The sequence below is a fragment of the Mercenaria mercenaria genome, chromosome 2 (genome assembly GCF_021730395.1).
Source record: "Mercenaria mercenaria strain notata chromosome 2, MADL_Memer_1, whole genome shotgun sequence".
In the NCBI taxonomy this organism is placed as follows: Eukaryota; Metazoa; Mollusca; class Bivalvia; order Venerida; family Veneridae; genus Mercenaria; species Mercenaria mercenaria.
Window position 1 is genome coordinate 13,200,383 of NC_069362.1, and position 72,089 is coordinate 13,272,471.

Below are 72,089 nucleotides of genomic sequence, written 5' to 3' on the forward strand. Positions count from 1 at the left end.
AAGATTTCAGGCATATTCCTGGTGTTAGATTTCTCTTAGTTACGCCGCGAGAATCATTGCGTAAACCTTTTTTTTTATAAACTTTGACCCCAGAAACGTTTTAAATGTTCTTCAGAACAACAATATCAATACTACAGTATTCATATAATCCAAGTAAGCATTTTGAGTTTTCATTTGGATTAAAGATTTAATCTGTTTAAGTTTAGAAACCAGGGCGAGATCTTTAATTACGTTTACTGTATAATCTGTCACGTTTTTAATTTAGGCCTAAGAGAAGACTTCCGGTTCCGGTGGAGAAAAGTTGGAAAAAAAGTCGTGGAGGAAAAATTGACGAAAATCTGGAAGAATACAGCTACAGACCCGCCATCCATCCCTGATTTAGTGTTTTTTAGGATAAACTAACATTATTCTCCATCATGGACAAATTTTGGCTGTGTTAAATCATCAAAAAGGAAAAATAACTAAATTCAAAAAAATGACTAATGTCGGGATGTAAAAGTGAAATTTTCGGGAATATCTTTTTGGCTTCTCCGCAAATTCTAGGAACTTTTCGGCTACAAATTGATATTTAGGATATATTGGGCATTATAACTCTCTAAAAGAAATAATAAAGAATCAAAAATGAATTAGTTCAAAATTAAAAAGAAAAAAAAGCTATAGGCAATACCAGTGGGTGGGGTATTTTAAGTTAGGAATTTTTTTTTCTTAAGGTTTAAGGGTTCCCCATGAGATATTAAATATATAGAAGAAATTTTTTGGTTTAAAAAACTATTATTGACAAAATGGTATAAAAGTTTTATGTTCTCTTGGGCTAGCAGGTGTGACTGACTGCAGTACCCTGCTGCACCAGGTGTGACTGACTGCAGTACCCTACCAAAAGAAATATAAAGAAAATAAATATCTCAGATATAAAAAAACAATACTTTGGTTGAGTTAGGTAAAATAGGTAGCCAAGCATTGAGGCTGTTGAAAGTAATTGGTGCCCTAAGATTTCTATTAATACACTTCATATAGATATACAATTATACCATATATTTACATCGAAACAATCAAACACACAACACTTCCTATAGCAGCGACTCTTGTTGTAGGTGTGACTGACAGCAGTACCCTATCTTAGAGAGACCCAGGCCTCTGACTAAACTCTAGTTCTCCTGTCCATCTATACAAATTTCAAATTTCATGGATTGTATCCAGATAAAAAAGATTGAGGAATTTATAGCCAGGGAAGAGTCAAAGGAAAGAGACCTAAAATATAAAAGAATTGTCTTCCTCACAGACAGTAAGGGAAATTATCTGAGGACAGAGATAGATAAGTTAAAGTTGGGAGACACAGATATTGTATGGTGGCCTAGGCCAGGTAGAAATACGAAAGAAGGGACTGACTTTCTAGTTAAAAACATAGAGAAAATAAGAGATGGTAAACAAACATTAGTAGTATTCTGGCATTTAACGTGTGACTTGACTAGAAAAACTGGCGATTGCATCTTTTTACGTCATAGGTTAACAGATGACCTTACCCCCAATGTAACGCCATATTTTGACGTACTTAAAAATATACATCGAACAGAGGGGAATGTAGACATAGGTATTCTTGAGGCTCCACCCATTTTTACTAAGGAGTGGAACAAAATCAAGGAGGCTGAAGGCTGGGAGATAACTGACGACAGCACCCTGCACAAGCAGACATCAGAAATTAATGAAATAGTGCAGGTCTATAACAAGGAACTGAATTATAAGTCACCAAGATTTGCTTGTGATTTTCAACAGCGACGTAGAAACAGGAAACGTGGTATTGGGGTGACGAAAACCATTGATACACCAAGCCCTGTCCTCTTAAAAGACGGTGTACACCCATTGGGGATAGTAGCTTTTAAGTGGCTTATGAAAATTGTAGATACTGCATGTAAATAGATACAACCATTGAGTGAGTGACTGCAGTACCATTGGTTGTATACTGTTTAACATACTAATAGTAAAACTATCAACCTCAAATATTTTTTTAATTCAATTAGCCTTCCAATTAAAGTCTAGTCCTTAATTATGGCAGCAAATTACAACCAGTCTCAACATTCGCACTCAACACCAATAAGGGGCCATGGCTTTAGTAGTAGTGGACGAGAATCATGGAAATACAGACTTGAAAATGATGCCAAGAGAAAATTCCTATCCAGTCCAGAAAAATTACAAACAACATGTGCCAGGTGTGATAATGACATAGTTATGGATGAGAACAAAATTGACTGTAATGGGTGTAAATTGTATTTTTGCGCAAGATGCTCCGGATTGAGTATGACTGCATTACAACTCATTAATGGAGGGGGGCTTGATGACTATCACTTTCATTGTAAAAGTTGCAAACAGACCTTGCCAACACTAGAAAATATAGATAAAAAACTCACATACATAGGAGAAAACAGGAGTCAAGATTAACAATGCTAGAAGAAAAGGTCAAAAGAATAGAGCTTGGTGCTAAAGATAAAATCAGAGAAGAGATGAAAGGAGTGAAATCTGAAATAATGGATGACATTGAGGAAAAAATAAATAAAATTGTCGACACCAGAAATAAGGAACTAGATGAAAGAAGAAGGCGGGAACTAAATATAGTGGTGTTCAACCTAATAGAAGGTACTAAAAAAACAGGGAAAGAAAACAAGGAATATGACGGAGAAAACCTCAAAGAAATAGCTGAAGCAATAGGTGTATCCAATTTACTGATAGAAACGTCATACAGGCTTGGAAAAAATAGATAACAAAAAAACCCCGTATACTCAAGGTCATCTTAAAGGACAGGAAGCAAAGAAAGGCACTCTTAGATAACTCTTCAAACATCGCAAGTAAAGCAGATGGCAAATATGTAAAAGTAGTCATCTTTAAAGACCTTACAATGGAGCAACGAAGTGACCGCAAAAAACGAAGAGAGAGAAACAAAGAAGGAAATGAAAACAATGTAGAAGCAAACCTTCTATTAGTACCACCTACTGGAGGTAATAGTCCCATGGAGTTATCTTCCAACATATTCAGCCAACAAGTACGAGATGTTTTCAGTGATGAAACTATAATGAATACAAGTCATAACCCTGAGAGTAATGATGTAACTATTCAAGGGGGAATCCATGCCAGTGGTCAGTATAACTTAGGAGCTCCAGTTGAAGCACTTGTGACTGACAGCAGTACCGTGCATAAACTGCAGTCAAAATAAGTAATGTTTTAACTGTGAATAGGAATGAAAATGTTTTATTTGATTGTAATGAAGGGAATAAACGCACTTCAAAAATTGAATTGGAATTTTATGTAAAGAGCAAGTTAAGTGTCCTTTATACTAATGCAGATTGTCTCACAAAAGAAAAACAGCTAGAATTAACAACAATTTTGTCTGAAAAGAGATGTGATATTTTGGCAATAACTGAGGTATATCCAAAAAACTCTATTATTGACTGTACCAAGGAAGAATTATACAAAATAAATGGATATGATGCTTTTTTTGGTGATAATGGTAAAAGGGGAACAGTGATCTATGTAAAACAAGAACTTCGTGCCATTAGGATTGAGAAATCTAACACTTTTAATGAATCTGTATGGGTAGAAATTGATCTTGAAAGAAATGATAAGCTCTTGATTGGCTGTATATACAAAAGTCCAAATAGCGACAGAATAAATCATGACAAAATGTATGAAATGCTAAACCATATGTGTGCGTTGAATTATTCCCACCTCTGAGTGATGGGTGATTTTAACTTGAAAAACATTGACTAGGATTTACTTGCAACAAGTACAAGTGAGCATCATCCTGAAACTGAATTTGTAGAGAAGGTTAAGGATTTGTTTTATATCAGCACGTGAAAGAGCCAACTAGATACCGTTCAGGAAATGAACCCTCCATTTTAGACTTGATCTTCACAAATGAGGAAGACATGGTTACAGAAATCATATATAACCCAGGGGTAGGGAAAAGTGATCATTTGACATTGATCTTTGAATTTATCTGCTTTAAGGAGATAAAGACCAATAATGCACCAAGATTTCACTATAATAAAGCTAACATCTCCGCCATAAAAGAGGACATCAAAACGACAGATTGGACAGTTATTGACAGTGTGGGGATTCAGATGTCTTGGGAATTGTTTGTAAACAAACTTACCAATTGTATCGAAAATCATGTTCCAAAGAAGACAAATAATCCAGGACACCGGATTCCTTATATTGACTATGAAACTGCAAATGCCATCAAAGAAAAAAGAAGTAAGTGGCTGAAATACAAATACAGAAAAAATCTTCTAACATACAATAGCTATAAAATAGCAAGGAATAGGGTAGGATATCATCTTAGGAGGTCAAAATACAAATATGAACAGAACATAGCAGACAATGTTAAGAAAGATCCAAAAAGATTCTGGAAATATGTAAGGTCAAACTCTAAAACAATGTCTGGAATAAATGAAATACTAGTTAATGGAACCAAAGCTAATAACGACACAGAAATCGCAGAAGAATTCAATAGGCATTTCACAACAGTGTTCACCACTGAAACAGAACCTATACCAGATACAGAAAGAATATCAAATGTTGCTATATATGACACAGAAATCAATGATAGAATCACATTTAAAGCTATTCAAGAAATTAACCCAACAAAATCCCAAGGGCCAGATGAAATACACACCAAAATCATTTATGAATGCAAAGATGAAGTCTGTAAAATCCTGACTAAAATGTATAGAAAATCTCTTGATGAAGGCAAACTTCCAAATGACTGGAAAAAAGCAAACGTGACAGCAATTCATAAGAGTGGAAATAAAAATAATGTTGAAAATTATAGACCAATTAGTGTGACATCTATATGCTGTAGGATAATGGAGAAAATTATAAGAAATGCCATAGTAACACATCTAGAAAATAATGAAATAATTTCAAACTATCAACATGGATTTAGAAAAGGCAGATCTTGTACTACACAATTGCTCGAATGCATTGAAGAATGGACTACGGTAATTGATGAAAACCATGACATAGATATCATTTACTTAGATTTCAAGGCTGCTTTTGATAAAGTTCCACATATAAGACTGTTAAAGAAAATCTGGAGTATAGGAATTAGGGGTAGCATTTACAAATGGATTGAGGACTTCTTGAACAATAGGTTACAGAGGGTTAAAATCAATGGGGCCACCTCAACATGGCAAAATGTCACCAGTGGAGTTCCACAGGGTAGTGTATTAGGTCCAGTTTTGTTTCTAATCTTTATCAATGACTTACCAGATGCTCTAAGTTGCGCTTCAAAACTCTTTGCTGATGATACCAAACTGTACTCAGTCATAAGAGGACATGATGATGAAGTTAGGCTACAAGATAATATTTTCGATGCCTGTGAATGGGCAAACAAGTGGCAAATGATATTTAATACCAAAAAATGCAAAACAATGCACATAGGAAATAAACCTAGGACAGAATATTACATGAAAGATAATGAAAACAAAATAAACAAGATAAATCAGATAACTGAAGAAAAAGACCTTGGGGTTATATTTGATGATAAACTCACTTTTAGTAAACATATAAGTACCAAAGTTAACATCGCAAATAGAAATCTTGGACTAATAATTAAAAACTTTACATATATGAACAAAGAAATGTTTTTACAGTTATACAAGTCACTAGTACGTCCACATTTGGAGTATGCATCTGTCATATGGACCCCAAAATACAAGAAAGATGCAGTCGCCATAGAAAATGTGCAGAGGAGAGCCACAAGGATGCTTCATGAATTACAAGGATTAGAGTACAGCGATATGTTAATCCAACTAGGGATGCCAACTCTAGGGTATAGGAGAACTAGAGCCGATGTCATTGAAGTGTACAAACTTAGAAATGAACTAGATAAAACTTCCACAAACTTGCTAACTGTTAGAACTAATACTAATACAAGGGGGAACACACAGAAATTATTCAAGCCTAGAGCCAATTCTAACACAAGAAAAAATACTTTCAGTCACAGAGTAAGTGACACATGGAATGCACTCCCCTCCAGTACAACAGCCCCTTTCAGTAAAAGTTCTGTATATTGACATAAAGGGTGATAAGACTGTGCTAGGGAACAATGTTCCTTTTTAGAAATTTTATTGATTGATATTTTTAAATGTCAGGCCAGTCTGAACCCAAGCATAGGTGCTATGGTCTTAACTTGTAAAATCTAGAATATATAACTGTGAAGATAAATTATGTTCTTTAAAAAAAAAACAACAACAACAAAAACAAACACCAAAATAACTTGTTTTTACTATATAAATGTAACGCAGTCTAATTCAAGCAATGGATACTATGCCCAAACACGCAATTGATAGTACATACACAAGTATATATTGTATAGACTGTGCTAAATAACTGTGATTTTTATCTTTTAAGAACACACCATTATAAGGAATTTTAACTGTAAATAGTAGTAATATAATATATGTCAGAATGTACATACCAATATTATGACAATTAAATGGAACAGAATAAATATAAAGATAATTCATAATAACCAAAATTAAAATAATTTAGTACCAAATTGGGAAAACAAATACAAATGGGCCTAAGAAGCGACAACGCTTAACATCTGATGATGTTCCGGGCTTCTACTCTACATGAACTACATGAACATGAAAATAAGCCACGGTTGGTGTTGTTTACCAAAACAATTTTACTCGGTATACAGTATGACTTAAACTTATTCTTAAAGTATTCTGTTATTATTTCCGTGTTATGTGTAAATACTTTTGATACAGTTGTGCGTGCTTGGTAAATAATTATTTGAAAAAATGCTAAAAGACAACGTCCCTGGGTGGGCTCGAACCACCAACCTTTCGGTTAACAGCCGAACGCGCTAACCGATTGCGCCACAGAGACGGTTAATTTCATGGTTAGGCAAATAATATTATAATCATGTGTCAGTCAATTAGTAGACGGTCACATGACTTTCAACCCGGAAGTCACGAGCAAGAAGTCTTATTTACTAATTGTAAACACACACGGTGAGGACACAGCGATGATTTACGAAATTTTGGTGTTTTTAACAGTATTGCTAACCACAGCAACTGTTGAGGTAAGTTTTCTAGTTCAGTAGACGACACTTGTCATACTTTTTCATGGCTACAGTAGTAGATCTAACTTGTGTTTATAGATCTGATTTAATTAAATACCATACTGTAGTACTTTACTAGCCTTACTAATTTGGCTTATCGGGATGACTTATATTATGATCATATGATATTTTATAGTTGTCAACCCCCTAAGGGACAGCCACGGTCGAAAGTTATCACGCGGTCCCAAAAGGTTACATTCTACCAATTCAATTCCTTATTTATTTCATATTAATAACAAAACATTCAGACCTCATTTTCAGCACTTTAGCAGGCTGGTAACATTGCCCGATCGGGCTTAAGACATAAAAAGTGATATTTCTTGAAAAATAATAAAGATATTTCTTTCAAACTTGGTCCATTTATTAAGCATAACATATGATGCTTATCAAGATAGAAGTAACTTTGTTGCCTTCAGTTTTGTTAGAATTACTTCCCTTTTTCAGATTTTAATGATGCATAATTTTTTAAGTCCAAAATAGTTATGTTTTAATGCAATGTTTAAAACAGAAAAGGTTCAATGGCATTCTACTGCTCCAAACTTGTGCACCAATACCTTTATTCTATATATTTAGGGTTTAACGGTTAATACTTCGTTTCTAGTGCAGATGTATGAGCATTTTTTTTAAAACTAACATTTCTCTATGATGTTGTAAGTGAAAGCAGAGTAAAATGTAAACATTCATGTACTAGCGCAATAACTTAAAGCATTAGAAAGCCATTGAACCCTTTTTTTGTTTTAAACTTAGCATTAGAACATATTTTTTTGGACTTCAAAGATTATGCGTCATAAAAATCTGAAAAGGGGAAATAATTCTACCAAAACTGAAGACAACTAAGTTATTTTTATTCTAATTTGTATAATTTGTTATGCTTAATAAATGGACCAAGTTTGAAAAAAACTAACTTTATTAGTTTTCAAGAAATATTACTTTTTATGTCGTAAGCCCGATCGGGCAATGTTACCAGCCTGTTTAGAGCATTTCAATGATATGAAAACCATAGATGGTCATTTAGTATAACATGTCTTCTTATCAAAAATAGAAAAATATTGACATGTTATGTTGAATATAAGAAAAATAATCTGTTCTGAGAAACATCACCCTCTAAAAATGCCCCCATGAAAACAGCCGTTTAGCAGTTACGCGTAGGTAGACATTTTTCGCAAAGAATAAAACTTATTCCAAGAAATTTACAATGAAAATGGTCTAGATCTATTCTCAATACTATAAGCAATAAACATAAGCCAAAAATTTAACTGTCACCTCCTCATGTCACTCATTATACCAGATTTCATCCATAGCATGGAACTACATTTTGGACTACTTCACATGTAACACTGAGTAGTCACTTCCGGTTTCGTGTAATCCGTCCTTAAAGAAACATTTTTCAAACTCAAAATGTGTTATTTTCACTTAAATTGTACCAGTAACCTAAATGCATGAAAAAAATACCAGTTTCAGTTTGATACAATCAATTTTAAGGTTTTATGGCTTTTTCAGTAACGTATGCTAGCGCGCCAAAATACCTGGAAAAAAGCTGTTGCGACATCATTTTTGACCACTTTTCCTTGCTTGAGCTTATTTTTGCCATATTTTATCAAGTTTTGCCATAAAGTGCACTCAAATCACACACTGTTACTATAAAATATACCCAAACTCACCCCTGACACCTAAAACATACCAATATTTAGTCAATAAATATGCATTTTTTGAAAAAAATACACCCAAAATAGTGATTTTGAAATATTTTTAGTTTTTCTTCTTTTTCTCTGCTAAATTGCACTGAAATTGTCATCTTCTGTCATAATCTGGCCAAACTAGCCTGTTTACAGCCACATCTAAACAAGTTTAATTTTTTACCCCTTCACAACTTATAGGTGACATTCTACCAATTCAATTCCTTATTTATTTCATATTAATAACAAAACATTCAGACCTCATTTTCAGCACTTTAGAGCATTTCAATGATATGAAAACCATATATGGTCATTTAGTATAACATGTCTTCTTATCAAAAATAGAAAAATATTGACATGTTATGTTGAATATAAGAAAAATAATCTGTTCTGAGAAACATCACCCTCTAAAAATGCCCCCATGAAAACAGCCGTTTAGCAGTTACGCGTAGGTAGACATTTTTCGCAAAGAATAAAACTTATTCCAAGAAATTTACAATGAAAATGGTCTAGATCTATTCTCAATACTATAAGCAATAAACATAAGCCAAAAATTTAACTGTCACCTCCTCATGTCACTCATTATACCAGATTTCATCCATAGCATGGAACTACATTTTGGACTACTTCACATGTAACACTGAGTAGTCACTTCCGGTTTGGTGTAATCCGTCCTTAAAGAAACATTTTTCATACTCAAAATGTGTTATTTTCACTTAAATTGTACCAGTAACTTAAATGCATGAAAAAAATACCAGTTTCAGTTTGATACAATCAATTTTCAAGGTTTTATGGCTTTTTCAGTAACGTATGCTAGCGCGGCAAATTTCCTGGAAAAAAGCTGTCGCGACATCATTTTTGACCACTTTTCCTTGCTTGAGCTTATTTTTGCCATATTTTATCAAGTTTTGCCATTAAGTGCACTCAAATCACACACTGTTACTATAAAATATACCCAAACTCACCCCTGACACCTAAAACATACCAATATTTAGTCAATAAATATGCATTTTTTGAAAAAAATACACCCAAAATAGTGATTTTGAAATATTTTTAGTTTTTCTTCTTTTTCTCTGCTAAATTGCACTGAAATTGTCATCTTCTGTCATAATCTGGCCAAACTAGCCTGTTTACAGCCACATCTAAACAAGTTTAATTTTTTACCCCTTCACAACTTATAGGTTACATTCTACCAATTCAATTCCTTATTTATTTCATATTAATAACAAAACATTCAGACCTCATTTTCAGCACTTTAGAGCATTTCAATGATACGAAAACCATATATGGTCATTTAGTATAACATGTCTTCTTATCAAAAATAGAAAAATATTGACATGTTATGTTGAATATAAGAAAAATAATCTGCTCTGAGAAACATCACCCTCTTAAAAATGCCCCCATGAAAACAGCCATTTAGCAGTTACGCGTAGGTAGACATTTTTCGCAAAGAATAAAACTTATTCCAAGAAATTTACAATGAAAATGGTCTAGATCTATTCTCAATACTATAAGCAATAAACATAAGCCAAAAATTTAACTGTCACCTCCTCATGTCACTCATTATACCAGATTTCATCCATAGCATGGAACTACATTTTGGACTACTTCATATGTAACACTGAGTAGTCACTTCCGGTTTCGTGTAATCTGTCCAAAACGTCCAATTATTTGGACTAAAAATATAATACAGATCTATATATATATAGATCTACTGACTATATAGCATCAGATCAACCTCAAAATATGTTTGTGTTTTGACATGAAAGATTATGAAGAAAATTAAGGCATAATTTGCTGGTTCAGTAGTTATTAAAGCTTAATCAAATATTTTTGCTAAATAGATCATAATAGATCCAGATAGACAGGTTTATTAAAGGGAAAATTTGATTGTGTTTCTAGCGCCTGTGTATAATATGATATATGTTACCCTATGACATACAGGTAGGGTTGAAAATGTCGATTTAGCTTTAAGACAACTCGATCTAGCATGCCCTGGCAGGGTCGGACATATGCTATTTGGTAAGACCTTTAAGCTATGTCATAATTATCTGAACCCTAGTAGTTTGCAGGGTCGGATGTATATAGATCTGTTCTATTTAGTAAGACCTTAGTTGTGAATTAGTTTAATAATATATAATTTAACATTATAGTACCTGCGACCCAGGATCAGATATATATTTGAATAATTATGTCTTACCCAGGGTTATACTAATTTGAATATATCTGACCCAGGGTCATACTAAATGGAATATGTCAAACTCAGGTCTCGCAGTATTAAATAGCTTAAAGCTAATTCCCAACCAGGGTTATTACAAATAGAATATGTCTGACCAGAGTTGTACAAATTCTAAATAATTATCTTATAATGCAAATCTGCATTTTCAATCCTAAAGGTTATGTGTCATATTATCTAAACCTTAGTAGTCCAAATAATACGATGTTAAGAAACAGCATATTAACTTAAGTTTTACTGTTGCTGCCCTGTATAAAACATCATACGATAAAACTTTATACATCTTGGTTATAAATCCAAATGAGTAAGGCTACCAAAAACCATCCCTCGAATTGTCCAGATAATAGAACGTTTTAGGGACAAGGGGTAAACTTTTGATTTTAGAGGGACTGCAGTTACAAAATATCAGATCATAAAAGATCCCAGTTAGCCATCTATTAAAGAGCTACCATATCATTTCCAAACTTGTTAGTTTTGTCCTTTTTTTTTTATAATTGTCACTGTAAAAATGCCTTTGGGGTTAAAGTTTCTGATCCACGCTGATTTTATCATTCAAGGAAGTAAAAACCTTTTTTCTGACACTAAATTGTGACTAAGGTTATACTTTTTACCATTAAGAAATTAAAGCCTAAATGTTCTCACCTTCAGGTCTGCTTAAAAGCTCAATTTACTTAAATGACCACTTTCACTACACCATTATTATACATTATAATGATTGCAAAAAATACTTTGGGTATAAGTGTAACATAATTTGTGCGGAGCTTAACTTTATTAATTATTCAGTTGAAAACAAGATAAAATCTCTTATTGTTTGAAACAAACTATGAAGTGTCCGGGATAATCTCTTCCACCAGTATAGACTGTACTAGTCCAAAATTCTATAAAATATCAAGTTAAAATATACACCCTAATAAATCAAATGAGCATAGTTATATGACAAAGGTTGTACAAATTTATGTTTTTGCAGAATATGTTTTCACAATTACAGATAATAATGTTTGAAATATTTTACAGGGTTACATCACATGTGGAAGTGACACAGATTTACCAACACAGTGTTACGGTAGGCATCCAGTTTATACCATTCATTTTTAATTGAAAAATTCCATGATAGTATAATTAAATTATGAGTTAAAAATATAGCTGTGGCTGACTTGAGAGTGGAGATTTTGTTTTTAGCTCACCTGTCACAAAGCGTCCGTCGTCCGTCGGTCCGTGCGTGCGTGCGTGCGTCCGTAAACTTTTGCTTGTGACCACTCTAGAGGTCACATTTTTCATGGGATCTTTATGAAAATTGGTCAGAATGTTCACCTTGATGATATCTAGGTCAAGTTCGAAACTGGGTCACGTGCCATCAAAAACTAGGTCAGTAGGTCTAAAAATAGAAAAACCTTGTGACCTCTCTAGAGGCCATATATTTCACAAGATCTTCATGAAAATTGGTCAGAATGTTCACCTTGATGATATCTAGGTCAAGTTCAAAACTGGGTCACGTGGGGTCAAAAACTAGGTCAGTAGGTCTAAAAATAGAAAAACCTTGTGACCTCTCTAGAGGCCATATTTTTCATGAGATCTTCATGAATATTGGTCAGAATGTTCACCTTAATGATATCTAGGTCAAGTTCGAAACTGGGTCACGTGGGGTCAAAAACTAGGTCAGTAGGTCTAAAAATAGAAAAACCTTGTGACCTCTCTAGAGGCGATATTTTCCATGAGATCTTCATGAATATTGGTCAGAATGTTCACCTTGATGATATCTAGATCAAGTTCGAACCTGGGTCACGTGGGGTCAAAAACTAGGTCATTAGGTCTAAAAATAGAAAAACCTTGTGACCTCTCTAGAGGCCATATTTCTCAATGGATCTTCATGAAAATTGGTCAGAATGTTCAGCTTGATGATATCTAGGTCAAGTTCGAAACTGGGTCACGTGGGGGTAAAAACTAGGTCAGTAGATCTTAAAATAGAAAAACCTTGTGACCTCTCTAGAGGCCATATTTTTCATGAGATCTTCATGAATATTGGTCAGAATGTTCACCTTGATGATATCTAGGTCAAGTTCGATACTGGGTCATGTGGGATCAAAAACTAGGTCAGTAGGTCTAAAAATAGAAAAACCTTGTGACCTCTCTAGAGGCCATATTTCTCAATGGATCTTCATGAAAATTGGTCAGAATGTTCACCTTGATGATATGTAGGTCAAGTTTGAAACTGGGTCACGTGCGGTCAAAAACTAGGTCAGTAGGTCTAAAAATAGAAAAACCTTGTGACCTCTCTAGAGGCCATATTTTTCAATGGATCTTCATGAAAATTGGTCAGAATGTTTACCTTGATGATATCTAGATCAAGTTCGAAACTGGGTCACGTGGGGTTAAAAACTAGGTCAGTAGATCTAAAAATAGAAAAACCTTGTGACCTCTCTAGAGGCCATATTTTTCATGAGATCTTCATGAATATTGGTCAGAAGGTTCATCTTGATGATATCTAGGTCAGGTTCGAAACTGGGTCACGTGGGGTCAAAAACTAGGTCAGTAGGTCTGAAAATAGAAAAACCTTGTGACCTCTCTAGAGGCCATATTTTTCATGAGATCTTCATGAAAATTGGTGAGACTGTTCAGCTTGATGATATCTAGGTCAGGTTCGTAACTGGGTCATGTGCCATCAAAAACTAGGTCAGTAGGTCGAAAAATAGAAAAACCTTGTGACCTTTCTAGAGGCCATATTTTTCATGAGATCTTCATGAAAATTGGTGAGAATGTTCACCTTGATGATATCTAGGTCAAGTTTAAAAGTGGGTCACGTGCCTTCAAAAACTAGGTCATTAGGTCAAATAATAGAAAAACCTTGTGACCTCTCTAGAGGCCATATTTTTCAATGGATCTTCATGAAAATTGGTCAGAATTTTTTATCTTGATGATATCTAGGTCACATGTGCTGAAAAACTAGGTCACTTTGTCAAATAATAGAAATAACGACGTCATACTCAGTTCAACACTGGGTCATGTGGGGATAGGTGAGCGATTCAGGACCATCATGGTCCTCTTGTTTTCTTTTCTTCCGTGGGTAGGAAACAATTTTTAATGTTATTTAGGGGGGACATGTAATAAGAATTAAGGAAATTATGTATTCTACATAAAATAATTATGAGATTTCAGCATTATCGATTTTTACAGAAAGCCATGCATGTTCCCTTTGACCCGAAAATTGAGTGTCATTACGGGTCTATTGGTTTACCTTAAGGGTATCAGTTTTTACAGTTCATAAGCCTAACTCTGTTTCTTAAAACATCTAGGTTATATTATATAGTTTCTTTTTGCCATACTGGTACTGATGATAAACACGGACAGATGATAAAGTCGACCACCTTGGAATTATTCGATTGCAATCGGTTATTTATATAACTGAACACACCATCTAATAGCAACCACTTACAACACCAACTGGTGTAAACAAAAACAAAATTGGTAATATTTTGTATATTAAATAAATGACTTACATTTATCTGTAGAACAAAATATTTATCCAAAATTACTGGGGTAGAGGGTGTTTTTTACGCATGCTGACTGTCAACACATAAAGGCCTGACATTGGGTCACTTTTCATTATTTGATCCAGAATGACTGTTGCAGCATTTTTGGGAAAGTTTCAATATAATATTATGAGGAAAATTTTGTAAATGACAAAGTGGTCGAATTTATCATCAGTCAACATTCGTACAGTCCCCATTTTACATACCCCTTTCAGGGCCTCACTTCATGTGAGTTTGCTTACTAAATATAAATTTGAATTATGTAAAGTTTTCAGCAAATGTTAAGCTTTATTTTGATACCAACCATTGATAACAATTTGCAGAAATAAAAAAGTTACAGGTAAAAAACCTCATTTTCTGTCCGGGTTTATCATCAGAACCAGTACAGTAGAAGGGATGGTTTGCATGAGCCCTTATTAAGCATATTGGTGATGAAAAAGCTGTTATAAATTATCTTTTATAATATTTGAGCCGTGCCATGCCAAGGAAACCAACATAGTGGCTTTGCGACCAGCATGGATCCAGACCATCCGTGCAGTCTGGTCAGAATCCATGCTGTTCGCTGACTGTTTCTCTAATTGCAATAGGCTTTGAAAGTGATCAGCATGGATCCTGACCAGACTGCATGGATGCGCAGGCTGGTCTGGATCCATGCTGGTCGCAAAGCCACTATGTCGATTTTCTCATGGCACGACTCATATTTTTTCTAATTAGTGGGAATCTGCATGTATTTCAGCCAATGTTTGATACATGACTGTCTTTCAAAATTACACTGATTGAAGTAGTGTTAATAGTACTTAATTAATTCTATTGAGAAAAAGTTCTCTTGAAAACACTGTAAACATACTAGAAAAGTAATTAAAAATGTAGTATGGTTGGTGACTTGACTATTTGAAGAATTGCACTCAACCTTTCACATCTTGATTTGTTAATGTGTATTTATGTAAGCTGGTCTCAGTATGGATTGAAACTTAAATAGTTGTTCAATGTGGTGATCTGACATGCAGTGTTCAGGTTCCATAACTCGTTGTCATTTTACAAAATTTTGTTAAGTTATGCAGATTTTTTTTGTATGAAAATTGGTATTACAGTACCCACAAATGGATATAAATTTCTATAATTCTATTTTGGAATTTTACAGATTTTACAAAGTTGCTGTCTGTTTGAATGAATGATAAATTGATTTTAGTTAACTTATTTGATAATTGTTAATCATACTGAATGTTGCTTAGCTTTTACCTTTACACTTCAAAATTTCTACAATGGACTGGACCATCATTCAATTTGGGCATTACCATTTATTATTTGAAGCGTTGTTCAATGAAAATATACTGGCTGAATAGCGAACAGTGCAGACCATAATCAGCCTGTATTGATGTGCAGGCTGATCTTGGTCCATGCAGGCTGATCATGGTCTGCAATGGTTGCAATTAGGCAAAATCACTTGCCGCAAGCAGGCTAAAGGTTAAACACCAGTAACTGACTAGTGTTGGTATCAATAGAGATTTTACAATGCTCAGTCTTCTTGAATTTCAAAAATATGTTTATATATAAAATTAATCATTTTTATTATAGGTTCTGGGGCATATTGTTGTGGACTGTACAATGATGAATGCTGCTGGGATTCTGTATATTCATTCTGGTGTAAGTTTTTCAGTAAAAATTGTCATGGGCAAAATATGACTGTGTTTTTAGTTCTACTATACAAAGTATATGTAGAGTTATCCTACTTGCCCCAGTGACCACATCCGCAGCCACACCTTGGTTAAAGCTTTGATGCACTTCTTCTTTATCTCTGTTATCACTTGATGGATTTACTTCAGACTTAGAATAGTTATTCCCCATCGTTCACTCACATCATATGATACAAGGGCCATATCTCTTGCACCAAAATCTTATGAGTTTTCGCCCCTATTTACATAAAATTTCAGGTTGAAATTTTGGTGCTTTTTCAAGTCTATCTCTTTTATTACTAAATTGATTTGATTCCAACATAAATAGTTGTTTCACATCATCACCTACAACATATGAAACAAAGTTAATAAGTATGACACCAATGTTTCATGAATTTGATCGCATTGTCCGTGCGTCCGTGTAAGTACTTGTCCGGGCTGTAACTCTGCCATCTATTAAGGGATTTTGAAATAACTTGGCATAAATATTCACCATAATGTAGGGATTTTTCTAGAGCGGAATAGCAGGGCGCAGCGCCCTGCCCATTTTTAGCGCCGCCCTTCTGCCCGAAATCGCCGCCCTTTTGCCTTTCTCCAGCGCCATTTGCCCTTTTAGCACCGCCCCTTTGAGCATTAATTAAGTATTTCTAAATGAATTGCCCATCAATCATCTGTCAAAATACCATCCCAGATAATTGTCAATCGATACGAAGTCATGACACGCACCGACTATACACAGGTGCTGTGTATTTGCCCGAGGCATGTATGCAGTATCAGTATGCAGACGACGACGACCGACCGAATCGTAACAAACAACAATTAGATAGGTCAGCAATTAAAGCAAACTGCAAAACAGATTAAAAAAGGAGAAAAAACATCTTAAAACAAAGTCTGCTGCTTATTAAATGCCGATAAATGGCCAGTAATTATCGGCAATTAGCCTGGCACCTCGTGTCAATTTTGTTGTTCACAGTTTGATCTCGGTTGAAGATAACAGTCGATCTTTAATTAGTATCACTCCCTATCAGAATGTATATGATTTTGTTATTTTTATTTCATCAAAATACTATTAAATTTCTATGATATTAATTTTGTTTAAAAGAAAATAAACCACTCGATCTTTTACAGAACGTAACGGCAATCTCAGAATTTAGCGTAGACAGTCAGCGCATAGAGTAGTTTCCTAAAATGGCGAAAAATCGTAAACAAAGTTATTTTGTTAAAATTCGTAGTTGGAAAATTGTCTACACTTTTGTATAATATGCACCCACGATTCGGGGTTTAGGTGGAGGGGGGGGGGGGTCCGGGGTAAAAAAAACTGTGCATTTATACACGAGTATGAATGTATAAAGACAGATTTGCACCGGAATTATTCAATAGTCTCTTTATGGTAAATACTATATTTCTAATCAAGACAAAAATAATGTATGCAAACATAAAACAAACTGCTGTATTTATAAATGATAAGCATGTTATATAGACAAACAGGTATTAATGTTTTTCCAGACATTCAGATTCATTGCAAATCTTTCTGTAGTACCTTACAATGTAGACATTACAACAAAAACCAAGGAAATCTACCTTATGATTTTCGTAGACAAAGGTACGCAATGCACAAATGCACCCTGCCCCTTTTTAGAGGTCTAGAAAAATCCCTATAATGAGACGACATGACTTGCGCAAGATCCAGACCCTAGCTCCAAGGTCAAGGTCACACTTAGAAGTCAAAGGTTTACAGTGTTCACAACTCTGCCATTCATCAAAGGATTTTGAGATTACTTGGCATTAATGTTCCCCATAATGAGACAACATATCATGCGCAAGATCCAGACCCCTAGCTCTATAGTCAAGGTCACACTTAGAGGTTAAAGGTTAACATGGTCTGTTTCTTGTCCGGTCCACAACTCTGCCATTGATGAAGGGATTTTAAAATTACCTGGCAGAAATGTTCCCTATAAGGCCTAACAAAAAAATTCTTTGTTTCCGGTAACATGCTCAAAAAAATTAGGGTAGGTAGGTTGGAATTTTTTTTTTTATTAAACTTTTCGGAAATTATTTTGAAAAAAAATGATGAGTTATTGTCATCACTTGAGCGGTTGTCGGCGTCTGTGTCGGCGTTGCCTGGTTAAGTTTTATGTTTAGGTCAGCTTTTCTCCTAAACTATCAAAGCTATTGCTTTGAAACTTGGAATACTTGTTCATCATCATAAGCTGACCCTGTATAGCAAGAAACATAACTCCATCTTGCTTTTAGCAAGATTTTTGGCCCCTTTTGTACTTAGAAAATATCAGATTTCTTGGTTAAGTTTTATGTTTAGGTCAACTTTTCTCCTAAACTATCAAAGCTATTGCTTTGAAACTTGGAATACTTGTTCACCATCATAAGCAGACCCTGTACATCAAGAAACATAACTCCATCTTGCTTTTTGCAAGATTTATTGCCCCTTTTGGACTTAGAAAGTCAGTTTTCTTGGTCAAGTTTTATGTTTAGGTCAGCTTTTATCCTAAACTATCAAAGCTATTGCTTTAAAACTTGCAACACTTGTTCACCATCATAAGTTGTCCCTGTGCAGCAAGAAACATAACTCCGTCCTGCTTTTTGCAAGATTTATGGCCCCTTTTGGACTTAGAAAATATCAGATTTCTTGGTTAAGTTTTATGTTTAGGTCAACTTTTTCTCTTAAACTATCAAAGCTATTGCTTTGAAACTTGCAACACTTGTTCACCATCATAAGCTGACCCTGTACAGCAAGCAACATAACTCCATCCTGCTTTTTGCAATAATTATTGCCCCTTTTGGACTTAGAAAATCATTTTCTTGGTTGAGTATTATGTTTAAGTCAACTTTTCTCATAAACTATCAAAGCTATTGCTTTAAAACTTGCAACAGTTTTGCACCATCATAAGTGGACACTGTACATCAAGAAACATAACTCTATCCTGCTTTTTGCAAGAATGATGGCCCTTTTTAGACTTAGAAAATCATGGGTAGGACAATATTTCTATTACACAAAAAAAATCAGATGAGCGTCAGCACCCGCAAGGCGGTGCTCTTGTTTTACGGCTAATGAGATGATGTGTCATGCGCAAGACCCAGACCCCTAGCTCCAAAGCAGGGCTTCGGAAATTTTGAGAACTCAATCGGTCCGAAACGAAAATCATGACATCGGCGCTACCCCACCCACCGCATTACCAATATACCATATTTGTAAAACGTGATAGAGTAAAGAAATAAGCATGTCATGCATTAAGAATGATTTACCGGTCACCGCAAGTTACCATACAATGAAGACAGTTATTTAGTGTTATATGTGATAGTTACTTTGTTTAAATTTCGACGTTTTTCTGAGAAAATATTTGCAGGGATAAAATTGCCGAGGCATTGACACCGTGTACCTAACAAGTCTAAAAGTCAACGCGCGTAACTTCGGTACCGTATACACGGCAGATACTTTGTGATGTTTCCACATTCTTTGACTGAATTTTATAAAATACAATGCGTCAAAGTGACATATTCTCTGCCAAACATCCTCAGTTTTTTAAGAATACTCTGTCGCGGACCGAATGTGTACGTTATTTATGTGAACGCTGAGATCGAATTTCCCGCATGTGTAGTACCAAAAGGTCACGCGGGTTGGCCACGGATATTTCATTTCACTGGCGTTGTACTTTTATAAAGTTATATGTTCTCTTCTGATGTAAACAAAATTTCATTTTGAAATGTTTTTTAAGACCGATTTGCCATTTCGGTTTTCTTTATCATTCGTGTTGACCAGTCCATTTTTTTCTTCTTCTTTTTTTTGTACATTCGGGTTGCAAAGACGATTTTCTATACTTATTTCAACTGGAGGCCCAACAAATGAATCAGGCAATTTTTTCAAATCAAGTAATTATAAGATCTATTTATATCGGTTTTCCGTGTGATAACTCATTAAATGCAGTGACCGTTTGTTTTTTTTACCCCTGATTAATCATAGCCTTTTGAAATAAACCATCCGTCGGATTCTAAATAAAAGAAGTGGATCCCCGTCGAAAGCATTTGGATCCAGTCAGAAACATTTGGAAACCTGTCAAAAATGTTTAATACATCGCCTTAATACATTGCAGTCGGCTGTCTGCAAACATTCAAGGATGTGCCGCGCGAGCATTGATTGCGTCACCTGCTAATTACAGACCGATTATCAAGATGACAATCAGACCGTTTGACACGTTTATTGATTATCTGAGGGTGCTACCGACAATTTCCTGCTTGCAGGTGGTCGTGTATTGAGATTTCAGACCGAAATTTATACTTTTCTCCATTTTTACGTGACCGATTTTTTTCATTTTTTCACTTCACGAATCGGTCTGAAAAGTCAAAAATCGGTCCAAAACCGACAAACCGGCAAATTTCCGGAGCCCTGCTCCAAAGTCAAGGTCACACTTAGAAGTCAATGTTAACATGGTCTGTTTCTTGTCTGGTCCATAATTCTGCCATTTATCAAGGATTTGAAAATAACTTGAGACAGATGTTAACCATATTGAGGTGTGTCGCTCTTATGACCCTGGTCTCTCAGGTCAAGGACAAGGTCACAAAACGATTAATACCTAAACTTTTCTGGCATGTTTTGCACAGACAACTGTAGCATTCTTGGGCATGCTCCGGCGGCATTTGTCACTATTAGTGACAGCTCTTCTTACTTATTGTTTTAGATTAATTTTGATCCATTTTCACTATATCTCTGTTATTGCAGAAGGGATTTGTTTCAAATGTAAAATAATTATTCATCATCATCATCACCCACATCATATGGCTAAATGGCACACAAATATTTTATGAATTATCTCCCCTTTTTACTTGGAATTTAAGGTTAAAGTTTTGGAGCATGTTGACTCTGTCTCTGTTATTACTTATAATAGTATTAAAAAGACATTTGATTCAAACTGAAAATGGTTGTTCCACATCAACATCCTCATCATATGACATAAAGTATATAACTCTGGCACCAATATTTTATGAATTATGCCCCCTTTTTACTTTGGATTTCAGGCTCTGTATCCCGATTATTAGTGGATTTGGTTCAAACTTTAACTAGATGTTCCACATTATAAGCCAGTTGATATGATGTATGCAGAAATATTTTATGAATTATGTCACTTTTGTACTTAGTTAATGTTTTGATACACTTTCTTTCTATCTCTTATATTACTTAAACTACATTTGATTCTGACTGTTTAAGAAATAATATTAAAAGTTCCCAAACGTGGTTTATCGTAGAATAACCCGAGTTTTGAGTTCTTATGTGTAAGAATATATCACGAAGGCGGGTTATTCTACGATAAATCACACTTGGGATCATCTTATTATTTCGATTCTAACATGACATACTTGTATCAGCAGTGTTAGAAAAAAATGGTAACTACTTTTTACGACCGTGCTACGCACCAGGATCGGATGACATCATTGCACGCGAGTGGTTTATTGCAGAATAACCCGAGATAGATTTTGCTCTACATGTTTATAGGTTATTTGCTGGTCGTGTTAGAATATCAAATAACTTCACCCACATCGGAGTCATTAGCCACTCCAGTGATAGCTCTAGATTCTCAGATATGCCCTATTTCACTATCCAGCAACGAAATAGTCAAGTGCACTATCTCTTGTGACAGCTCTTGTTTCTTTTATGTTTTTGTGCAACTATATTTTTGATGCATGCACTGCCTGAAGTACAGTTTTTCTTTTCTTGATAGCCCTGTATTTCTTTACAATAAGTATTGTTAATTCAATAATTAATTTCATAATACAACTTAGATTTAAAATGTAGCTCTCCTGAACTTTGTAGTTAGGTGAATTTGACTTAAAAAGGACTTTGGACGTGTCTTGATTTGATTTTTCCAAAATAATAGAGTTTGATATGTAATATACCAAATTTCAACTGTATTTCATTGTAAAAAAGTAACCATTTAAATTTCTCATTCCTAGTTTTTGACACGCCACAAAAACCACAGTATCTCGTGGTTGTCATAAATATCTATAGTCAATCCCATGTCAGCAGTCATTGTGACCTTTAAGTGGTGTAATATAAATCATTGTAACAACTTTGTTTATAGTTAATAATAAGGGAAAAACCAATGTGATTATCATGTGCATACTGTATTGCTCATTTCTGTTAATAAGAATTTCTAAAATGGACTAGTCCATTATTCAATTTGGGCAATACCACGTACTATCCAACGAGGTGATCACTGAAAATTTACTGACTGAATAGTGAGCAATGCAGACCATGATCAGTAAAGATTAATAATGATTCAAATGCATTCAATTGATAGGTTTCATAAAATTTAAACTTAAAGGGACAAAATCACAAAATTTGTATATATATTTCTTCGCAGTTATTACTGCATGTAAGCCACTTTATAAGTCACAAGGAAGTAAAAACTTTGTAAGGTGCATTTTATTGATAAACCAAGTTGTTTACAAACAACTTATGCGTCAATATAAAGCTGAATTTATTTTTTCTTTGAATTTCCTTTTTAAAAGGGTTGGTTATCATATTTTTATCAAGATAAACATATCATTCCCTCTAAAAATGTTGCATCACATCAAATATTGTCCATCTATTTACTTGTGACATTTCCATTAGCAATACAGTTACAGAAATTCATATCAACTTACAGTGCAACCTCCTAAGAGCAAACACCTCTGGGAGAGATGCTCCAGTGGTTAAATTAAGGTGTCAGCTGCTCAACTCAAGGGTTATGGGTTCAAGCCCAATTAGAGTTATGACCACACCTCAAATGACACCAGTACTGGTTTTTTCAAGGAAGCAGATTTCGGAATCATTCAAATAAGCTCGAAGTTTTAGTCACTATCAAGCTACAACAAATAGTATGAACTAAATAACTCTGGGAGGAGGAGATTGCATGTGTTTTTTGTACAAGGGCGGTTGCTCTGGAGTGTTCGATTCAATAACTTATATAAATCTATGTAATTGTGAAAATATATCTGTATTGGTAGAGAGGCATTTGCATTCCTAAGGTGTCACTTACAGATGTTACAATGTATAAGGTATCTGTGCTTTGAATAGAAAATGACTGAAGTTTCTATGAGTTAATACTTCCAGGTGATATTATATTTGCCCTGTCCGTCTGTCCGTCACACTTCATTTCCGATCAATAACTGGAGAACCATTTGACCTAGAATCTTTAAACTTCATAGGGTGGCAGGGCTTATGGAATAGACGACCACTATTGCTTTTGGGGTCACTCAGTCAAAGGTCAAGGTCACAGGGACCTGAACATGGAAAACCATTTCCGATAAATAACTTGAGAACCCCTTGACCCAGAATGTTGAAACTTCATAGGATGATTGGACATGCAGAGTAGATGACCCTTATTGATTTTGGGGTCGCTGGGTTAAAGGTCAAGGTTACAAGGGCCTTATCAAGGAAAACCATTTCCGGTCTGTAACTTGAGAACCACTTGATCCAGTAAGTTGAAACTTCATAGGATGATTGTTTATGCTGAATGGATGACCCCTATTGATTTTGGGGTCACTCTATTAAAGGTCAATGTCACAGGGGCCTGAACATAGAAAGTCATTTCTGATCAGTAACATGAGAACCACTAGACTCAGAATGTTGAAACTTCATAGGATGATTGGACATGCGGAGGGGATGACCCTTATTGATTTTGGAGTCACTCTGTTAAAGGTCAAGGTCACAGGGGCATGAACATGGAAAACCATTTCCAGTCAGTAACTTGAGAACCACTAGACTCAGAATGTTGAAACTTCATACTAGGATGATCGGACATGCAGAGTAGATGACCCTTATTGATTTTGGGGTCACTGTATTAAAGGTCAAGGTCGCAGCAGATAGAAAATGGAAATCCATATCCGGTTTATAACTTGAGAACCATTTGACCTAGAACCTTCAAACTTCATAGGGAGATAGGAATTACAGAGTAGATGACCACTTTTGTTTTTTGGTCATTCCATCAAAGGTCAAGGTCACAGGGGACTGAACATAGAAAACTCTTTCCAATCAATAACTTGAGAACCACTTGACCCAGAATGTTGAAACTTAATAGGGTGATTGTACATGCAGAGTAGATGACCCCTATTGATTTTGGAGTCACTCTGTTAAAGGTCAAGGTCACAGGGGCCTGAACCTGGACAACCGTATCCAATTCATAACTTGAGAACCACTAGGCCCACAATGTTGAAACTTAGTCAAGTTAGTGGGATGATTGGACATGCCAAGTAGGTGATCCCTATTGCAGTCAACCATTAGTGTCTCTTTGACTTTCGCTCTTGTCCCCTATTGACTTCTTGCGTATACGACTATGCATTGAGGGAGACATGCGCTTTTTTTACAAAAGCATCTTCTAGTTAATTGCAATGATGGACTGTACAAATAGTCTACAGTAATCTATTTACAGGGTTTTGGTTCATATGGTTAATGGTAATGGTTTTCATCATATCATGCGCCATCTGTGTCTGTATCAGACGTCGTCGTCGTTATGTTGCTAATCCTAGATACGTCATAGTTGATGGTACCCAGGCATCGTACGGATCAATACCACAAGTTTATGGTTACCCACCTGCTGGAGCTGGAAACCAACCGACAGGGCCTCCAACGGCACCTGCATATCAGGTAAATATGTCATAGTATTTGAATTATGCTTTAGTATCACGCAAAAAGGGCTTTATTTAAGTACTAGTAACCGTTTCTTAAGTTTTTCAGAACAAGCTTTGTTTCTCTATTTGCTAACAAACTTTACCCTGTGTTGTATTCCTTATGGATCATACTTTACCCTGTGTTGTATCCATTATGAATCATACTTTACCCGTCATGTATCCGTTGTGGAGCATACTTTACCCTACATTGTACCCATTATGGAGCATACTTTACCCGACATGTATCCGTTGTGGAGCATACTTTACCCTGCATGTATCCGTTGTGGAGCATACTTTACCCTGCATGTATCCATTGTGGAGCATACTTTACCCTACATTGTACACATTCTGGAGCATACTTTACCCGACAGTTATCCGTTGTGGAGCATACTTTACCCTACATTGTACCCATTATGGAGCATACTTTACCCTGCATGTATCGGTTGTGGAGCATACTTTACCCTGCATGTATCCGTTGTGGAGCATACTGTACCCTACATTGTACCCATTATGGAGCATACTTTACCCTGCATGTATCCGTTGTGGAGCATACTTTACCCTACATTGTACCCATTATGGAGCATACTTTACCCTGCATGTATCCGTTGTGGGGCATACTTTACCCTACATTAGACCCTTTTTGGAGCTAACCTTACCCTGTATGTATCCTTTATAGGGTGTATTTTACCCTACATGTATCCTTTGTGGAGCATACTTTACCCCACATTGTACTCATTATTATGGAGCGTATTTTACCCTACATGTATCCTTTGTGGAGCATTATACTTTACCCTGCATTATATCCTTTTTTGGAGCATACATTACCCTACAGTGTATCAATTGTAGAGCTTACTTTACCCTACATTAGATCCTTTTTGGAGCTAACCTTACCCTGTATGTATCCTTTATAGAGCGTATTTTACCCTACATGTATCCTTTGTGGAGCATACTTTACCCCACATTGTACTCATTATTATGGAGCGTATTTTACCCTACATGTATCCTTTGTGGAGCATTATACTTTACCCTGCATTATATCCTTTTGTGGAGCATACATTACCCTACAGTGTTTCAATTGTAGAGCTTACTTTACCCTACATTTATCCACTGGGGTCCTTCTTTACCCTACATGTATCTATTGTGGATTCTGCCTACATGTATCAGTTGTAGAGCCCCATTAAAACAGAATATTGTAGGTAGTTATAATCAGGTTGTAGTGATAATAGGTGTATGTACAAAATTTGAAAAAAAAAATGCTTTGTAAAACACAAAGTTATTACAATCAAAAATATGTGCTGTACATTCTGACAACTTGAATTGCTTAAATAATACTGTATTAAATTCAAAACTGTGGCTCTTTTAAACTATCTGACTACTTTATTTAATGTCAGTTTTATCACGATGTTTTATCTTGTGTGACTGGCTTGTTTTGGATGTAATGCATTGTACTAACCTCCTTTACATTTGTTTTTCTCTGTTATAATGGTGTTTCTTTTCATTGTCAATTAGCCAGTCAGGAAATATTTTCATTGTCAGTTAGCCAGTCAGGATATACTATCATTGCCAGTTAGCCAGTCATGGAAGATTTTCATTTCCAGTTAGGCAGTCATGAAATATTTACATTGTCAGTTAGCCAGTCAGGATATACTATCATTGCCAGTTAGCCAGTCGTGGAAGATTTTCATTTCCAGTTAGGCAGTCAGGAAATATTTACATTGTCAATTAGCCAGTCAGGAAATACTTTTATTGTCAGTTAGCAAGTCAGGGTGTACTATCATAGCCAGTCAGGGAAGATTTTCATTGTCAGTTAGCCAGTCAGGAAAAAATTACATGGTCAGTTAGCCGGTCAGGGTACACTGTCATTGCCAGTTAGTCAGTCAAGGAAGATTTTCGTTGTCAGAAGAATTGAGAAAAGTGTAGGTCAAAGTTTCTTATTTCTGTTTATTTTCAGGAGAAGCCACCAGAATACAGTGCTGTTGTTGCAAATTGAGTTGTACAGGGATCTCACTAAATCTACTCAAGTTGTATTTATTCTTTAATGAGGAAGAGCTTGTTGATATAGTAAAAGACATATTTACCTTTTCAATGGCTGAAGAAATTGTGAAAAATTGTTGGACAAATTTGTACTGCCCTTCCTAAGAACTGTGTTGATTCTTGCTTTAGATATTTTCCCAAAAAATAATAACCAAATTTAAGGCTATTTCAAGAGAGATTTTTCTATGGATTTTATAGTTAAATAAGTGCTTTAAAAATAAGATGTGTATTAAATATTTCTTGGGCAGGATTTGTTTGAACATATCTTTACTTTATTCTGGAAGTTATATAAATTGCCTTGCTTTTATATGTTAAAGATGCTTCCACATGTACATTCCATTTTTATTTTTTTGGCTTTTTTTTTCACATTGAGTAAGAAATTGTAAGGACTGTGAGGTTTGATTGAAAAAAAGTATGATCAGAATGGTTCTAATTTTGTATATTTATGTGCAGTTAAGTACAGTCTTAATAGTTTTTCCTATAGACTTGCATTCTTTTCTAACATGTATGAAATAGGTAGATGAAAGATAATTCAAATTAAACAAAACATAAATTTACACATCAACATACTATGATGAAGTAATGTACTGGGAAACTTACAAACAGTTTAAATTGGGGGATTTATGTCAATTTTTTCTTCATTTTACCTTTAATGGAAAATTAACAGAATTTTCAAAATTTGTTTCTTCTGTACAGGCCTGCAAATATGTATTTATTTCGAAAAAGATGCAAATAACTATGCAGATAAGAAAAAAAATTAATGTATATATATCGTTCTAAAAGTGTTAATTCTATAAATGTTAAGATTAAGAAATTGCAGTATTTTTAGAACAATATGTATGTTTGTTATTTTGTTTTGGGTTGAGCACCATTTTTAACATATATCAGTTACTGGTACATTAATTTAGGAAATACATGCAAGTGGATGGGGAAAATGATGTTGTGATCTTTTGTTTGGCTGTTTCAACGATCAGTCTTCCTTGGTATGTCTTGTTATGTCAAATATGAGTGAAATGCATATTTTAGCATAATTTACCTCATTTTTATTGGTAATGCTCACACTTAACTAGTCCTGATATACAGTATATCTCTATCAAGTGACTTACCATACTTGATTTAACTGTATCTCAAGTTTTAACACTTGAACTGTTTTTTTAGAACAAAAATTTATGTCATTTTCTGCAGGCAGTACCACATGAGTTTATAGCACAGTTTAGGTTGTGCAAACTTTTTAATTAAAAAAAAAGATCTATGGTGCCATATTAGATTAGGACATGAAGATATAAAATGTCAGTGACTGAAATGGACTTGATAAGAAGTCTGGTACAGTTCCTAAAATTTTTGGGGGAGAGGCACTTAGATTTGCCTTTGTCCATATGTCTGCCTGTACATCCGAATTTGTGTCATGCATATCTTGGTATTTGACCTAGTCATCAAACCTCAAAGGATTGTTATTCAGTATGTGAAGTTATGTACCTGGTGTTCAATTTTGATTTAACACAGCTGGACCAGAGTTACTGCCCTTGACTTAGTCAAAATTATGCATACAGTGACAGGTGAGGGTGCACCAGTGTCCTATGGACACACATTAGTTCTAGTACTATTAAACGGATGTGCAAGGCTGATCATGATCTACACTGGTAGCAAAGGCAGAATCAGTCGTGTCCAGCATAATAAGGGTTAATCAATTTACAGTGGCTAAGTGCAGTAACAATAAATGAATATTATTGCTTTTATTTTGTAAAATTCAGTTAGAATGCTGTCATTTGTATATAATTATATTTACGTTTTTATATAAAGCTTTTCCCATCACCCTCAAGAAGTTTAAATTTAATTTAGAAATGAGTAAACATTTTTCACTGACCCATTACTTGATTAAGAAATGGTGAAGTAATGTCAGTTATTCGAAGCTTTTGCTTTTAGGTTTAATTAGAAATATGTTTGTCTAGACTTCCCTTTCCTATCAAATATTAAATTTTGTGAACTTTAGCGGGAGAATATTTTGTTCCATGAAAAACTTATTTATGCAGTGGAATGTGTTCTTATTTCTACAATAAGCTGGGTAAATTTATATAATATACCCGTAAAAGGATGTGTGTATGATTCAGGGTACATAATTTACACACATAAATTCACATGAAATGCAACATTAATACTGGTGAGGCAAGGCAGTTTCCACAAAATTGTTTGGTTCCTGCGTTTGGTCTATTGGCTGTTGAAAAAGTGAAAAGGCTCAGAGCTGAACCAGTAAAAATAGAAGTCCGACAACAAATATATTATTCTAGTTTTCTGAGAAATTTAAAGGGGTTACTGTTTATGTATTTTAAGTTTAACATGTCTTGACTACCTACAATAATAAATGTTTCATTTTACTTGTTAGTTAGACAAACTATCAAATTTATTATATAAACCTTAGTTTTTAAAATTGATTCTGTTTTTACATTTTACGAGGTTATTTCATCTATGAATATGCAAAATATATTTATCATTCTGTGTCTATGTTAGATTGGTTGATGCAAGTTTTTAACCTGTTTTTCATTCTGCACTCTGTATTAAATGTTGTGCAAAATTCCTTGGTAACAGCGGTTGCTATCAAAGTTTGAGATTACTGCGATGTATGTTTTCAAGTTGAGTTTTCAGTCTTGCATTTTAAATTGTGTTGGTTTTATTAGCTCACATGTCACAAAGTGACAGTGTGAGCTTTTGTGATCATGCAGCGTCCGTCGTCCGTGCGTCCGTCTGTGCGTCCATGCGTAAACTTTTGCTTGTGACCTCTCTAGAGGTCACATTTTTCATGGGATCTTTATGAAAGTTGGTCAGAATGTTCATCTTGATGATATCTAGGTCAAGTTCGAAACTGGGTCACGTGTGGTCAAAAACTAGGTCAGTAGGTCTAAAAATAGAAAAACCTTGTGACCTCTCTAGAGGCCATATATTTCACAAGATCTTCATGAAAATTGGTCAGAATGTTCACCTTGATGATATCTAGGTCAAGTTCGAAACTGGGTCACGTGCCTTAAAAAACTAGGTCAGTAGGTCAAATAATAGAAAAACCTTGTGACCTCTCTAGAGGCCATATTTTTCATGGGATCTGTATGAAAGTTGGTCTGAATGTTTATCTTGATGATATCTAGGTCAAGTTCGAAACTGGGTCATGTGCCATCAAAAACTAGGTCAGTAGGTCAAATAATAGAAAAACCTTGTGACCTCTCTAGAGGCCATATTTTTCATGGGATCTGTATGAAAGTTGGTCTGAATGTTCATCTTGATGATATCTAGGTCACGTTCGAAACTGGGTCAGCTGCGGTCAAAAACTAGGTCAATAGATCTAAAAATAGAAAAACCTTGTGACCTCTCTAGAAGTCATACTTTTGAATGGATCTTCATGAAAATTGGTCAGAATGTTCACCTTGATGATGTCTAGGTCAGGTTCGAAACTGGGTCACGTGCCATCAATAACTAGGTCAGTAGGTCAAATAATAAAAAAACCTTGTGACCTCTCTAGAGGCCATATTTTTCATGGGATCTGTATGAAGGTTGGTCTGAATGTTCATCTTGATGATTTCTAGGCCAAGTTCGAAACTGGGTCAACTGTGGTTAAAAACTAGGTCAGTAGGTCTAAAAATAGAAAAACCTTGTGACCTCTCTAGAGGCCATATTTTTCACAAGATCTTCATGAAAATTGGTCAGAATGTTCACCTTGATGATATCTAGGTCAAGTTCGAAACTGGGTCATGTGCCTTCAAAAACTAGGTCAGTAGGTCAAATAATAGAAAAACCTTGTGACCCCTCTATAGGCCATATTTTTCATGGGATCTGTATGAAATTTGGTCTGAATGTTCATCTTGATGATATCTAGGTCAAGTTCGAAACTGGGTCAGCTGCGGTCAAAAACTAGGTCATTAGGTCTAAAAATAGAAAAAACCGTGTGACCTCTCTAGAGGCCATACTTTTGAATGGATGTTCATGAAAATTGGTCAGAATGTTCACCTTGATGATATCTAGATCAAGTTTGAAACTGGGTCACGTGCCATCAATAACTAGGTCAGTAGGTCAAATAATGAAAAAACCCTGTGACCTCTCTAGAGGCCATATTTTTCATGGGATCTGTATGAAAGTTGGTCTGAATGTTCATCTTCATGATATCTAGATCAGGTTCAAAACTGGGTCACATGAGCTCAAAAACTAGGTCACTATGTCAAATAATAGAAAAAAAAACGACGTCATACTCAGTTCAAAACTGGGTCATGTTGGGACAGGTGAGCGATTCAGGACCATCATGGTCCTCTTGTAAAATACTTTTATGTTGTTTGACTCGGCTGTAAATACTTTGTCAGTTAAAATGTCTTTTTTTTATAAATATTAAAAAAAACTTGAAAATGTGCCTTACTGGTATTAGGTTTATGATGTCATCCTGTTTTTCTATAAAAATTTGCATTATAGTTTCACTTAATGAGCTTGAGGTTAAAAAATAAATGACTGAGCCATGCAATGAGAAAACCAACATAGTGGCTCTGCGACCAGCATGGATCCAGACCAGCCTGCGCATCTGCGCAGTCTTGTCAGGATCCATGCTGTTTGCTTTCAAAGCCTAATGCAATTAGAGAAACTGCTAGCGAGCAGCATGGATCCCGACAGCGCGGATGCACAGGCTAGTCTGGATCCATGCTGGTCGCATAGCTACTATGTTGGTTTTCTCATGGCGCGGCTCATATATACATGTATATATATAAAGAGGTTTTGTCAGTGCAGGTATTGTTTTTTAGAAAGGTTGTATTTTCTTTGACATAAAGATCCTTACTGACATTTTTTTTATGTACATGTCCTTCAATAGTTGTATCTGTAGTGCTGATATTAACTTGTGTCTTGTATTGCCTTCATGTTTTTTTTAAATATGTGCGCTGAACTTATTCCTCAGGGGTGGGGGGCATTAATAAGGGAATATATGGTTATTTATTTGATATTAAAGAGAATATATGGTAGATATATTCCTCTCTATGTATTTTTAGCTCACCTGAATGCTCAGGTGAGTTTTTGTGATCTCTCGATGTCTGGCGTCTGTCTATCGTCTGTCAACATTTAGCTTGTGTATGAGATAGAGGCTGTATTTTTCACCTGATCTTCATGAAATTTTGTCAGAGTGATTGCCTTGATAAAATCTAGACAAGTTCGAAAATGGGTCATCTGTGGTCAAAAACTAGGTCAGTTGGTCAAATCAAAGAAAAGCCTTGTGTATGTGATATAGGCTGTATTTTTCAACTGATCTTCATGAATTTTGGTCAGAATGATTACCTTGATGAAATCTAGGCCAGGTTTGAAAATGGGTCATCTGCGGTCAACAACTAGGTCACAAGGTCAAATCAAAGAAAAACCTTGTGTATGCGATAGAGGCTGTATTTTTCAACTGATCTTCACGAATTTTGCTCAGAATGATCGATGAAATTTAGGACAACTTCGAATATGGGTCATCTTTTATCAAAAACTAGGTCACTAGGTCATATCAAAGTAAAAGCTTGTGTATGCAATAGAGACTGCATTTTACACCGAATCTTCATGAAATTTGATCAGAATGTTTGTCTGGATGAAATCTAGGCCAAGTTTGAATATGGGTCATCTGGGGTCAAAAACTAGGACACCCAGTCAAATTAAAGAAAAACCTTGTGTAGGCAATAGGGGCTGCATATTACACTGGATATTTATAAAATTTAGTCAGAATGATTGCCTTGATGAAATCCAGGAGGATTATCAGTATGGGTCATCTGGGATCAAAAGCTAGGTCAAATCAAAGAAAAACGTGTTTGCCATAGAGGCTGTATTTTTCAATTGATCTTCATGAATTTTGGTCAGAATGATTTCCTTGATGAAATCTAGGTTAAGTTCGAATGTGGGTCATCTTGGGTCAAAAACTAGGTCACTAGGTCAAATCAAAGAAAAACCTTGTGTATGCAGTATGGGCTGAATTTTACACCAGATCTTCATGACATTTGATCAGAGTATTTGTTTGGATGAAATCAAGGTTGAGATTGAATATGGGTCATCTAGGGTCAAAAACTAGGTCACCCGGACAAATTAAAGAAAAACCTTGTGTAGGCAATATGGGCTGCATTTTGCACTTGATATTCATAAAATTTAGTCAGAATGACTGCCTTGATGAAATCTAGGCCAAGTTCAAATATGGGTCATCTTGGAATCATGTTTACACTGTTATGATGTGTTTCTCAGGTGAGCGACCTAGGGCCATCTTGACCCTCTTGTTTTAAAATACCTTGAGGGGAAAGAGCTGAATATTTATTTCATGTGGTTAAAAAATTTTTTATATCTTCCTCATTGCATTGCACTGAATGGATACATCTGTTCATGTTCTCAGTAGTTCATTGAACCACTGTAGAATTGTTTCTGATATTTCCTCATCTAGTTCCCCATATTTTTTGCATCAGCATCTTGAGTGGGGTGTTCATATTATGGTGAAAGGTACTTTGAAATCAAATATACCTTCAATATTAATTGGAAACAAAGGAGTCTAATTTAAATATATATATATTAATTACAAAGGCTTCCTTTTACAACCACATTAGATACATTATCTATCCAAGGTTATTAGAATAGAACACAGTAATCAGTACAATTTGAACTTGATCATATGTGCATGAGTGTACGCTATTTCAACTTATCTTTGTAAGTTGCGAAATCAGTAAAGATGTAACCACATGGATTTAGTACATTGTATGTAAACAGGATACAGTCAGTATACTATTAATAGAACATTATTTTATATACATGTAACTGTTTATTCGTTGCATAATACAGTATAAATGGTGAATATTTAACAAGGTATTATAATTATTGAAGCTTTAAGAATGAGGTGGTGTAACACATCATATAACCAGATACAAAGTTAATGATTTACAAGTGGTATGAAATGTCATTATTTCTAATAAATATTGTGTATGTTAATTTTGTTAAAATCATATTGCTTGTTATGGAGAAGTCTGAATAGATTTTAAATAAATCATAGTAAATCTTTTTTTTGTTATATTGATGTCTTAACTGAACCATACTAGCCCATATTTGTTACCAGACATGTCAAGTGTCTGGTCTTTAAAGCAAAGGGAAAGTCATTAATGTTTAGGAGCAGATCATGAACTCACTTATTTCAACACTGGTATGATATGAACAAGTTTACTTCACCAGTATTTTGTTGGCTGATCGTAGCTGCTGTTATTAGACTATTTCTAGTAGACCAGTGTGCAAGGTTCTCTCAGTAGTGAGTAGTATCCAAAGGTCAGGAATTTGATCCAAGGGAAAGGTCACAAGGTTGACCCCAAAGGATGTATTAAAATGTTTATATTTTAACATCATTTGATTACTGCTGTGCTGTTTGAGGCAAAGGCATTAGTTCTAAATTTGATACAAACATTATCATGAAAATTGAAAAGAGTGAATACAGGCTCAGCAAGTAAGAAACAGAAATGATATCTACTTGATTATGTTGCTTAGTGACCCACGAGGAACTGTGTTACATTAGGTTTTTGACTGTTTTTTCAGATTCAAGCCCAAATAATTCTATGAAAGTATGCATGCGTTGTCTTTAGAAGTAGTCCTTTAAATATGCAGTGTTTCTATAATTACTCAATTGCGCTAAGCACTGTAGATTTCTATATGCTGCAATATTCTCAAAAACTGACAAAAAATTTCTCACCCCCGCCACACTGAAATGTTTTAATAAACAGCGCAAATCTCGGCTAAATGAACATATATTAAGTGCTAAGAAAACAAGAAATCTGTATTATCGTCCATATTTCCCCACTTGTTCTGCGTTAATTTCACCACTCAAACAACGTCGGAACCACTTGATCTGATAAAGCTTTGGCCACTTTACACATTAACAAACTTAGCAGGATCTTCATGTAAAATATTATGATTACGAAATTAAGTTGTTGTAGTGTTAACAGTGAAATATAGAGTTTACGGGTCAGGTCAAGAGCACTGTACATATCTCAGAATACACTCATTACCAGACTGAAACAGTATGTCTAATTTTAAGTTCAATTTAAAACCATAGAACAGAAATAATGTAAACGGAAATGAATAAATCAACTGTACAACTGTACTTACTGCAAATCTTTTGACATAACATGAAAATAGAGATTTTTGTATGTAAAGGGATGCAACTACAATATAAATAGTCAATCTAGACGCTGGAGTTATCTTTTTTTGAATTTTCTTAACTTTACATTAACGTAAAATCAAACTCTGTAGTAAATCATTATTATACATAGTTCTATAGATATCTCTCTAACAAAAATATTTCGGTCAAGTCTTTGTAAAACTTCCAAAAACACACAATTATTGTCTCCCTGTGACAAATTTAATACCACATAGACATTGTAAAATGACATAAATCAAGGGCAACAAGCAGTTCATAAGAAGAAGTCTTTTAAAGGTATTTCCTTTTTTAACTCCTGTGGCCCCAAGTGCCTCCATTTGAACGAATTTGGGAGAGAATCTTATAATAATGCTACAGACCAAGTTTGTTGAAGATCTTTCAAGCAGTTCATGGGAAGTTTTTCTATTTGCCCCTAAAAGGGGCCAAAATGAACCATTTGGAAACAAGAGCTCCGCCAAGTGGGGCAATATACGCCCAAAGGGTTACAGAGGATTGGAGCAAAATTTAAAGAACTTGACTGTTGAGGCCCAAAGGACAGGAACAACAAAGTGAAGAAATTCCAAAACAAAAATTCTAAGTCCACAAAAAAATCCTTACAGGTACAGGTATGTCAAAATACAGCTAAAAATTGGAGGTACCATCCATGTTGTACCACAGAAAAGTGGTCTCGGTTTTTCCCTACCGCCAATAATAAACAAAAGCTGTCGGAGGACAGCAACGCTTGACTATTCAACAGCCTTATCAATTGAATGAATACAAGTCGAAAAAGGGGCATAATTTTGTAAAAATGCTAAACAGGGTTATGGAATCTGCACAGTGCTTATCAGCTCATGACAGTGGATAAGTGTGTGAAGTTTAAATTCATTCCCGTTAGTGGGTACTGAGATACCAGCTAACATACAAAAACTTAACCAAAAACTGCTAAGTCGAAAAAGGGGCATAATTTTGATAAAAAAAGCAGAGTTATGGGACCTGAAGCAGAGTTATGGGACCTGCTTAGTGCATGTCAGATCATGACAGTGAACAAGTGAGTGAAGTTTCAATCCATTCCCATATTAAGTGAGTACTGAGATACCAGCTTACATACAAAACCTTAACCAAAAATTTCCAAGTGGAAAAAGGGGCATAATTTTGTAAACAAGAGGGCCAAGATGGCCCTAGGTCGCTCACCTGAGAAACACACCATAATACACCATAACAGTGTAAACATGTTTGACCTAGTGATTTCATGGAAGAAAATATTCTGACCAATTATCATTAAAATTGGAGCAAAAACAAATATATTCTTTGATTTGACCTAGTGACCTAGTTTTTGACCCCAGATGACCCAATATTCGAACTTAACCTAGATTTCATCAAGGCTATCATTCTGACCAAATTTCATAAGATCAGTAATTGAAAAATATAGCCTCTATCGCATACACAAGGTTTTTCTTTGATTTGACCTAGTGACCTAGTTTTTGAACCCAGATGACCCATATTCGAACTTGACGTAGATTTTATCAGGGCTATCATTCTGACAAAATTTCACGAAGATCAGTTGAAAAATACAGCCTCTATCACATACACGAGGTTTTTCTTTGATTTAACCTAGTGACCTACTTTTTGACTACAGATGACCCATATTCAAATTCTATCTAGATTTCATCAAGGCAATCATTCTGACCAAATTTCATAAAGAACAATTGAAAAATACAGCCTCCATCGCATACACAAGGTTTTTCTTTGATTTGACGTAGTGACCTAATTTTTGACCCAAGATAACCCATATTCGAACTTGACCAAGATTTCATTTAAGGCAATCATTCTGACCAAATTTCATGAAGATCAATTGAAAAATATAGCCTCTATTGCATACACAAAGTTTTTCTTTGATTTCACCTAATGACCTACTTTTTAACCCCAGATGACCCATATTCGAACTTGATCTAGATTTTATCAAGGCAATCATTCTGACCAAAATTCATGAAGATTAATTGAAAAATACAGCCTCTATCGTATACACAAGGTTTTTCTTTGATTTGACCTAGTGACCTAGTTTTTGACCCCAGATGACCCATTTTCAAACTCGGCCTAGATTTTATCAAGATAATCATTCTGACCAAATTTCATGAATATCAGTTGAAAAATACAGCCTCTATCGCATACACAAGCTAAATGTTGATGGACAGACAGACGACAGACAGACAGACAGACAGACGACTGACATCAAGTGATCAGAAAAACTCACCTAGGCTAAAAAGCAAAACAGAGTTATGAAACCTGTGCAATGTAAGTAAATTTATCACAGTGAATAAGTGTGTGAAGTTTCAATCCTTTGAAACCCCAGATGCACAACTGCACATGCTGACCAACATTCCTGTAAACTTTGGTGACTCTAGGTCAAATACGTTTGGAGCTAGGCACGACACAACATTAAAATGACAAATTTTTTACTAAGTAAGCGGCCATAACTCCTACATAACTGAATGAATCCGGACGCGAAACCCCAGGTGCACAACTACACATGCTGACCAATATTCCTGTAAAGTTTTTTGACTCTATGTCAAATACTTTTGGAGTTACGCGCGACACAACACTAAAATGACCAATTTTAACAATGTCAGGGGCCATAACTCCTACAGGACTGAATGAATCCAGACGCGAAACCCCAGGTGCACAACTACACATGCTGACTAACATTCCTGTAAAGTTTTGTGACTCTACGTCAAATACTTTCGGAGCTAGGCGCAACACAACATTCTCGGAAGGACCGACGAGCAAATCTATATACCCCCACCACTCATTAGGGGGCACAAAAAAAACCAACAAAGTTATATCGAGTTATGAAACCTGCTTAGTGCATGTCAAATCATGACAGTGAAAAAGTGCGTGAAGTTTCAATCCATTCCCGTAAGTGAGTACTGAGATACCAGCTTACATACAAAACCTTAACAAAAAATTTCTAAGTGGAAAAAGGGGCATAATTTTGTAAAAAAGCAAAATAGGGTTATGGAACCTGTGCAATGTAAGTCAATTTATCACAGTGAATAAGTGTGTGAAGTTTCAATCCTTTTCCATTAGTGGATACTGAGATACCAGCTTACATAAAAAAACTTAACAAACAAGAGGGCAAAGATGGCCCTAGGTCCCTCACCTGAGAAACACACCATAACAGTGTAACTAAACATGTTTGACCTAGTGATTTCATGGAAACATATTCTGGCCAATTTTCATTAAGATTGGACCAAAAATGTGGTCTCTTGAGTTTAAACAAGTATTTTCTTAGATATGACCTGGTTTTTGACCCCAGATGACCCATATTCGAACTTGACCTAGATTTTATCAAGGCAATCATTCTGACCAAATTTCACGAAGATCAATTGAAAAATACAGTCTCTATCTCATACACAAGGTTTTTCTTTGATTTGACCTAGTGACCTACTTTTCGACCCCAGATGACCAATATTCAAACTCAACCTAGATTTCATAAGGCAATCATTCTGACCAAATTTCATGAAGACCAATTGAAAAATACAGTCTCTACTCATAATTTTAACATGTCCAAAACATTACGAAATGCTATTTATTTCACTTGGGTATTGATTACATTTTACTCGGACTTTATCATAGATTCCCTGTTTAAAATCTCAAATTTTTAACTAAAATAAAGGTATTAAATCGATATAATAATTCAATGAAACTTCCAAGTTTTGTTGTTTGTAGCATCATCTGGGACATGTGCAGTGAAAGAACTTTATTTGATTTCTTAAATAGTGTGATATTTATTTCTAAAGTCACTATATCAGTATATGTTCATTGTAAATATACTTTGTTGTACCCAAGTGGAAACTGGCAGGTACTGGAAAATGCAGCTCTCTGATTGGTCAGTTAGAACCCCTAATGTACTGTGATGTCATGATAAAGTTATGAATTGCATACACAAGGTTTTTCTTTGATTTGACCTAGTTTTTGACCGCAGTTGACCCATATTCAAACTCGACCTAGATTTCATCCAGGCAATCATTCTGCATAACTTTATGAAGATCAATTGAAAAATACAGCCTCTATCGGAAACACAAGGTTTTTTCTTTGATTTGACCTAGTAACCTAGTTTTTGACCCAAGATGACCCATATTCGAACTTGACCTAGATTTCATCAAGGCAATCATTCCGACCAAATTCCATGCAGATCAATTGAACAAGAGGGCCATGATGGCCCTATATCGCTCACCTGTTATCATTGCACTTGAGGACAAGAATGTCCTCAGAGAAAATATCTAAGTCCAAAGGACAGGAACAACAAAGGGAAGAAATTTAACCAAAAAGAGAAAAAAATTCTTACAAGGTATAGATATGTCAAAATACACCTAAAAATTGGAGGTACCATTATGTTGTACCACAGAAAAGTGGTCTCGGTTTTTCCCTACGGCCAATAATAAAAAAGTTACTAAAAATAAGCTACTTATAGTAACCTAAAGGGAAGTAATTAAAACAAGAGGACCATGATGGTCCTGAATCGCTCACCTCTTCCCACATGACCCAGTTTTGAGTATGACGTCGTTTTTTCTACTATTTGACATAGTGACCTAGTTTTTGAGCTCATGTGACCCAGTTTTGAACTTGACCTAGATATTATCAAGATAAAAATTCTGACCAATTTTCATTGAAGATCCATTGAAAAATATGGTCTCTAGAGAGGTCACAAGGTTTTTCTATTATTTGACCTATTGACCTTGTTTTCGAAGGTACGTGACCCTGTTTTGAACTTTACCTAGATATCATCAAGGTGAACATTCTCACTAATTTTTGATGAAGATCTCATGAAAAATATGGCCTCTAGAGAGGTCACAAGGTTTTTCTATTTTTATACCTACTGGCCTAGTTTTTGACCGCACGTGACCCAGTTTCAAAACTGACCTAGATATCATCAAGGTGAACATTCAGATCAATTTTCATGAAGATCCATTGAAAAATATGGCCTCTAGAGAGGTCAAAAGATTTTAATAATTTTAGACCTACTGACCTAGTTTTTGACCGCAGTTGGCCCAGTTTCAAACTTGACCTAGATATCATCAAGATGAACATTCAGACCAACTTTCATACAGATCCCATGAAAAGTATGGCCTCTAGATAGGTCACAAGGTTTTTTTATTACTTGACCTACTGACCTAGTTTTTAAGGCACGTGACCCAGTTTCAAACTTGACCTAGATATCATCAAGGTGAACATTCTGACCAATTTTTATGGAGATCCATTAATTAGTATGGCCTCTAGAGAGGTCACAAGGTTTTTCTATTTTTATACCTACTGGCCTAGTTTTTGACCGCAGGTGACCCAGTTTCGAACTTGACCTAGATATCATCAAGATGAAAATTCAGACCAATTTTCATACAGATCCCATGAAAAATATGGCCTTTAGAGAGGTCACAAGGTTTTTCTATTATTTGATCTACTGACCTAGGTTTTGAAGGCACGTGATCCACTTTCGAACTTGACCTAGATATCATCAAGATGAACATTCAGACCAACTTTCATAAAGATCTTGTGAAAAATATGGCCTCTAGAGAGGTCACAAGTTTTTTCTATTATTTGACCTACTGACCTAGTTTTAGACCGCACGTGACCCACTTTCGAACTTGACCTAGATATCATCAAGGTGAACATTCTGACCAATTTTCATGAAGATCTCATGAAATATACGGCCTCTAGAGAGGTCACAAGGTTTTTCTATTTTTAGACCTACTGACCTAGTTTTTGAAGGTAAGTGACCCAGTTTCAAACTTGACCTAGATATCATCAAGATGAACATTCTGACCAACTTTCATAAAGATCCCATGAAAAATGTGACCTCTAGAGTGGTCACAAGCAAAAGTTTACGGACGCACGGATGGACGGACGACAGACACCGCGCGATCACAAAAACTCACCTTGTCACTTTGTGACAGGTGAGCTTAAAAAAAAAAAATATTGTAAGTGAACAAAAGAAGGATCTGCCAAATAAATCTGTTGACATAAATGAAATTTCAGATCAGTATCTTCATTAGCTATGGAGATATACCAATTTTAATTTGAAATAAAGGGAGGTAATTTGACAAAAAATCAGTCCATAGTTATCTACTCTGATTGTCTCAGTCCAACTAATAACAATAATGAAATTTCAAATAAGTCCTATAAGTACTTACTGATCCATACTAAATCCATTTTAAAACAATCAGGGGAGGTAATCAGATATAAATTAACTCTGGAACCTACGATTGAATCTGATTTGTCATGGAATCCAAGATTTATTGTTGTTGAATATATTTTGGAAGTTTGTATCAAATCAAACCATAAATGAAGTTTCTTTATGGCTGCAAAAGCCAAAATAGCTGATTTTGGCCCTTTCAGGGGCCATAACTCTGGAACCCATTATGGAATCTGGCCGGTTCAAGAAAGGAACCAAGATCTTATGGTGACACAAGTTTTGTGCAAGTTTGATTAAATTCAAATCATGAATGAAGCTGCTATTGTGCAGACAAGGTCAAAACGGCTAATTCTGGCCATTTCAGGGGCCATCACTCTGGAACCCATAATGGAATATCGCCAGTTCAAGAAAGGAACCAAGACCTTATGGTGATACAAGTTGTGTGCAAGTTTGGTTAAAATAAAATCATAAATGAAGCTGCTATTGTGCAGACAAGGTCAAAATAGCTAATTTCAGCCTTTTCAGGGGCCATAACTCTGGAACCCATAAAGAATCTGGCCAGTTCAAGACAGGAACCGTGATCTTATGGTGATACAAGTTGTGTGCAAGTTTGGTTAAAATAAAATCATAAATGAAACCACTATCGTGCAGACAAGAAACTCTTGACGCACAAAAACAGCAAATGCTGGCCCTTAAGGGGCAATAACTCTAGAACCCATGATGGGATCTGGCCAGTTTTTAAAAGGAACTGAGATATCATGCCATTACAAGTTTTGTACAAGTTTGATCAAAATTGCTTGCAAAATGTGGTCTCTATCTTGTTCACAAGAAATTGTGGATGGATGGACGACGGGTGATCACAAAAGCTCACCCTGTCACTACGTGACAGGTGAGCTAAAAATACAGCCTCTATCACATACACAAGGTTTTTCTTTGATTTGATCTAGTGACCTAGTTTTTGACCCTAGATGACCCATATTCAAACTCTACCTAGATTTCATCAAGGCAATCATTGACCAAATTTCATGAAAATCAATTGAAAAATACAGCCTCTATCGCATACACAAGGTTTTTCTTTGATTTGACCTAGTGATCTAGTTTTTGACCCCAGATGACCCATATTTAAACTCGACCTAGATTTCATCAAGGCAATCATTCTGACCAAATTTCATGAAAATCAATTGAAAAATACAGCCTCTATCACATACACAAGGTTTTTCTTTGATTTGACCTAGTTTTTGATCCTAGATGACCGATTTTCAAACTTGGCTTTAATGAATCATTCTGACCAAATTTCATGAAGATAAATTGTAAAATACAGCCTCTATCACATACACAAGGTTTTTCTTTGATCTGACCTAGTGACCTAGTTTTTGACCCCAGATGACCCATTTTGAACTTGGCCTAGATTTCATCAAGGTAATCATTCTGACAAAATTTCATGAAGATAAGTTGATAAATACAGCCTCTATCGCTTACACAAGCTAAATGTTGACAGACAGACGCCAGACATCGAATGATCACAAAAACTCAGTCGAAAAAGGGGCATAACTGTGAAAAAAAAAAGCAGAGTTATGGGACCTGCTTAGTGCATGTCAGATCATGACAGTGAACAAGTGTGTGAAGTTTCAATCCATTCCCGTGAGTACTGAGATACCAGCTTATATACAAAACCTTAACCAAAAATTTCTAAATGGAAAAAGCAGCATAATTTTGTAAACAAGAGGGCCATGAAGGCCCAGTATCGCACACCTGACCTACTGACCTAAAGATCATCAAGATTAACATTCTGACTAATTTCACTAAGAAATGGTCATAAATGTGGCCTCTACTAGCTTTTCCTTTGATTTGACCTTGTGACCTAGTTTTTCATCCCACATGACCCAGATTCAAACTTGACCTAAAGATCATCAAGATTAACATTCTAAGTTTCATGATGATACAGTCATAAATGTGGCCTCTAGAGTGTTAACAAGCATTTCCTTTGATTTGACCAAGTGACTTAATTTTGACCCCACCTGACCCAGATTTGAACTTGACCTACAGATCATCAAAGTTAACATTCTGACCAAGTTTCCTTAAGATATGGACATAAATGTGGCCTCTAGTGTTAACTAGCTTTTCCTTTGATTTGACCTGGTGACCTAGTTTTTGACCCTACACGACCCAGATTCAAATATGACTTTGAGATCAAAATTAACATTCTGACCAAGTTTCATGAAGATACTCATAAAAGTGGCCTCTACAGTGTTAACAAACTTTTCCTTTGATTTGACCTGGTGACCTAGTTTTTGATCCCAGATCACCCAATATCGAACTTGTCCAAGATTTTATTGAGGGTAACATTCTGACAAAGTTTCATTAAGATTGGGCCAAAATTGTGACCTCTAGAGTGTTAACAAGCTTTTCCTTTGATTTGACCTGGTGACCTAGTTTTTGACCCTAGATGACCCAATATCGAACTCATCCAAGATTTTATCGAGGGTAACATTCTGACCAAGTTTCATTAAGATTGGACCAAAATGGTGACCTCTAGAGTGTTAACAGTCAAATTGTTGAAGACAGACGGACGGACGACAATGGACACGGCGATCACAAAAGCTCACTCACCTGTGAACACTTTGTGCTCAGGTGAGCTAAAAATTGTAGAACTTTTCAAAGGACTTTCAAGTATTCTATACTTCTCCAGTGTCTATTTTTCTTTAAACCACAACTTGAGATCTTGGTCAGGTATACATAACTTTTATCAGCTATTTCCAAAAGCAGTGTTGTAGAAGAAATGGCACTGTGTGTGCAATATAATACTATGCAGTCACAGACCAATATATTGTTCCTTGTGAACACCAGGGGTGATAAAGTATACTGTATTTTCTTTCAGATCATTTGTTGTTTCTTTTAAAATTCATTCTTTTCACAAACCAAGTTGCTGACAAAAAACTATTTTTTCAAGGAGATTTGGAGGAAATTCAAGCTGCTTTTTTTTTTCAAGATGCAAGAACTTTTTAAGGCCTGGGTTAACCATGCTAATGGCATAAAAAAACAAGCAATACAACATCATTTGTACAGTATATTTACTGCAATATCGCTTGGCTCACAGATTTTTTCCCCACAAACCATAGACGATGTTACTTCTTAAATTTTTTCTTATTTATTTTAAAGTCTATCTCCAATTTATCGTGTTGCCATGGAGACCTGCCAGACTCTGATGTTGTTGTCTGTATATCCAGCAAAGAGTGTCTGTCCATCTGCGGACCATGCAAGAGAAATACACTGTGGTGGCTCAGCCTTGCTGCTTGCACCGATCACTTCCTGTCTAAGTTCATCTACAACAACTTTGCCTTCCAAATCCTATTAAAATAATGGAAATTTTAAATGAAATAGGGCAGATTACAAAATAAATTCTACTTTATAACTATCATCTATGACATAAACATCTAACAAAATGATTAAAGTTTACAAAGAATGCCTTTTCATGGAACACCATCATGCTTAACAAACAGAACCAAGTGATTAGCAAAAGTGGGTCTGGGTGCTGTTTTTTTCATGTTTTATATTTTCTTAAACAACAATGTGAACTGGATTAATTATTTAACTCTCATATGACCTACACGAGACTCCACATGTGGGTGCAAGTTACAGGCACAATTCAAATGAAGTCTTCAGAATCCATTCTGAAGACAGATGTTTTGAACAGTCATCAATAATACTTAACATACCGCATACAAACATCCACACAAGGTAAAATATCAAGTTCAAACTAATGAAAAGGGTGTTTACATTTTGATCTACCAAGTTGTGATGATCAATTTGTAAAAATATGAGCAAGTACTTGACTGACATGTAGACATAACTTACCCAGATTTTGATGCTGGGACCAGTGGCAGCACACAGCCAGTATCTGTTAGGGCTGAAGCAGAGCGAGTTGATGATGCCACCACCATCAAGAGTGTACAGGTGCTTGCCTTCGTTCAAGTCCCAAAGCATGGCATTACCATCCTGTTATTTAAATATATGCCATAAATGATTATGTATGAGATTTCTTGTTTATCTCAGTTAAGTTTTAACTTTGCACTGTTGTAGTGTAACTCCGTTCAATTAAAAAAAGTCATAGTTACTCCCCTTTTTCTTTGGTAACCCTAAAAACCAGTTTTCTGTTGCTAACTTACAATGTTTGGCAACTTTCCATTGTAACATGCACCACACATTACTGGTTGCCAACTCACAGGAAACAGAAAACATTAATTATTGGGGTTTTTTTTACAACAGAACTAAACTGAATCAAAACATTCTATGCTGAAAGATGGAGATATATACAGCTATAAAATTCACACTGAATTCAGAATTGCCATTGACTTGTAGTATTTCCACAGCAGATTAGATTGTTTTACTTTTAGGCTAAACTAGCAATTTAAAAAATATAGACAAATACTTTGAACTTAGATGTTTACCTTGCCACCAGAGGCACAGAGAGAACCGTCGGGTGATACAGCCACACAGTTCAAGTAGCCACCATGACCATAGTGGTTTGTCTTTAGTTTACAGTTGGTCAAATTCCATACCTGTCAAATACACAAGAATATTTATATATTAATATAAGTTTAACCTTTGGCCTGCAGGCAGCAACTGGTTTTGCCTTCGTGACCAATTCAGACCAAGATCAGTCTGCACGTGCATGGTCTGCACTGTTCGCTATTCAGTCAGTAAATTTTGAGTGAACACCCCTTTCATAATAAGTGGTACTGCCAAAACTGAATGATGGACAAGTCAATTTTAGAATTTTAGCAGGGTAATGGTTAAAGAACTTTTCAGCTTACCAACTCGTGCATACCTTTCAAAAGTAAATAAGTAGTAAGACTGAAAGAATCTGTAACCACTGTAAATGTTTAGTTTGTTCTGATAATGAAAACTCTTTACTTCATTAATCAAGGTTGTTTTTTTTACAGAAAACTATTGCCCACAACAATGTTCTAAATTAAGGTGCTTTCACATCATCAATATTTGCAGGGGACTGATTTTGTGAATTTCATGGTTGTGTTCAAGTCCACAAATTTCCCTTCTAAAATCCACAAATTCATATGCTAATAAATTAACCATTTTTGCCAAAACCACTTTATTTATGCCCATGAAATATTTAACGATTTCACAGTACAAGAGTACCACAGAAACTAGTCGTGTTAAAGGGTAAATTTTAAAGATATCTGCTCAATTGTGCATTGTTTTAATCAAGACATGATTAATATAATAACATGAACAGAAATAGTGAAAGAAATTTGTGACAATGCCATCTCAGCAGGAATCTTTTAGGTAGGTAGCCAAGTAAATGACTTAAAAATCTTATTCAAAACAGATCTTACTCAAAATATAAAGGAAAGTTGAAGATATCTGACCCTGGCATGAAAAGAAAAGTCTTGTCACTTAGGTCAAAGGATTTGAACACAATGGCCTAGTCTAAGGCACTACTTGTTTATGTATGTTAACTTATTTTAACAATATAAAGGGCAAAGACACTTAACGTAAGCTAGCAGATTGTGCCTCATTCAGGAAATTCAATGTCTATGCCCTACTGATATATTCAGTGCTACCTTTTTCTTACGTGTATTTCACCTAATATATCTACTACATCAATATATATAGCAACCCCAGCTGACAGCTGATAAGCACACTCAATATCGGGAAAAATGCAGAAAATCAGTACCACCTCTGGTATTATTCCTGTTGATTTTTTTTTGTTGGTCCGATTTTTTTGTATTATGTCTACTTTTAAAGCATATAAAATTCTCTACAAAATGCATGTTTTCTTTTTGATTTTAATCCATTATCAGCAGTTTTATGGTGCAATAAACACCACATGTTACTGTTTTCACACCTAGTGGCGGATAATCAGGTTTCATGCACTCGTCGCGTGACCCCTGTTGTGTTTGTCTATCCCAACGGGTCACTGAAATGTGTTGAATATTAATTATATGGACGAGTCCATTTAGAAAAATCCACGTGGTTCATTCATGACTTTCAGCCAAATTTCTATCTTCATCCGAACCGAAGATATAGTCCCCTAAATTTAAGCCGATTTTTTATAAACGGCAATAAATTCCGAAACATGCACCATACATCATTGTAAAGTTCACGTTTTAAACTTTAATTTGGTATATAAATCATTTTTCGGAAATGAAGTTAACCGTCTCGCATTTGTGCGGGAATGTAGTCATTTATTCAAATGAGCGGGTCACGCGCTGACCTGACCTGATTGTCGGCCATATTTTTATCGATATCGTATTTATAAACAAACTTTTATATCGAAGAATTTGGTTACAATACCAATAGAAAACAACGAAACCTGAATGAATTCAAAACCAAATGCAAGCGTGAGTATTTAACAATTGATTTTGACCCGATCAATATTTTATTTTAGTAAAAATTTGCTGTTTTTCTCGGTAACAGTAACTTGAGTAAGGCCGCCTGTTTTCGCCGAACAAGAGCGCACGTTTAGCCTATATTATGCCCCAAAACTTATTTCTGTGCAAGTAATTGTTGTATTTAAATAAATTTTAAAGTAATTTGAACAAATTCATCAAAGATGAGACCGCATATTTATCGCTATCATTGAGAACATTTCACAAACAGTTGAAATCAACCGCTAACCCCACCCACTAATGGCGAAGAACGGGAATATTTTTTAAAAGTTCTTTACACTTTTCCAAGATCACATGCGCTATAAACTATGTTGTTTACAATAATTTGTGTGTCATGTGCGTTAATTTTGAACTTATATATTGATTGTTTTAATTTCAGACACCAGAAAATGGCTGATTACCCTGGGCCATTCTGTCAGGAGTATGGTATCACAACCATAGATTTGAGCAAGGGTGCAATTTTGAAACCAACACAATCGCTGAAAAATGGTCTTGTTCTTGAAATAAATAAGTTTGTGGAAGAACACGGACAGAATTTTAGTCACTTGTATAATATCATTGCTCAGCTTAACCCGGCATTCTCTAAGACAACAGTTAAATATCTCAAAAACAAAGTTTCAAGAACATGTGAACAGAAAAAAAGCCTATTAAGTAAGAAAAAAGTTCCAGGCGTGAAAAATCTGAAAGACTTACTAAACCGTGAATTTAAACCAACTGTGGGTAGCGCCAACCAATCGCCTGATGAAATAAACTTAGAAAAAACTATTTCACAGATTGAAAACATCAGTGTGTGTGATGATTCTGTTAAATCACAGAACTTATCTAACTATGAGAGTCAGAAGTTGCAGAAACACAGTGCAAAACTTGAAAACAAAATAAAAGAACAGAAAACAACACTGAATGAAATTGACAACAGAATTGGCCATTACTCAATTCGAAACGTTAACAAACGTGACGAAACAGCCAAGAAGAACCTACATTTGCTCCGAGATAGCCAACGCTTGAATCGGAAGCAAGAAAAATCACTTGAAAAGACATCTTCAGAACTAAAACAATGTAAAATAGAAAACTCCTCTTTCTCAGCAGAAATTGTGCAATTAAACGAAAAAATTGAGTCGTTAAATAAAGAATTACAGACCTTGAATGAATGTGTAAGCACAGAAAAAAGGAAGAAAATATCAGCTCAGAAATACAATTCATATGTTCGGACTGAAATGAAATCATTGAAAGAAAAAGTAACTGAAAAAGAATTACAACTGAAAAAATTACAGCAGCAAAAATCATGTACAGATTGTGAAGGGAGAGAAAATGAAATTTTAGAACTGACTGATCATGTGAACAACTTGATGGCAGAAAAAGTAAGAATGAAAAATGATGATGGAAGCTACTCAAATGAAGTGCGCTTGTGTGTCATGGAGTTATCTGGTTTAGAAGTTGCTGTTGAAAAAGTGTCGCCAGTGATCCAGGCTATTTCCAAACATTTGTTTCATGTGAACTTAGAAAAAAAGGATTTACCATCAAGCACCACAACACAATCCATCGTTGATGAAGGCCACTTCATTGCAAAATCCTACATATCTCATCAGCTTTCTGAGACCGAAAATTGGGGACTACACCGTGACGGCACATCACGCAAGAAACAGAAACTACTTGACACATCCGTGAGATTGGCTTCCAGGGAAACAGTGAGTTTGGGATTTAACAGAGTGGCCCACGAAACTGCAGCTACGATTAACAGTGTAACAAAAGAACATTTAAGTGAACTTGCTGATTTACATTCCAACATAAAAACTGGAGAATCTGAAGAAGACTACATTAAAAATTCTCTGAAAAAACTGTCATACACAATGAGCGATAGAGCTGCGAATGAGAAAAAAGCTGATACACTTCTAGATGAATGGCGCTCAGAAGTTTTGGATAACACTGATAGTCACGAGCAAGTTCATCACTTTCACTGCATGGCCCATGTCCTGCTCGGCTTCCATAATTACATTTGTGGAACAGATCTCAAAGAACACGAAAGTGCAATAACCAAAGAACACGGTCCACTTGGACGTGACGTTTTACCATTTTTCAAGTTCTGGAGCAAGAAAGGGACTGTTCTTGAACGAGCACTACGTACCACATCTGAAGTGTTTGGACCTGCTGGGAACCATCATGGCGTGCGCAATTCATGGGAAGCCCACTGTGCTGAAAATGGGGTAAAATCTGTGATTGGTAACTATAGGGATAACCGCTTTAATGCGCTATTTCAGACTGCTGCGGAAGTGTACCTTCATCGGGAAGATTTCATCACAGTCTTGCAAAATGTGAAGTCAAATAATCTGCTGGTCCAGTCTGTTCTTGCAGACCTACAGTCCAAGCCAATCATGGCTGAAATACAGTCTTTAGGGTTGTTTTATTTGCAACTGACTGGACCCTACTGGAACATGGTAGTGAACGACACCGTGCCCTATCTTCAGCTGTACAAAGAAGTTTAGGCCTTCCACAGCTATCTGCAGGAATTGGAACTGAATCCAGCTGCCATTTTTCAAGATGTCCCCCTTTATCCCCCAATTATCAGACTTTCTGGACGATAGTAAATTTGCTCAGGTACCATCTGACAAAGACATGAAGCTTACTAACTTTGCGCCTGTTTCAAATCTAACATGTGAACATCACTTTGGCCATTTGGATAGTAGCCAGCGAAAACGTCCAGGCGCAAGCCTCCATCATCACACTTCAGTCCAGCTGTTGAAACAAAACAGGACTCCAATAATGGAATGGCTTTCAGAAATACCAGAAAGTGACAAAAATAGACTGTTGAAGTCCGCGCGACATGGTGGGAAGAAAATGAGAAGGCAACACGTAGAAAAAGACAGAAGTGTTTTGTCCGAAATAAATAATGAAAACTTACTTAACAAGAAAAAGAAGGAAAATAAAAAAAGAAAAGCAGAGGTAAAACTTAATAACAAAGAGAAAACTCAGAGATATGAAAATGAAGACAGTGACTGGGATGCGGCAGCAGAAGCAAGGTTGTTAGAAGAAATTCCGACAGACGAGCCCAGTGAAAATCAGTATGTTGCCGTAGCGTACCAAGATGATTGGTATCCTGGTGTTGTTGTATCAGTGAAAAGTTCTGAAAACTTAATAGTTAAATTCATGGCACCTACTTGTAAACCAGGCCATTACAAATGGCCATTAAGGGAAGATAAACAAACAGTTGATAAACGATTTGTCATATCGGCAGGATTTGTGCCCGACTGTGTGAATTCAGGACGTATGTGGAGAGTAAGAGAAACACAGAGTATTGACAACATTTTCAGAAAGTATTCAATGATTTACTTTAAAGATTAAGCTCCTAGTCCTAGTGGAAGTGGTGTTAGAGACTTGTGTACTGTACATGTTTTATTATGAAAATATAACTATATACAAGCTGGAATATTGACAAAGAACTGTTTTCAAATATTTGAAAAAGTGTAATCAATTTTGAGTCAAATTTTACTGATATTTCTTCATTCATAGCTTGATAAGTTTTTATATGCACATTGAAAAATACATGTATAATACATCACTGTGACAGTACAATAGACTATGAATGAAATTCTAATTTATTTGATGAAAAATGTACATATGCTTATACACTAGTTTTTTTTTAAAAAATAAATAACATTTTATTATTTTACCTGACCTGTTTGTTGTTGATTTTCTTGCACTTGTCATATAAAATCAGAGAGTTTAATTAGATTTTCATAAGCAGTATAGATTGATACACAACCATTCCAAATTTCATGGAGATATCTCAAAAAATAAAAAAGTTATGGCATTTTTGGTATAAAAAAACTTTGATAAATTCTGGTTCGGTTCCGTCGACGCGACATGTCTGGATAGTAATTTTGTAAGGAAATTTTTCAAGATTTCGGTCAAATTTTAGCAAATTAAAAATGTCATAACATTTTTATTTTTAGAGATATTTTAAAAAGGAAAACAGTTCTGGAAAGCTCTCACTGAGCTCTTTAACATGATGTACATTAATCTGGTCTTTTTAAAAACTTGAAAATCAGCTGGGGTTGCTAATATATATTCTAAATTTGCAAAGATTAGATGCAATCATATATTTCAAAGGTTCCACCTACCTTGACCTTCCTATCCCAGCTACTGGATACGATGATTGGGTTGGCGGTATTTGGTGAGAATCTCACACAGGACACCCAGTCACTATGACCCTCATCCTGTGATAGAATAGCGAAATAAATTTCATACCACCCAAATTGTTTAACACAATAACATCTTTTTATGCTCTGGATACTGTAGACCGACCAATATTCTCAATAGTCTGTTATCGCAAATAATAACAGTAATATATATGAATTCAAAAAATATTGTAAATATCTAGTGGCACTCTCTCTGAAAGTAAAAGCAACTATGAAAACTGATCGAAAAAATTTTGGTCAAGTGATTACCTTGATGAAATTTAGACCAGTTCGAAAATGGGTCATCTGGGTCAAAACTAGGTCACTAGGTCAAATCGAAGAAAACATTGTGTATGCAAGAGAGGATGTATTTTTCAATTGATCTTCATGAAATTTGGTCAGAGAGATTGCCTTGATGAAATCTAGGTCGATTTTGAATATGGGTTATCTGAGGTCAAAAACTAGGTCACTAGGTCAAATTAAAGAAAAATCTTGTGTATGCGATAGAGACTGTTTTTTCAATTGATTTTTATGAAATTTGGTCAGGTTGATTGCCTTAATGAAATCTAGGTCGAATTTGAATATGGGTCATCTGAGGTCAAAAACTAGGTCACTTGGTCAAATCAAAGAAAAAACTTCTGTATGTGATAGAGGCTGTATTTTTCAGTTGATCTTCATGAATTTTGGTCAGAATGATTGCCTTGATAAAATCTAGGTCGAGTTTGAACATGGGTCATCTAGGGTAAAAAACTAGGTCATATCTAAGAAAATGCTTGTTTTATCGCAAGAGACCAATTTTTTGGTCCAGTCTTAATGAAAATTGGTCAGAATATTTGTTTCCATGAAATGACTAGGTCAAACATGCTTTACACTGTTATGGAGTGTTTCTTAGGTGAGCGACCTAGGGCCATCTTGGCCCTCTTGTTTGGTAAGACCATGTCGCGGGCTTAGCGCAAAACGGTTGTAACTTGTCTGAAATAAAGAAGAAGTTACGACCGTTTTGCGCTAAGCCCGCGATGTGTTGAATTGATTTGAAATGAGACTTGAATTGTTTTTTGACTAGTTTGTAACCTTTTTTGAAGTGGCTTGGTTACAGTAACGTTGTTACTATACGAATTTTTTCTGCTTTTCAGAGCTTTTCGATACGACCTCGTCGTTTTTCGGCTAGCCACGCCGCCTTCTTTCATTTGTCGTCTCTGTCTCTGGTGACTTTTACTATTGAAATTATGCCCAGAAAACGGAAGGACGATGTCCTATCCATTCCTAACTCCTCTAGTGAGGAAGAATTTTCTGGCTTTGAGCCCGAGGTTGAAAAACAGAAAGCCCCTCGGGGTACCGCAAATAAGAAATTATCCTCCGTTGTAACGAAAGTTACGAAGGGAAGTAACTCTAATCAGTCTGATAAGCCTACTTCCGGTGTTAAAGAAAATTCACACAGCAGGGAAAAAGAATCAGATAAAAGGTCAGAAAACGTTATTAATCTTGATAACTTGACATCAGAGTCCGTTGAGAAGTTAAGATCTATCTTGGGTATTCAAAATTCTGACCAAAACCCTCCCCTTACAGAAAGTAACAGTTATAACGAATACGAGTATGACGACGGAGAATTGTCGGATACTGACCGCACTCCCTTGTACAGGGCAAATTTAGCGGATAACATAGGCGATAATTTGTTTAGGGATGGTAATAATGATGGTGACAACCCCGAGGGAGAAGTTGATGAGTTTAGTTGGAATCTCCCAAAATTAAAAACCCCTGACAAAGGCGAAGCTGTCAGTAATTCTCTGGCAGATTTGATCAACACTGCCTGTACTAACCAATGTCAAGTAGACAACATTATTGAGAAATACAAAGTCCAATCTAATTGCCAATTTATGGGGGCCCCTCGTATAAACGAGGAAATTTGGGACGATTTGACAAAAATGAAAAGAGTACAGACTACTGATAAGTCTTTGCGAGACATCCAAAATTTAGTATGCACTGGCATGCTACCAATTCTAGAGCTAGCTAAGGTGTTGAAGACACACATTTCTACCCTTCCACTAGTTAAAGATCTCATTGCTGATTCTATCACTGTCATGGGTCAGGTGCAGTTTATGCTTAGCGTAAGGAGGCGTTACCTTCTTCTGCCATCTTTAAAATCCAGATATTCCAATATTTTCAGTATAAGAACACCAATAACATCTTACCTTTTTGGTGACGATATTGCTAAAGAATTGAAAAAATGTGAAACAAGTGTAAAAATTGGTAAATACAATTATAGTACTGGGTATTCGCGGCCTAGACAGAGCAGTTTTGGCCCGTTTAGGGGCGGTCGTGGCAAACCTTACAGGGGCAGAGGTCATCCATATGCCAAGCCGTATTTTGATCGACAACAACCATACGGTCAGTTCGGATATCAGCATAATATTGTGCCGAGAACATCCAAGAAGAACGTGACCGCTACAGCGACAAATGCAAGTGCCACATGTAACCCAAACTAAAACCCCAGGGTTTCAAAGCAAAGGTAAGCAATGCTCAGAGAGTTATCAATAGTTATGATGCATGGAAAGCATTGACATCTGATCAGTGGATTTTACAAACAGTGCAGGGATACGTTATTCCTTTTGATGAAAATCCTATTCAGGATAAGTTACCAAATCCTATTGCTTTTTCAGAGAATGAAAAAATACTAATTGATCATGAAGTTCAAAATATGTTACAGGAAGGAGCAATTATTCCGACTGAACATGAAGCAGGCGAAGTTATTTCAAATATTTTCTTGGTACCTAAACCAAATGGGAAATATAGACCAGTTATCAATCTTAGACAATTAAATGAATTTGTACACTATGAAAAATTTAAGCAGGAAACTTTCCCCTTTGTTTTAGAATTAGTGCAACCCAATGATTGGTTTACTTCATTAGATTTAAAATCTGCTTACTGGTCTATACCTATACACAAAGACTGTGTGAAATTTCTTAAGTTTTCTTGGCAAAACAAGCTATATGCACACATTGTTTTACCATTCGGACTTTCCTCGGCGCCTTATTGCTTCACCAAAACTCTAAAGCCTATATACTCTTTTTTCCGTCAAATTGGCATTAGGTGTTCTTTTTACATTGATGATTCCATTGAAATGGATGCTGATAGACAAGTTTGTGCCAAAAATGCTTTGACAATGTATGAACAGTTAGATACTTTAGGTTTTGTGATAAATAAACAAAAATCAGTTTTAGTACCCACTCAGCGAATTACGTACTTTGGGTATATACTTGATTCTGTACTTTTTATGGTTTTCCTTCCTGAAGATAAGATTTTGAAAATTCTAAAAACTGCAGATTATTTGCTTAGCAAGACAAAGATTAAGATCAGGGACTTATCTGCATTCATCGGTTTGTTGATCAATGCTTTCCATGCTGTATTAGAGGCTCCATTACATTATAGAACATTAGAAAGGTTCAAGGTCAGAGCCTTGAAGATTTCACCTGATTTTGATTCTCTGGTAGAGCTTGGTAAAAATGAAAAGCAGGAAATTTTTGGTGGAAACAGAATATCCATGCTAAGAATGGGAAGAAAATTAGGCAAAAGCCTGTTTCACTCTGGATTCTGTCTGATGCATCTAACATAGGTTTTGGTTCATCATGCTTACAAAAAGAGGGTAAAACAGGTGGTAGGTGGACCACCTATGAGGCACAGAATCACATTAACTATCTCGAGTTGCTTGCAATATTCTTTGCATTGAAATCCTGGGCTGTGGATCAGAACCATGTTCATATTGGAGTGCAGTCAGATTCCACAACTGCAATTGCATACATAAATAATTTAGGTGGCATGCAAAATAAAGCTATGGATATGTTAGCAAAGGAAATCTGGCAATGGTGTATATCAAGAAATTTGTTTGTTACTGCTTATCATTTGCCAGGGTGTGAAAACGTTGAAGCAGATTATATGTCAAGAAACTTCTCAGACACCACAGAGTGGATGTTAAAAAGGCAAATATACTCGAGACTCACCTCACAATTGTTCATGCCTAATATAGATTTATTCGCATCAAGACTGAATGCTCAGATAGAAAAGTATGTTTCTTGGACACCAGATCCAAATGCTGTATGCTCAAATGCATTTAGTCTTGATTGGTCAGTCTTTAAACCATATGTGTTTCCACCATTCAGGTTACTTGGCAAAGTTTTAAACAAAATAAGAGAAGACCATGTTGACAAAGTCCTCATTATAGGTCCATATTGGACTAATCAAACATGGTTTCCGTTGTTATTACATTGTTTGATTTCTGTACCCATCAGGCTGCCGAGACACCGAGACATCGTGACATTACCACACAATGGGGCACACCATCCAATGGGCAAGAATTTACAGCTATTTGGGGCAATTGTGTCAGGAAATCCCTTAAGGATCGAAGAGTTCCAGCAGATGCTGCAGAAACAGTCATTAACAGTTGGCGTATCGGTACCAGAAAACAGTACACAGGGGCTTGGAAGAAATGGACATTTTGGTGTTGTATTCGGAACTGTGATCCCGTTCAACCATCTGAAGAAATGATTGTTTCTTATTTACTGTTTTTAAGGGGACGCATACTTTGAAATTAGAAAAAAGTGGGTGGGGTATTATAAAATTTACCTGCAAAAAAGTACAAGGTTTTGGTAAATGAAATGAATACTGTTTCAACTGTTATAAGTACACAAAGGATTGCTCACTAAAATAAAAATGAGAAAAACTGAAATAAGAAAGTTATTGTTGAATTACATAAGACTTCTTGTGTACATTCAAAGTCAACAATTAAGACTTTTTGGTGCGAAAATAATAGTGCTTCACTTTGTCCAAACATTTATCAATGTCCTACAGATTCTAATTTAAAGCAAGAATGTGAAATAAGTTCACTGTCTTGCTTTTCATTTCGCATATGTGAGCTAAAACTCATTATTTAGTTTGTTTACAAAGTAGTGCATAAGAAAAGATACGGTGGTCAAGGAATGCCACATTCTAAAACTATAAGAGTATATTCCCCTTAATACATTAAACATTTATCGTTACAGAAGTCTAGTGGCTTACAATGAAGGCCTAGAAATGTTGCCATTATTAATTTTTAACTTGGTATTCATGAACTACAATGCACTTAAATATCAAAACACATTCAACAAACTTTTGAAAATGTATTGTCTTAAAAATCCCTAAAATAAGGTATGAAATTTGGTTGAGAGGTCCAATCAATGTGTATATGTGGAAAAGCAACATTCTAATCTTGTTCACAAAAGTTACTAATACACAGCTGGAATGTCAATGATCAAAACTGGACGAATATACATTTATCCGCACTTTAATGTCATTTATAATTTGTCCTTGAATTCTCCACCATACTTTTCATAACTCTGTTTGCACGAGTTGCACGAGAATGCTGTCATTCACGTAAAAAACGGGGTCAAATAAGTTGTAAATGCAATATCATCTAAACGTAATTAATGGATTATGCAGTTCAAGATAAACTTTATCTCATAACGTAACGAACATGTATAATGTTGTAACAACCACTTTACTTACACTGATTTAAGTAGCAGTCGGTTTATAAGTGACTTTATTGATTCATTTTGTGTTTTGTTATTGTTGTCAAAAGTATAACGGAAGTGCCTCACAACTGAAGCGGAAACCAGTTTGATGCGCTAAGTAGTCCACTGTAAGTAATATTTTTTGACAAATGTCCACAGAAATTAATAATTTTCTCATATTAAAGACGAATGTCTGAATAGGATTCATTATTTGATAAGAAATTATAATCATCGACATGTTTTTTTAAAAATCGTACACGTGCTGACACCTAAGTTGTCTCCCGTTGTTTATTAGAGTTACCTTTCGTCAGGCGCAGTAATACATTTGCAGTGAATCGCCGAGAAGTCGTGGGAAAATTAAAAACCATGTAAACAAAGTAAAATTAACCACCTTTTCAAGATGAATTTCAAGTGATCGACATTATGCATTTAACCGCCTGACCTGTGTAGCATCTTAGATATCTTTTCTAAGGTATTCATTGTGTAGAATGTCATGTTATGCCCTTGCAATGCTAATCCCACTCTGACTTTTTTGTTTACATTTTTTATCAATGAGAAATATGGCGTCCATCCCGAGATTAACAGACGTGGCGTTAAATTTTTACATGTTTAAGCAAACCTGGTGTGTTAGAAAGAAAATCTCATCCCTTCAACATTATTTGGAACACTGTTATTGTAAAAAACCTGTATTTTCCTTATACAAAAGCTTAATATTTTGTGTTGAATGTACTTTCACAAAGACCTCTGTTTTCCTATTACATTCATAGTACCACATCCTTATCCACAAAATACTGAATATTACAGGTGTCCATCAGTATTATATCAGTTTAGGAATATGTTTTTTATTTTCCCACCATCGATTTCTTGAATATGCACCCCTTCCGCATTGCTGTATGAACTGTGAATGTAGCAATATGCGTCCCCTTAAAGAACACTAATAAATTCTATAGTGTCATTAATACCCATAAAGCAGTTATTTTGGAGACGTTAAAACTTTTAGATGATAACTACAACAACAGAGTTTTTAATATAATAAGACGTTTTATGAGAGGACTTCACAATTATATTCCTTCAAAACCACGATATACATCTACTTGGAATGTTTCCACTGTGCTTAATTTACTTGCTGGATGGATGCCACTTGATTCTTTGTCTCTAAAGAACTTGACTTTTAAGTTAGTGTCACTTTTTGCGTTGTCTACGGCAGCTCGTGCACAGACTTTGAAAGCTCTCAGGGTTGATAAATGTTCTTTTAACAGTCATGGCGTTGTATTTAAGGGGACGCATACTTTGAAATTAGAAAAAAGTGGGTGGGGTATTATAAAATTTACCTGCAAAAAAGTACAAGGTTTTGGTAAATGAAATGAATACTGTTTCAACTGTTATAAGTACACAAAGGATTGCTCACTAAAATAAAAATGAGAAAAACTGAAACAAGAAAGTTATTGTTGAATTACATAAGACTTTTTGTGTACATTCAAAGTCAACAATTAAGACTTTTTGGTGCGAAAATAATAGTGCTTCACTTTGTCCAAACATTTATCAATGTCCTACAGATTCTAATTTAAAGAAAGAATGTGAAATAAGTTCACTGTCTTGCTTTTCATTTCGCATATGTGAGCTAAAACACATTATTTAGTTTGTTTACAAAGTAGTGCATAAGAAAAGATATGGTGGTCAAGGAATGCCACATTCCAAAACTAAAAGAGTATATTCCCCTTAATACATAAAACATTTATCATTACAGAAGTCTAGTGGCTTACAATAAAGGCCTAGAAATGTTGCCATTATTAATTTTTAACTTGGTATTCATGAACTACAATGCACTTAAATATCAAAACACATTCAACAAACTTTTGAAAATGTACTGTCTTAAAAATCCCTAAAATAAGGTATGAAATTTGGTTGAGAGGTCCAATCAATGTGTATATGTGGAAAAGCAACATTCTAATCTTGTTCACACAAGTTACTAATACACAGCAGGAATGTCAATGATCAAAACTGGACGAATATACAGTTATCCTCACTGTAATGTCATTTATAATTTGTCCTTGAATTCTCCACCATACTTTTCATAACTCTGTTTGCACGAGTTGCACGAGAATGCTGTCATTCACGTAAAAAAACGGGGTCAAATAAGTTGTAAATGCAATATCATCTAAACGTAATTAATGGATTATGCAGTTCAAGATAAACTTTATCTCATAACGTAACGAACGTGTATAATTTTGTAACAACAACTTTACTTACACTGATTTAAGTAGCAGTCGGTTTATAAGTGACTTTATTGATTCATTTCGTGTTTTGTTATTGTTGTCAAAAAGTATAACGGAAGTGCCTCACAACTGAAGCGGAAACCAGTTTGACGCGCAAAGTAGTCCACTGTAAGTAATATTTTTTGACAAATGTCCACAGAAATGAATAATTTTGTAATATTAAAGACGAATATCTGAATAGGATTCATTATTTGATAAGAAATTATAATCATCGACACGTTTTTTTAAAAATCGTACACGTGCTGACACCTAAGTTGTCTCCCGTTGTTTATTAGAGTTACCTTTCATCCGGCGCAGTAATACATTTGCAGTGAATCGCCGAGAAGTCGTGGGAAAATTAAAAACAAACAAACTAAAATTAACCACCTTTTCAAGATGAATTTCAAGTGATCGACATTATGCATTTAACCCGCCTGACCTGTGTAGCATCTTAGATATCTGTTCTAAGGTATTCATTGTGTAGAATGTCATTTTATGTCCTTGCAATGCTAATCCCACTCTGATTTTTTTTGTTTACATTTTTTATCAATGAGAAATATGGCGTCCATCCCGAGATGAACTGACGTGGCGTTAAATTTTTACATGTTTAAGCAAACCTGGTGTGTTAGAAAGAAAATCTCATCCCTTCAACATTATTTGGAACACTGTTATTGTAAAAAACCTGTTTTTTCCTTATACAAAAGCTTAATATTTTGTGTTGAATGTACTTTCACAAAGACCTCTGTTTTCCTATTACATTCATAGCACCACATACTTATCCACAAAATACTGAATATTACAGGTGTCCATCAGTATTATATCGGTTTAGGAATATGTTCTTTATTTTCCCACCATCGATTTCTTGAATATGCACCCCTTCCGCATTGCTGTATGAACTGTGAATGTAGCAATATGCGTCCCCTTAACTGTGGTGATAAATTGAAGTGTTCCAAACCAGGAAGTGATTTTTTCCTTCATTTGAAACTTTATGAAAAAATAGAATTATGTCCAGTTAGGACTTTGAAACAATATATCAGAATGACAAGAAGTCATAGAAAAGACATGCAACTTTTTATATCCTATGTTAACTTTAAGGCTGTCACTACAAGTACGTTAGCAAGATGGCTTAAGTCAGTGTTGGTTCTTGCTGGAATAGATACAAATACTTTTAAAGCTCACTCCTACAGAGGGGCATCCTCTTCAGCAGCAGTAAAAGCTGGATGTAAAATGTCAGAAATTCTAAAAATGGCAGATTGGAGTTCTGTTAAAAATTTCAAACGGTTTTATCTGAGAGATGTTACTACAGATAGTAGTCAGAACAATTACAGTGACTTTGTTTTAGGGTCTAAGTGATCTGATTGTTAAACATAAAGAGTGGATAATGCATATCATTGCCTTGTTTGGTATGATCAGTGTGTAAATGAACTGCGTGTTACAAAAAATTAGATAAAGAATTTAAATTTTTTTTTGGTGAACATTTATATCTAATTGTATTATGTATGGATTGTAATTTGATCATTATATTGAAATGATAAAGACGCAGATTTATTTTGGTTTATGTTGTCTCCTTTAAAGATGCTTGGATATGAAGGCAGAAGGCCTTATGAAAATAATGGAACCCCCATCCAAACACTTGTTGTGAAGGATGGGGGACATTATTGGAGTAAGGCCGGAGGCCGAAATATCCAAGCACCCACCCAAAATAAAATCAGAAGAGACAGGTTACCCCTACCCCTTGCTTTCTGCTTACAGTTATGGGAGTGTATGGAATTTCATGTTGGTATAATATAGATACTGTCCTGTGATCAGCCTTTTGTCTGATACATACTTTTGCTTTGAGCCAACATAAACTTTTCTTTAAAGCTAGGAGAACACCGTGCTGTTCTGGGGGTTTATATAGTCATGGTCACGCCTAGTTGTCAGTGGCTAAGTGTAAAAATTTACTGTAAAGTAGCGATGATCCGGATCGGTCAATGAAGTGATATGCTTGGATATTTCGGCCTCCGGCCTTACTCCAATAATGTCCCCCATCCTTCACAACAAGTGTTTGGATGGGGGTTCCATTTTAATACATCCTATGGGGTCAACCTTGTGACCTTTCCCTTGGATCAAACTCCTGACCTTTGGATACTACTCACTACTGAGAGAACCTTGCACACTGGTCTACTAGAAATAGTCTAATAACGGGAGCTACAATCAGCCAACAAAATACTGGTGAAGTAAACTTGTTCATATCATACCAGTGTTGAAATAAGCGAGTTAATGATCTGCTCCTAAACATTAATGACTTTCCCTTTGCTTTAAAGACCAGACACTTAACATGTCTGGTAACAAATATGGGCTAGTATGGTTCAGTTAAGACATCAATATAAAAAGATTTACTAGGATTTAATTAAAATCTATTCAGACTTCTCCATAACAAGCAATATGATTTTAACAAAATTCACATACACAATATTTATTAGAAATAATGACATTTCATACCACTTGTAAATCATTAACTTTGTATCTGGTTATATGATGTGTTACACCACCTCGTTCTTAAAGCTTCAATAATTATAATACCTTGTTAAATATTCACCATTTATACTGTATTATGCAACAAATAAACAGTTATATAAAATAATGTTCTATTAATAGTATACTGACTGTATCCTGTTTACATATACTAAATCCATGTGGTTACATCTTTACTGATTTCGCAACTTACAAAGATAAGTTGAAATAGCGTACACTCATGCACATATGATCAAGTTCAAATTGTACTGATTACTGTGTTCTATTCTAATAACCTTGGATAGATAATGTATCTAATGTGGTTGTAAAAGGAAACCTTTGTAATTAATATATATATATTTAAATTAGACACCTTTGTTTCCAATTAATATTGAAGGTATATTTGATTTCAAAGTACCTTTCACCATAATATGAACACCCCACTCAAGATGCTGATGCAAGAAATATGGGGAACTAGATGAGGAAATATCAGAAACAATTCTACAGTGGTTCAATGAACTACTGAGAACATGAACAGATGTATCCATTCAGTGCAATGCAATGAGGAAGATATAAAAAAAGTTTTAACCACATGAAATAAATATTCAGCTCTTTCCCCTCAAGGTATTTTAAAACAAGAGGGTCAAGACGGCCCTAGGTCGCTCACCTGAGAAACACATCATAACAGTGTAAACATGATTCCCAGATGACCCATATTTGAACTTGGCCTAGATTTCATCAAGGCAATCATTCTGACTAAATTTTATGAATATCAAGTGCAAAATGCAGCCCATATTGCCTACACAAGGTTTTTCTTTAATTTGTCCGGGTGACCTAGTTTTTGACCCTAAATGACCCATATTCAATCTCAACCTTGATTTCATCCAAACAAATATTCTGATCAAATGTCATGAAGATATGGTGTAAAATGCAGCCCATACTGCATACACAAGGTTTTTCTTTGATTTGACCTAGTGACCTAGTTTTTGACCCAAGATGACCCACATTCGAACTTAACCTAGATTTCATCAAGGAAATCATTCTGACCAAAATTCATGAAGATCAATTGAAAAATACAGCCTCTATGGCAAACACGTTTTTCTTTGATTTGACCTAGCTTTTGATCCCAGATGACCCATACTGATAATCCTCCTGGATTTCATCAAGGCAATCATTCTGACTAAATTTTATAAATATCCAGTGTAATATGCAGCCCCTATTGCCTACACAAGGTTTTTCTTTAATTTGACTGGGTGTCCTAGTTTTTGACTCCAGATGACCCATATTCAAACTTGGCCTAGATTTCATCCACACAAACATTCTGATCAAATTTCATGAAGATTCGGTGTAAAATGCAGTCTCTATTACATACACAAGCTTTTACTTTGATATGACCTAGTGACCTAGTTTTTGATAAAAGATGACCCATATTCGAAGTTGTCCTAAATTTCATCGATCATTCTGAGCAAAATTCATGAAGATCAGTTGAAAAATACAGCCTCTATCGCATACACAAGGTTTTTCTTTGATTTGACCTTGTGACCTAGTTGTTAACCGCAGATGACCCATTTTCAAACCTGGCCTAGATTTCATCAAGGTAATCATTCTGACCAAAATTCATGAAGATCAGTTGAAAAATACAGCCTATATCGCATACACAAGGCTTTTCTTTGATTTGACCAACTGGCCTAGTTTTTGACCACAGATGACCCATTTTCGAACTTGTCTAGACTTTATCAAGGCAATCACTCTGACAAAATTTCATGAAGATCAGGTGAAAAATACAGCCTCTATCGCATACACAAGCTAAATGTTGACAGACGCCAGACATCGAGAGATCACAAAAACTCACCTGAGCATTCAGGTGAGCTAAAAATACATAGAGAGGAATATATCTACCATATATTCCCTTATTAATGCCCCCCACCCCTGAGGAATAAGTTCAGCGCACATATTTAAAAAAAAAAATGAAGGCAATACAAGACACAAGTTAATATCAGCACTATAGATACAACTATTGAAGCACATGTACATAAAAAAAATGTCAGTAAGGATCTTTATGTCAAAGAAAATACAACCTTTCTAAAAAACAATACCTGCACTGACAAAACCTCTTTATATATATACATGTATATATGAGCCGCACCATGAGAAAACCAAGATAGTAGCTATGCGACCAGCATGGATTCAGACTAGCCTGTGCACCCACGCAGTCTGGTCAGGATCCATGCTGCTCGCTAGCAGTTTCTCTAATTGCATTAGGCTTTGAAAGCAAACAGCATGGATCCTGACAAGACTGCGCAGATGCGCAGGCTGGTCTGGATCCATGCTGGTCGCAGAGCCACTATGTTGGTTTTCTCATGGCATGGCTCAGTCATTTATTTTTTAACCTCAAGCTCATTAAGTGAAACTATAATGCATATTTTTATAGAAAAACAGGATGACATCATAAACCTAATACCAGTAAGGCACATTTTCAAGTTTTTTTTAATATTTATAAAAAAAAAAGACATTTTAACTGTTAAAGTATTTACAGCCGAGTCAAACAACATAAAAGTATTTTATAAAACCAACACAATTTAAAATGCAAGACTGAAAACTCAACTTGAAAACATACATCGCAGTAATCTCAAACTTTGATAGCAACCGCTGTTACCAAGGAATATTGCACAACATTTAATACAGATTGCAGAATGAAAAACAGGTTAAAAACTTGCATCAACCAATCTAACATAGACACAGAATGATAAATATATTTTGCATATTCATAGATGAAATAACCTCGCAAAATGTAAAAACAGAATCAATTTTAAAAACTAAGGTTTATATAATAAATTTGATAGTTTGTCTAACTAACAAGTAAAATGAAACATTTATTATTGTAGGTAGTCAAGACATGTTAAACTTAAAATACATAAACAGTAACCCCTTTAAATTTTTCAGAAAACTAGAATGATATATTTGTTGTCGGACTTCTATTTTTACTGGTTCAGCTCTGAGCCTTTTCACTTTTTCAACAGCCAATAGACCAAACGCAAGAACCAAACAATTAATTTTGTGGAAACTGCCTTGCCTTACCAGTATTAATGTTTCATTTCATGTGAATTTATGTGTGTAAATTATGTACCCTGAATCATACACACATCCTTTGATTACGGGTATATTATATAAATTTACCCAGCTTATTGTAGAAATAAGAACACATTCCACTGCATAAATAAGTTTTTCATGGAACAAAATATTCTCCCACTAAAGTTCACAAAATTTAATATTTGATAGGAAAGGGAAGTCTAGACAAACATATTTCTAATTAAACCTAAAAGCAAAAGCTTCGAATAACTGACATTACTTCACCATTTCTTAATCAAGTAATGGGTCAGTGAAAAATGTTTACTCATTTCTAAATTAAATTTAAACTTCTTGAGGGTGATGGGAAAAGCTTTATATAAAAACGTAAATGTAATTATAAACAAATGACAGCATTCTAACTGAATTTTACAAAATAAAAGCAATAATATTCATTTATTGTTACTGCACTTAGCCACTGTAAATTGATTAACCCTTATCATGCTGGACACGACTGATTCTGCCTTTGCTACCAGTGTAGATCATGATCAGCCTTGCACATCCGTTTAATAGTACTAGAACTAATGTGTGTCCATAGGACACTGGTGCACCCTCACCTGTCACTGTATGCATAATTTTGACTAAGTCAAGGGCAGTAACTCTGGTCCGGCTGTGTTAAATCAAAATTGAACACCAGGTACATAACTTCACACACTGAATAACAATCCTTTGAGGTTTGATGACTAGGTCAAATACCAAGATATGCATGACACAAATTCGGATGTACAGGCAGACATATGGACAAAGGCAAATCTAAGTGCCTCTCCCCCAAAAATTTTAGGAACTGTACCAGACTTCTTCTCAAGTCTATTTCAGTCACTGACATTTTATATCTTCATGTCCTAATCTAATATGGCAACATAGATCTTTTTTCAATTAAAAAGTTTGCACAACCTAAACTGTGCTACAAATTCATGTGGTACTGCCTGCAGAAACTGACATACATTTTTGTTCTAAAAAAACAGTTCAAGTGTTAAAACTTGAGATACAGTTAAATCAAGTATGGTAAGTCACTTGATAGAGATATACTGTATATCAGGACTAGTTAAGTGTGAGCATTACCAATAAAAATGAGGTAAATTATGCTAAAATATGCATTTCACTCATATTTGACATAACAAGACATACCAAGGAAGACTGATCGTTGAAACAGCCAAACAAAAGATCACAACACCATTTTCCCCATCCACTTGCATGTATTTCCTAAATTAATGTACCAGTAACTGATATATGTTAAAAATGGTGCTCCACCCAAAACAAAATAACAAACATACATATTGTTCTAAAAATACTGCAATTTCTTAATCTTAACATTAATATAATTAACACTTTTAGAACGATATATATACATTAATTTTTTTTCTTATCTGCATAGTTATTTGCATCTTTTATGAAATAAATACATATTTGCAGGCCTGTACAGAAGAAACAAATTTTGAAAATTCTGTTAATTTTCCATTAAAGGTAAAATGAAGAAACAAGAGGACCATGATGGTCCTGAATCGCTCACCTCTTCCCAAATGACCCAGTTTTGAGTATGACGTCGTTTTTTCTATTATTTGACATAGTGACCTAGTTTTTGAGCTCATGTGACCCAGTTTTGAACTTGACCTAGATATTATCAAGATAAAAATTCTGACCAATTTTCATGAAGATCCATTGAAAAATATGGTCTCTAGAGAGGTCACAAGGTTTTTCTATTATTTGACCTATTGACCTAGTTTTCGAAGGTAGGTGACCCTGTTTTGAACTTTACCTAGATATCATCAAGGTGAACATTCTCACTAATTTTCATGAAGATCTCATGAAAAATATGACCTCTAGAGAGGTCAAAAGGTTTTTCTATTTTTATACCTACTGGCCTTGTTTTTGACCGCACGTGACCCAGTTTCGAAAATGACCTAGATATCATCAAGGTGAACATTCTGACCAATTTTCATGAAGATCCATTGAAAAATATGGCCTCTAGAGAGGTCAAAAGATTTTAATACTTTTAGACCTACTTACCTAGTTTTTGACCGCAGTTGACCCAGTTTCAAATTTGACCTAGATATCATCAAGGTGAACATTCAGACCAACTTTCATACAGATCCCATGAAAAGTATGGCCTCTAAAGAGGTCACAAGGTTTTTTTATTATTTGACCTACTGACCTAGTTTTTTATGGCACGTGATCCATTTTCAAACTTGACCTAGATATCATCAAGGTGAACATTCTGACCAATTTTTATGGAGATCCATTCACAAGTATGGCCTCTAGAGAGGTCACAAGGTTTTTCTATTTTTAGACCTACTGACCTAGTTTTTGACCGCACATGACCCTGTTTCGAACTTGACCTAGATATCATCAAGATGAACATTCAGACCAATTTTCATACAGATCCCATGAAAAATATGGCCTTTAGAGAGGTCACAAGGTTTTTCTATTATTTGACCTACTGACCTAGTTTTTGAAGGCAGATGACCCACTTTCAAACTTGACCTAGATATCAATAAGATGAACATTCAGACCAACTTTCATACAGATCCCATGAAAAATATGGCCTCTAGAGAGGTCACAAGGTTTTTCTATTATTTGACCTACTGACCTAGTTTTTGAAGGCACATGTCCCACTTTCGAACTTGACCTAGATATCATCAAGGTGAACATTCTGACCAATTTTCATGAAGATCTCATGAAATATATGGCCTCTAGAGGTCACAAGGTTTTTCTATTTTTAGACTTACTGACCTAGTTTTTGACCGCACGTGACCCAGTTTCGAACTTGACCTAGATATCATCAAGGTGAACATTCTGACCAATTTTCATGAAGATCTTGTGAAATATATGGCCTCTAGAGAGGTCACAAGGTTTTTCTATTTTTAGACCTACTGACCTAGTTTTTGAAGGCACGTGACCCAGTTTCGAACTTGACCTAGATATCATCAAGATGAACATTCTGACCAACTTTCATAAAGATCCCATGAAAAATGTGACCTCTAGAGTGGTCACAAGCAAAAGTTTACGGACGCACGCACGAACGGACGGCGGACGATGGACACCGCTCGATCACAAAAGCTCACCTTGTCACTTTGTGACAGGTGAGCTAAAAATTGACATAAATGCCCCCAATTTAAACTGTTTGTAAGTTTCCCAGTACATTACTTCATCATAGAATGTTGGTGTGTAAATTTATGTTTTGTTTATTTTGAATTATCTTTCATCTACCTATTTCATACATGTTAGAAAAGAATGCAAGTCTATAGGAAAAGCTATTAAGACTGTACTTAACTGCACATAAATATACAAAATTAGAACCATTCTGATCATACTTTTTTTCAATCAAACCTCACAGTCCTTACAATTTCTTACTCAATGTGAAAAAAAAAGCCAAAAAAATAAAAATGGAATGTACATGTGGAAGCATCTTTAACATATAAAAGCAAGGCACTTTACATAACTTCCAGAATAAAGTAAAGATATGTTCAAACAAATATTAATAAGAAATATTTAATACACTCATCTTATTTTTAAAGCACTTTTTTAACTATAAAATCCATAGAAAAATCTCTCTTGAAATAGCCTTAAATTTGGTTATTATTTTTTGGAAAAATATCTAAAGCAAGAATCAACACAGTTCTTAGGAAGGGCAGTACAAATTTGTCCAACAATTTTTCACAATTTCTTCAGCCATTGAAAAGGTAAATATGTCTATTACTATATCAACAAGCTCTTCCTCATTAAAGAATAAATACAACTTGAGTAGATTTAGTGACTTCCCTGTACTACTCAGTTTGCAACAACAGCACTGTATTCTGGTGGCTTCTCCTGAAAATAAACAGAAATAAGAAACTTTGACCTACACTTTTCTCAATTCTTCTGACAACGAAAATCTTCCCTGACTGACTAACTGGCAATGACAGTGTACCCTGACCGGCTAACTGACCATGTAATTTTTTCCTGACTGGCTAACTGACAATGAAAATCTTCCCTGACTGGCTATGATAGTACACCCTGACTTGCTAACTGACAATAAAAGTATTTCCTGACTGGCTAATTGACAATGTAAATATTTCCTGACTGCCTAACTGGAAATGAAAATCTTCCATGACTGGCTAACTGGCAATGATAGTATATCCTGACAATGATAGTATATCCTGACTGGCTAACTGACAATGAAAATATTTCCTGACTGGCTAACTGACAATGAAAAGAAACACCATTATAACAGAGAAAAACAAATGTAAAGGAGGTTAGTACAATGTATTACATCCAAAACAAGCCAGTTTAAAAGAGCCACAGTTTTGAATTTAATACAGTATTATTTAAGCAATTCAAGTTGTCAGAATGTACAGCACATATTTTTGATTGTAATTGGTTTGTGTTTTACAAAGCATTTTTTTTTTCAAATTTTGTATGTACACCTATTATCACTACAACCTGATTATAACTACCTACAATATTCTGTTTTAATGGGGCTCTACAACTGATACATGTAGGCAGAATCCACAATAGATACATGTAGGGTAAAGAAGGACCCCAGTGGATAAATGTAGGGTAAAGTAAGCTCTACAATTGAAACAATGCAGGGTAATGTATGCTCCACAAAAGGATATAATGCAGGGTAAAGTATAATGCTCCACAAAGGATACATGTAGGGTAAAATACGCTCCATAATAATGAGTACAATGTGGGGTAAAGTATGCTCCACAAAGGATACATGTAGGGTAAAATACACCCTATAAAGGATACATACAGGGTAAGGTTAGCTCCAAAAAGGATCTAATGTAGGGTAAAGTATGCCCCACAACGGATACATGCAGGGTAAAGTATGCTCCATAATGGGTACAATGTAGGGTAAAGTATGCTCGACAACGGATACATGCAGGGTAAAGTATGCACCATAATGGGTACAGTATGCTCCACAACGGATACATGCAGGGTAAAGTATGCTCCACAACCGATACATGCAGGGTGAAGTATGCCCCATAATGGGTACAATGTAGGGTAAAGTATGCTCCACAACGGATACATGCAGGGTAAAGTATGCTCCATAATGGGTACAATGTAGGGTAAAGTATGCTCCACAACGGATACATGTCGGGTAAAGTATGCTCCATAATGGGTATAATGTAGGGTAAAGTATGCTCCACAACGGATACATGCAGGGTAAAGTATGCTCCACAACGGATACATGTCGGGTAAAGTATGCTCCATAATGGGTACAATGTAGGGTAAAGTATGCTCCACAACGGAAACATGCAGGGTAAAGTATGATTCATAATGGATACAACACAGGGTAAAGTATGATCCATAAGGAATACAACACAGGGTAAAGTTTGTTTAGCAAATAGAGAAACAAAGCTTGTTCTGAAAAACTTAAGAAACGGTTACTAGTACTTAAATAAAGCCCTTTTTGCATGATACTAAAGCATAATTCAAATACTATGACATATTTACCTGATATGCAGGTGCCGTTGGAGGCCCTGTCGGTTGGTTTCCAGCTCCAGCAGGTGGGTAACCATAAACTTGTGGTATTGATCCGTACGATGCCTGGGTACCATCAACTATGACGTATCTAGGATTAGCAACATAACGACGACGACGTCTGATACAGACACAGATGGCGCATGATATGATGAAAACCATTACCATTAACCATATGAACCAAAACCCTGTAAATAGATTACTGTAGACTATTTGTACAGTCCATCATTGCAATTAACTAGAAGATGCTTTTGTAAAAAAAGCGCATGTCTTCCCCAATGCATAGTCATATACGCAAGAAGTCAATAAGGGACAAGAGCGAAAGTCAAAGAGACACTAATGGTTGGCTGCAATAGGGATCACCTACTTGGCATGTCCAATCATCCCACTAACTTGACTAAGTTTCAACATTCTGGGCCTAGTGGTTCTCAAGTTATGAACTGGATACAGTTGTCCATGTTCAGGCCCCTGTGACCTTGACCTTTAACAGAGTGACCCCAAAAACATTAGGGGTCATCTACTCTGCATGTACAATCACCCTATGAAGTTTGAAATGAAGTGTGACGGACGGACAGGGCAAAAACAATATGTCTCGCCCAGTTGGGAGAGACATAATTATCACCTGGAAGTATTAACTCAGAAACTTCAGTCATTTTCTATTCAAAGCACAGATACCTTATACATTGTAACATCTGTAAGTGACACCTTAGGAATGCAAATGCCTCTCTACCAATACAGAACGATATATTTTCACAATTACTTAGATTTATATAAATTAGTGAATCAAACACTCCTGAGCAACAGCCCCTGTACAAACAAGAGCTGTCCATAAGACAGCCAAGCTCGACTATTCGAAATATTGTCCCAGAAGCAGGAAAATATTACCCCAAAAGGTTAAATATCAAAAGAGTTCTAAGTTCAAAAGGGGGAATAATTTGGCCAAAATGCATATCAGTTATGGGACTTGCTGCTATCAACTAGTTTTATAACCCCGAAGGCACATGTGAAGTTTCAATTCAATATCTGCATTAGTTTTGGAGATAGAAACTTGCATGTAAAACTTTAACCAGAATTTTCAAAGTCCAAAAGGGGGCATAATTTGCCCAAAATACATGCCAGAGTTATGGGACTTTATCCAGGGAGGTTAGTAATTGATCTAGAAAAAGAAAAAATAAGTTTCAAATCTATATGCCTTTTAGTAATAGCTGTATGTACTTGCACGCAAAACTTTAACCAGAATTTGCTAAGTCCAAAAGGGGACATAATTTGGCCAAAATGAAGTTCAGAGTTATGGGACTTGCTGCTATCAACTAGTTTTATAACCCCGAAGACACATGTGAAGTTTCAAATCAATATCTGCATTT

General features: G+C 35.4%; 5 protein-coding genes and 1 non-coding gene across 7 annotated transcripts in view; 3 read left to right on the top strand and 3 right to left on the bottom strand.

Annotated features, from left to right (window-relative positions):
* Window positions 1-6,814: 6,814 nt before the first annotated feature.
* Trnan-guu (transfer RNA asparagine (anticodon GUU)) lies at window positions 6,815-6,888 on the bottom strand. The gene has a single exon. It is a non-coding gene; the product is annotated as a tRNA-Asn (tRNA).
* Window positions 6,889-6,937: 49 nt separating this feature from the next.
* Window positions 6,938-33,950, top strand: LOC128550710 (WW domain binding protein 1-like). Its single transcript, XM_053530293.1, has 5 exons — window positions 6,938-7,084; window positions 12,050-12,098; window positions 16,138-16,206; window positions 24,656-24,870; window positions 26,845-33,950. The coding sequence occupies exons 1-5, from the start codon at window positions 6,953-6,955 to the stop codon at window positions 26,881-26,883; spliced, it is 504 nt and encodes a 167-aa protein (XP_053386268.1). The 5' UTR covers window positions 6,938-6,952; the 3' UTR covers window positions 26,884-33,950.
* Window positions 33,951-44,314: 10,364 nt separating this feature from the next.
* LOC123563235 (receptor of activated protein C kinase 1) lies at window positions 44,315-51,977 on the bottom strand (the record flags this gene model as incomplete). Its single annotated transcript, XM_053524486.1, has 4 exons — window positions 44,315-44,608; window positions 45,116-45,256; window positions 45,709-45,819; window positions 51,786-51,977. Coding segments are annotated over 4 exons (621 nt in total), but the record flags the coding sequence as incomplete, so codon positions are not given.
* On the top strand, window positions 47,123-50,193 carry LOC123532337 (uncharacterized). The gene is made up of 2 exons (XM_045313749.2): window positions 47,123-47,622; window positions 48,050-50,193. The coding sequence occupies exons 1-2, from the start codon at window positions 47,615-47,617 to the stop codon at window positions 50,148-50,150; spliced, it is 2,109 nt and encodes a 702-aa protein (XP_045169684.2). The 5' UTR covers window positions 47,123-47,614; the 3' UTR covers window positions 50,151-50,193.
* An 863-nt stretch (window positions 51,978-52,840) lies between the features above and the next one.
* On the top strand, window positions 52,841-57,336 carry LOC128550718 (uncharacterized). 2 transcript variants are annotated; one of them, XM_053530319.1, is made up of 2 exons: window positions 52,841-54,348; window positions 56,126-57,336. In XM_053530319.1, exon 1 carries the CDS (start codon window positions 53,069-53,071, stop codon window positions 54,323-54,325), a length of 1,257 nt encoding a protein of 418 aa, XP_053386294.1. In that variant the 5' UTR covers window positions 52,841-53,068; the 3' UTR covers window positions 54,326-54,348; window positions 56,126-57,336. The 2 variants fall into 2 exon arrangements, with proteins under 2 accessions (XP_053386294.1, XP_053386295.1); XM_053530320.1 differs by having other exon boundaries at window positions 52,841-53,304.
* A 4,674-nt stretch (window positions 57,337-62,010) lies between these two features.
* Window positions 62,011-72,089, bottom strand: part of LOC123563236 (WW domain binding protein 1-like) — a 23,163-nt gene continuing 13,084 nt past the window's right edge. Inside the window, exons 4-5 of the mRNA XM_053530326.1 lie at window positions 70,699-70,913; window positions 62,011-69,066 (exon numbers count right to left, since the gene is read on the bottom strand). Of these exons, the coding sequence (XP_053386301.1) occupies window positions 69,028-69,066; window positions 70,699-70,913 (254 nt within the window). The 3' untranslated portion in view covers window positions 62,011-69,027. The remainder of the gene's footprint in view (window positions 69,067-70,698; window positions 70,914-72,089) is intronic.

Coding starts and splice junctions, on each gene's coding strand:
- LOC128550710 (XM_053530293.1), top strand. CDS start 6,953: ATGACTTTCAACCCGGAAGTCACGAGCAAGAAGTCTTATTTACTAATT. Junction 7,085..12,049: donor TAACCACAGCAACTGTTGAG/GTAAGTTTTCTA, acceptor AATATTTTACAG/GGTTACATCACATGTGGAAG. Junction 16,207..24,655: donor TTCTGTATATTCATTCTGGT/GTAAGTTTTTCA, acceptor ATCTATTTACAG/GGTTTTGGTTCATATGGTTA.
- LOC128550718 (XM_053530319.1), top strand. CDS start 53,069: ATGCCCAGAAAACGGAAGGACGATGTCCTATCCATTCCTAACTCCTCT.